At 34.1% G+C, this 72,089-nt stretch overlaps 4 protein-coding genes and 1 long non-coding RNA gene across 6 annotated transcripts in view; all 5 read left to right on the top strand.

Annotated features, from left to right (window-relative positions):
- LOC117921570 overlaps positions 1 to 540 on the top strand; it is a 2,242-nt gene extending 1,702 nt beyond the window's left edge. Inside the window, exon 2 of the long non-coding RNA XR_004652382.1 lies at positions 1 to 540. This exon is cut by the window's left edge and continues 287 nt beyond it. This is a non-coding gene — a long non-coding RNA (uncharacterized LOC117921570).
- A 2,929-nt stretch (positions 541 to 3,469) lies between these two features.
- Positions 3,470 to 4,207, top strand: LOC117921832. The gene has a single exon (XM_034839789.1). It carries the CDS (start codon positions 3,470 to 3,472, stop codon positions 4,205 to 4,207), a length of 738 nt encoding a protein of 245 aa, XP_034695680.1.
- Positions 4,208 to 12,178: 7,971 nt separating this feature from the next.
- LOC117921541 (30S ribosomal protein S17-like) lies at positions 12,179 to 30,085 on the top strand. Of its 2 annotated transcripts, XM_034839451.1 has the most exons (5): positions 12,179 to 12,281; positions 15,637 to 15,721; positions 23,056 to 23,270; positions 23,363 to 23,501; positions 29,860 to 30,085. In XM_034839451.1, exons 3-4 carry the CDS (start codon positions 23,109 to 23,111, stop codon positions 23,498 to 23,500), a joined length of 300 nt encoding a protein of 99 aa, XP_034695342.1. In that variant the 5' UTR covers positions 12,179 to 12,281; positions 15,637 to 15,721; positions 23,056 to 23,108; the 3' UTR covers position 23,501; positions 29,860 to 30,085. The 2 variants fall into 2 exon arrangements, with proteins under 2 accessions (XP_034695342.1, XP_034695343.1); XM_034839452.1 differs by lacking the exon at positions 15,637 to 15,721 and having other exon boundaries at positions 12,180 to 12,281.
- Positions 30,086 to 33,402: 3,317 nt separating this feature from the next.
- LOC117922275 (GPI ethanolamine phosphate transferase 3-like) lies at positions 33,403 to 59,837 on the top strand. The gene is given in 26 exon segments (XM_034840346.1): positions 33,403 to 33,654; positions 34,092 to 34,375; positions 34,465 to 34,499; positions 35,016 to 35,084; positions 35,087 to 35,136; positions 37,642 to 37,669; positions 37,672 to 37,730; positions 37,865 to 37,955; positions 37,958 to 37,983; positions 38,112 to 38,195; positions 38,447 to 38,480; positions 38,483 to 38,523; positions 38,858 to 38,983; positions 39,070 to 39,079; positions 39,082 to 39,158; positions 45,820 to 45,855; positions 45,959 to 46,014; positions 50,600 to 50,747; positions 56,192 to 56,633; positions 56,759 to 56,850; positions 57,029 to 57,542; positions 58,279 to 58,414; positions 58,703 to 58,744; positions 58,984 to 59,149; positions 59,259 to 59,342; positions 59,441 to 59,837. Coding segments are annotated over 25 exon segments (2,811 nt in total). The 5' UTR covers positions 33,403 to 33,654; positions 34,092 to 34,109; the 3' UTR covers positions 59,540 to 59,837.
- An 11,869-nt stretch (positions 59,838 to 71,706) lies between these two features.
- Positions 71,707 to 72,089, top strand: part of LOC117921833 — a 1,946-nt gene continuing 1,563 nt past the window's right edge. Inside the window, exon 1 of the mRNA XM_034839790.1 lies at positions 71,707 to 71,896. Within this exon, the coding sequence (XP_034695681.1) occupies positions 71,707 to 71,896 (190 nt within the window). The remainder of the gene's footprint in view (positions 71,897 to 72,089) is intronic.

Here is a 72,089-nt window from a genome sequence, read left to right on the forward strand (position 1 = left end):
CAGGTTTGCTATTTCTTCTTTGTTGGTCTCATTAACACAAAGATCAGTATGTTTTGAGAATCAAATTGATCTGTAGATAGTCAGCAATTTCCAATCCCCGTGTTCCCTGCAACTTTAATTGATGACTTAATTTGTTAGAGCAGGAAATTGATGAGCTATCCTCATTATTGCTCATATCATACCTTGTTTACATCTCTCATTTTCTGATTAGAGGGTTTGGACATCTTCCCTGGTCTATTTTCTTCTCAATCTTTGTTTTCTGCTGTTGCAAATATTGATTCTCCAGTGCCTTTTCAGGGGGCAATTTCATTTAGAATTCTGAAGTTCATCAGAAGTTAGAGCTTTTCCTTGTGTAGACACTATGAAAGGGTTAATACCATTGAATGGTTGTAGGCTAGAGGCCTTCCATTACCTATAATCCTGAGGGTTGTGTTCTCAGCTTAGACAACAGTGACACAGCAGACCACTTCTTTGTACTATGCCTTTGTGGTTTATGAAATATGTTGCTCAAGGAGGCAGGCTTGCCTTGGGCCTTCCCCTCATGGATGTTGCTCAGATGAGCCAAACCAGATGTGGATGGTTTGGTTAGAGATTTTGGAGTGCAGGCAGATCCTGGAGGTTGTTTACTACCTTACTTCATTATGGGCTTTAATTCTACTTGGTTCTTGGATACCTCTAGGCATGATACAAATCATATCAAAGAGAGGCATGTAGTACTAAAGCTGGTAATAGGCATGGTTCAAAGTCGTGGTATTGGTCATTGACTCAGAGGCTCCCGAGCTGCATCGATCTCGGTGTCTCGGCTTGGTATCGAATGATACTCAAAATAAAATAGTTCAAAAGTTCAAAAAATTCTAATAATATTATGACATTTTTAGAAAAATAAATATAATTAAATAAGCTTAAAAAACTAATCAAACAAATTTTTCTCACATTTAACATTATTTAAATAGTTATAAAATATTGGTAGAATGTAATTTATGATAATATTAAGAATTAAACATGATTTTATTTCAAATACAATGATATTTTTACTAAAAGACATATAATTCAATCATCAATTTCATTTTTACTTTTGATTATGTGATTACAACATTTTATGTTTAAATATAAAATTAAAAATATATTTGTCAAACCAAGTACAATATATTGTTAATTAAATATTTTAATATATTAATATAACAATAAATTGAATGGTTTCAATATATTGTTAATAATAAATAAATATACCATATATGCTACCATTACCATATAAAATAATACAATACTTAAACTAATATAATTTATACCACACCATTAACATATAAAATAATAAACTATTGTCATATAAAATAATTGATTATAAAATATGATAATATCTTACCTTGGATTAATGCAATTCATATTGATTCATACTACATTAATATATAAAATGATAAATATAGAGTTAACATGACTATCTTCTTCTTCTAGACGTCGACCCAAAGACGGAGAGAATGGAGGATCTGCAGTGGGCGAGGATTCTGATCAGATCGGACGGCGAGAACATCCCGGGTTCGCTGGTGTTAGGGGTTGAAGGGATGTCTTACTCCCTATCTTTATGGTGGGAGATGGTTCCGTCATTAAGGTTGGAAAAGGGATGGAAGCGTGATCTGAGGGATCGTTCCAGTGGTGAGGGTAGGGGTGATGAAGTCCCACGCGTCGGGCCGAGAGTGGAGGAGATGGCTGGCGCTGGGTTCGAGGCGCAGCATCAGTCAGTGGATGGGACGGGTCGCCTGACGCAGGAAGTGGGCTCTGCAGCTGTGGGCTCTCAGTTGCATGTGGGCTTGCGGGGGTCTGTTTCGTATTCTGGGCCTACGGGCTCAAGCAAGGAGAGGGACTGGGCCTGTGGGCTCTCTTTAACATCAGGCTGTGAAGATCCAAAGGGGGATCAGAATGGACCGTTTTCAGCTAAAAGCTTGGGGCGGGGTGCTGACGCTGGGCTGGGCCAACTCCAAAAAGGGAAAAACCCCATATTCCAGTCTTCTTTAGTGGATGATGGGCCTCTTTTAACAATCGTTTCTTCTGGGTCCAACGATAATATTAAGGACGACAATATGGACTGCGAGTTCATTAGATGCAGAGAGGAGGAAACGGAGAGAAAAAATCAGACGGACCTAATGTATCAGAGAGCAGAAAGGATGTTAGAAGAAGAAGCAGAGAGGTATGTCCTAGACGTAAATAAGGGGGGTCTCAGGGCTCAAGGGTCTTCTTCCTCTAACTCTTTTTGTTTTGGTCGGTCTCCGGAAAGGGAGGGTTACGACCATTCTGGGGTCCATAGGGAGGGGGTTTTGCTTGGAAGTGGGTCACAAAGACCAAATGAAGTAGAACTGTTAGAGAGAAGGGATGGCTGTTGGGATTTGGTTGAGGTCAACAGTATTGACCCTCTGGAAAGAAGTTTGGGGTGGAAAGTAGATCAGACGGAGTTCCAAGAAGGTAGAAAGGAAGAGCACCTGAATTGGGAGGAGAGCAGTCTGATCAAATTCAGTCATTTCTTAGGTTTTTCTACGGAAGGCCTGGAGAAGGAAATTCTGAGTTTCCTGGGCAAAATCAGAAAAAGGAAGGAAAAGATAGTAGGTAAAGGTCTGTTGGAGTCTTCAAGGTTTGAAAGGGAGCTTAAGAGATTGGAGTGCTCTATTAACTATGAGGGGGATTCTAAGAAAAAAAGGCCCTATTCAGGGTAGAGGGAACCAGTATGCAAGTATCCAATGACTGTAAAAATATTGAGTTGGAATGTGAGGGGCGTGAATGATAGTTCCAAGAGGAGAATTATCAAATCAGTTATCAGAAAACATAAGGTGGATTTATTTTGTATTCAAGAAACGAAGGTGCAGGTGATGTCTGAAATGGTGGTGAGGAGCTTAGGACCAGGGAGATTTCTTGATTGGAAGGCTTTGAATGCTATGGGGACGGCAGGAGGTGTATTGATATGTTGGGACAAGCGATCGTTGGAGATGGTGGGGGTGGAAGAGGGACAATTCTCCATCTCCTGCGGATTCAGGAATGAGGGAGATGGAGCTTTCTGGGTCTTCACGGGGGTTTATGGGCCTTTTTCCAGAGAAGATAGGGAATGTTTTTGGGAGGAGCTTGGGGCAATCAGAGGGATATGGGGGGAGCCGTGGTGCTTAGGAGGAGATTTCAATACAACGCTGTTCCAAGCTGAAAGAAATAGAATTGGGAGGATTACTTCAACTATGAGGAGGTTTGCCCAGATTATAGATGATCTAGGGCTTGTTGATATCCCTTTGCAAGGGGTTCTTTCACTTGGAGCGGGGGGCTTAATAATCAATCGCGGGCCAGGCTGGATAGATTTCTAGCGACTCCTAGTTGGCTAGACCAATTCAGTAGGGTTCACCAAAGAAGACTGCCTCGTCCAACATCGGATCATTTCCCGATTCTGCTAGAGGGTGGAGGGATAAGGAGAGGCCCGTCCCCCTTCAAATTCGAAAATATGTGGCTCAAAGCTGAAGGGTTCAACGAACTGATAGAGGGGTGGTGGCAAGGGATAGAGGTTAGAGGCAGGCCGAGCTACAGATTAGCGACTAAGATGAAGGGGCTGAAACATAGGTTAAAAATATGGAATAAGGAGATTTTTGGAAGATTAGAGAGAAACAAAGCTGAAGCTCTTCAGCAAGTGGAGAGGTGGGATTCAGTAGAAGAAGAGAGAAACCTAACAAAGGAGGAGTTGGGCCACAAAAAGGAAGCTAAGGAGAGTTATGCAAAGTGGGTGACGATGGAAGAAGTGCATTGGAGACAGCTATCAAGGGAAATATGGTTAAAGGAAGGGGATAGGAACACGGGGTTCTTTCACCGCATGGCCAATGCCCGTAGGAGAGTCAATGCCATGGCTAAAATTAAGATAAATGGGGTGAGATTCACAGAGGAACAAGATATGAGGGAAGGTATAGCAAACGCGTATCAGCAGCTACTATCGGAAAATTCGGGGTGGAAGGCGGACATAGGAGGCCTCTCACTGAAACAGATCAGTCCTTCAGAAGCAATTGGCATTGAGAACTCTTTTTCTGAGACTGAAATCCATGAAGCCTTAATGGGGATGAATGGGGATAAAGCCCGGGTCCGGACGGGTTCACAGTGGCTTTTTGGCAAAGCTGCTGGGAGGTTGTCAAGGAGGACATCTTGGGTTTTTTCAAGGAGTTCCATGAACAGAACTCATTCACTAAGAGTCTGAATCATACATTTCTGGTGCTGCTGCCGAAGAAAGGGGGGGTGGAGGATTTAAGAGACTACAAGCCAATCAGTTTGATTGGGGGCTTATACAAATTATTGGCTAAGGTGCTGGCCAATAGGCTCAAAAAAGTCATAGGAAATGTGATTTCCCCTGTTCAAAACGCCTTCATTAAAGGGAGACAAATCCTTGACGGTTCCTTAATCGCAAATGAGGCTATAGATTCTTGGCAAAAAAGGGGAGAGAAAGGTATAATATGTAAATTGGACATCGAGAAGGCGTATGATAGCATCAATTGGCATTTTTTACTAAAGGTCATGTAAAAGATGGGGTTTGGACCAAAATGGATAGGATGGATGTGGAGTTGCATCTCCACTGTCAAGTACTCAGTGCTGGTGAACGGGGTTCCAGCGGGGTTTTTCTCAAGTTCAAAAGGATTAAGGCAAGGGGACCCGCTTTCCCCCTACTTATTTCTCATGGGAATGGAAGTACTAAGTGTGCTCATCACAAGGGCTGCTGAAGGGGGCTTCATCCAAGGCTGCAGGATATGGAGAGGAAGAGAGCAGGCCGTCAATATTACTCACCTCCTGTTTGCGGATGATACAATTGTTTTTTGCGAGGCAAAGAAAGAGGCGTTATTGCATTTGAGCTGGATCCTCTTTTGGTTTGAAGCAGCCTCTGGTTTGAAGATTAATCTGGATAAAAGTATGGTAATTCCGGTAGGGGAGGTGGAAGGGGTTGATGAAATGGCGGCTGAAATTGGGTGTAGGGAGGGGCAGCTGCCTACTGTTTACTTGGGGCTGCCCCTTGGGGCGCCAAATAGGGCCTCTTACGTATGGGATGGGGTGGAGGAGAGAATGAGGCGAAAGCTTGCTCTTTGGAAACGTCAATACTTATCCAAAGGAGGGAGAATTACTCTTATAAAGAGTACGCTGTCCAGCATACCTTTGTACCAAATGTCGGTATTCCGTATGCCTAAGTCAGTGACAAGAAGGATGGAAAAGCTTCAAAGAGACTTTTTGTGGGGTGGAGCCAATGGGGGGAACAAGGTTCATTTAGTCCAATGGGAGAGGGTGTGTGCGGATAAAAGAAAAGGTGGATTGGGTCTAAGGAAAATTGCTGTCTTGAACAAAGCTCTCCTTGGTAAATGGATTTGGAGATTTGCGCGTGCTAAGGAGGAGCTTTGGAAAAAAGTGCTTGAGGCCAAGTATGGGCAAGAAGAGTTTGGGTGGAGAACAAGGAAAGCAAACGGGGTGTATGGAGTTGGAGTTTGGAAGGAGATATTGAAGGAATCCACTTGGTGTTGGGAAAATATGGATTTCAAGGTGGGAAAAGGCAATAGAATAAGGTTTTGGACTGACCGTTGGTGCGGTAACAGTGTGCTGTCCCAAGGCTTCCCAAATCTCTTCTCCATGGCTGTCCATAGAAATGTCACAGTGGAGGAATGCTGGGACCAGTTTGGGGGCCAAGGAGGGTGGAACTTAAGGCTGTTAAGGGACTTTAATGACTGGGAGTTGGGCTTGGTGGACAATCTCTTAATTGTGTTGAGGGATTATAGAGTAAACTCGGAAGATGATTCGGTATATTGGAAAAAAAGCGAGGGCGGACTGTTTAAAGTTAAGAAAGCTTATAACGTGTTGACAAATACCCAAGGAGTGGATTTTCCTCATAGCAATGTTTGGGTGGACAAGGTTCCAACCAAAATTGCTTTCTTTGCTTGGGAAGCTACTTGGGGGAAGGTCCTCACTTTGGATAGGCTCCAGAGAAGAGGGTGGCATTTACCTAATCGGTGTTTCTTGTGTGGATGTGAAGAGGAAACAATCAATCATATACTAATACATTGTACAGTGGCAAAAGGGTTGTGGAACATCATTCTTGCGTTGTGTGGTGTACAGTGGGTCTTCCCAAAATCTGTAAAGGAGGTCCTTAGTAGCTGGAAAGGTTCTGTTGTGGGGAGAAAAAGGAAAAGAGTGTGGAGATCAATCCCGTTATTCATTTTTTGGTCTATATGGAAGGAAAGGAATAGGCTAGCCTTTAAGGGGGGAGTTTTGGATTATCAGAAATTAAAAACTTCGTTTGTATACAATATATGGGGGTGGGCTAAAGTGTACATGGTTATGGAGTCGAATTCCCTATTAGGTTTCTTTGAGTGGTTAGCCTCCAAATAGGGTTTGGGTCGTGTTTTTTTGTTAAGGGGGTGGTAGTCTCGTATACTTCCTGTATGCCTTGAGGCTTATTTGCCTTTCTGTTATATATATTCTGCTTGCTTATAAAAAAAAAACATGACTTATCTTCTTCAAATCTCCAATTCACCATAATGCACACCTATGGGAAGAGAGAAAAGGGTTGACAAAAGCAAAGAAAGAGATAAGGGCAGTTGTGTTAGCTTGTACACCCACACCCATGACACCAAAGACCCAAAATAGAGCGACGAGAGACCAAAGGCAACGATCGTCAATGGAGGAAATCCATATGATGTCTCTCAACCTCCTCTTCTTATACACTTCCAAATTTAGTCATGGGTAATCTTTCTTCCTCTTCATCATGGGTCATGGGTTTTGATTCTTGGAAAGCCATTCCTTTTGAAGAAAATCTTTGATTTTTCATAGATTTTTAGGTTTGGATCTTGTTTTGTTGTTGATTTGCTTGTGATTTGAAGTGAAAAAAATGATTTCTTTCGATAACTTGGACAGTTCAATCAAGCCCTCGAGATCTCGATCAAGTCAACAGAGTTTAAATGGGTCTTAATCGAGTCTGAGTCTAAGATGGTATCAGGTATCGAACTTGACACGAAAAGGGGGCCAAAGTGGATACAACTCGGTCGATACTTTGAACCATGATGTATAGAGAGTTCGAACCCTCTGCATCTTCACCCCTATGTTTGCATCTTTATATGGTTGTTTCATCTTTAGTTTAGAGCCTTCAAAAATGGGTATTGTGCAAGGAAAGGGAATAGGTGTTTGGTGGGGTGTATGAATTATGGGTATTTGATAGGATGGAATTTGGGTATTTGTCTTTAAGTGAATAATGAGTTTTTGGTGAGCATTTACATTTAAATGGATAATGGAAATTTAAAATGAATAATGAATATTTGGTTTTACATCAAATAAATGGGAAATGGATATTGATATAAAAATTAAAATAATGAATAGATGTATAAGAAAAAATATTCATTTTTAAATATGCTCATTCAAATAAAAATTTCATGTTAGTCTACATATGCTTTGAAAGTCCCCCCAGAAATCAACATTGACTAAAAATTCCATGCAGTGTAAAGTTTTGTAGTGCTGCAAAGGTTGTTTAATCTGAGAAAAAATAGGAAGAATTGGGGCATTTGTCTCAGATTTAACCATAGAATAGAAGGTTTGTTTTGTTCACAAGAGGCTGCTGTTTTATCTTTTGTGTGTTGATAGCCTTCATATGATCTCAACTGGACTGCAAATGATGTGTTTTCCTTTTTTAATTGCAATGATATATATATATATATATATATTCTTTCTTTAAACCATCTTCTACACATACCTGAGATTACTAAACTCTTCTTAGTATATCAAAATTTGCTCGAGATAATAATGTCTTTGAACTTCGTGCTAATTCATGCTTTGTCAAGGATCAGGTTTCTAAAACAATTCTACTGGAAGGGAAGCTTAAAGATGGACCATGTGTTTGACCAACCTCAAGCAGATCCCTCAAAAGAATGGTTGTCTTATTTTTCTGTTTCAGCTGCTCCATTCATTCCACACTTGGCCATCTCTCACATCCAGGAGCACAAGCCTTTAGTTTTTGCTTCTTCTATAATCATCCTTCATGTATGTCAGTATATGAACTTTGACACAATAGATTAGGCTATCATTAGAAAGTTGTAAAATCCGTTTATTCAAATTGTAAATTTTTCCAGTTTCAATTTCAATAAAGATTATTCCCATCTTAGAAACAGAATATACTCAACTTTGCAACTATTCCATTCAGATTTGTAGGGTCCTTCACCCACCCAATCTTCTAGTGGTTAGAGATATTATATGCTCATCTGGATTCACTTGAATCTACCTATTGAGAAATAAATCAGATGCTTTACAGACCTTTATTTAATTTCAAAAATCAGGTTGAACTATTGTTAGGATGTAAGATTAAAAACATAGGTTATATTTTAAATCTATTACTCTTATTGTTAACATAATATTAATATTTCTTTGATAGGAAATATATTAATAAATTAATAATAAATACATATTTATGCATCTTTTTATAATATATAAATTAATAATAAATTCATATTCATATATCTTTGAAATAGTTAAAAAATATAGGTTCTACTTTAAATTTATTAATCTTATTGTTTACATAATATTAATATTTCAACAATAAATATATATTCACATATCTTTGAAAATAAAAAATAAATAATAAACATATATTCATTAGGGCAAAGCTTTTGGTTTTTTCATGTTGTCAAAGAGTTGAACAATGAAAATAGATGGCGAATGCATGATTGAAATTGATCGGGTCATGTAAGAACGAGGTTGAAGTCTACCATTCTGTTGGGATGCCTCGGTTGCATACATTATTGCACATCCACTTGACACCTATCATAATGATAAACGACTCATCTCACAATGACCTTCTCTTGAATTCTCAAAACCTTTGTCGCTCCACCCCTAAAGGGATAGAGAACCCATCATTGTCTCGGTTGTGCTATCGAAGGCTCTAGCGAAGTCAGAATAGGAGAAACATGAGGGAGATACAGGGCCATAGAATTTTTCCTTAGGAGTTCCTTTCCTTTCCTGCTATTGATTCTTTCAAATTTATTAAGATCAATTTTAATTAATGTAGCTAAAGAGGCAACCATAACTAATTTGTAAGTTGCAACAACATCCCATGATAGAGCAAGATCTGAAACTTGTCCACCTAAGATGGGATTTGGAATTCCTAAATATTAACAACTGAAAATCATTTAATAGACTTTTTGGTTCCCATAGATGACAACATATCTAAAAGATCCTCATCAATAATTCTCAAAGAGAAAAATATTATTCTCTCCTATTTTACACCTCATCTTTGCCCATATTTTAAATTTTTTTTTATTTCATCTTCTTTTTAAGGTGAACCGTAGGATCACGTAGTGTTCTACAAATCTCATAACTCTCAATAAGACCATTCAAGACAAATTGGAAATTATTTTGATAGAATAATAATATTCACTTTCATGTAACACACTTTATTATTTCCAAGATTTTCTTTAATTCTTCCTTTTAGAGTTCACCATCGGATCATGAAGTTCCATGCTTCCAACCGTCATTCTCACACAAGGATATATATGCTTTCTTAGTCAATCAATTCAAATCCGCATATGTTTTTTTATAAAAGAGTTTTTTTTTAATCAAAAAATCAAACACCCGTAACAAAAATTAAAATTTTGGTTATCAGAAAATTTGAGGGAAAATACAAAGGAAAAATAGAAAAAAAATCAAAAATGAAAGAAGATAAAAAAAAGAAAAATTAAATTCAATAAATTATTTTTATTTACTACTTAAAACTTATTTTATTTATTTATTTTAACTCATCGATAAAATGATTAAATAATTTTAAAATATATAAGTTTTTAATTAATTTTGATTATATTTGATTTTCTTTAATATTTATTGTAAGACAATTACACATGAGAAAATTATTTTTTTAATATTTTTTTCTTTTTTTAAGCAAACATAATCTTAAAAACTAAACATTTAATATATATATCGAGAGAGAGAGAGAGAGAGAGAGAGAGAGATCCGTGGTATTTTCTAGGAATCAAACATAACATAATCTTAGAGAGAGAGAGAGAGAGAGAGAGCAGGGAAGACCCTCTTTCCCAAATGAGTTACATAAAATAAATAAATAGATGAAATATTGAAAAGAAATATCAAAATTATTTGAATGTTTGAAATCTATCGTCATTTTCAACCTTCATAATCCTTTCATGAATACATATACACATACACATGGATTAAAATATCGTGATATTTCAGCGATATATCGCCCAAAAATATCAAGTATCGATGGACCTTGACACGATACATGGGAGAGAATTATCGATCGCCAAAAGGTTTGCAATGTGTTGTGCCAACCACTGCGGCAATCTATAAACGACACCAAATACATATATACTCAAATTCAACATATAAACATAATTTTTTTAAAAATGTTTTAAATAATAAATTAATTATAATTATTTTATAATTAAATGAAAATTTTTCATCTATTTGAATACCAAAAATATTAAAATTATCGTGATAAATTTTTTCATGGTGTTTTTAATATCATTAATATATTAATTAATATTATCATTTATTTTATATCATTTAATACAATTGAGTTAAATGAATTATAATTTTAATATTAAATATATTTTTAAATTAGACATATTATAATCAAATATCACAATATTATTATCAAATGATATTTGATATAATTTAATAATAAATGTATGCTTATGAAATTCATATTTTTTTATTAGCATATATAATGTTATTATTAAATATAATAAATTATATTATATATATCAATTATAATTCTATTATACTTCTAATTTTATTTTATTTTTATCATTTTTTATCAATTTTAGGTTCACCGATATTTTGTGTTATAATATCCATCGATATATCCATAAAATAGAAATATCGATATATCCGTAATTACCAATATTTTTATCTTTGCATATACATAAGTAACTAAATTTTTATTTCAAAATTACAATACTGTTATTCTTATTTGATGATATATACAAATAATAAGAACCAGATCTTTGTCTTGGAGGTGTTGCTTACAAAAACCAATAAAAGTAGAAAATGGTAAATCATGGGAATGCTTATTGATACAAATAAAAGAAAAACTAAGGGATGAATGAAGTGTGAATTTGCATAGAATCATCCATTTTTGCTGTAAGCTTGTCTTTCAAACAAGGACTAAATGGGTTTGAGGGTTTTTCTTAATGAGAGGAAATGAAATTGGAAAGGCATGATTGAGAAGACAATATGGTGTTTATTATAAATGGAAATTAATGTTTTATAAGGACTTTTTGAAGAAAAAAGATATTTGTACAAGTATAGAAAATGATTGAAAAATAAAATAATATAGATAAAAATTATTTTTAAGAAATATTTGAAAACAAAGAAAACATATTGAGAATGTTCGAAGTTCTTTGATAGAGAATAATTTTTGAAAACTATTGTTAAAAATGTTCTTAGCCCATTGTTTCTCAAAAATAAGTTTTTAAGTGCAATTTTACCTTTAATAAATACGAAAAAAAAAATTATTCTTAAGAACTGTTATTTGAAAGTGTTTCAAAAAATACTTCCTAAATAGAGCCCATCTCATTTTAATAAATAAAATTAAAAATTAAATACTAATTATTATATAATTATTTTAAAGTTAAGATGGGGATCAAGTCTTTTGGAATATAAATACAATATTATAAAAAAATATTTTCTATATGAATGAATAGAACATAAAAATTTTGAAATAAAAATATTAGTTTTGTAAATGAGATGGTATAAATAAAGGTATTGGTTTTTGTAAATATTAAATAAAATGTCATAAATTTGATATCTTATCAATTTAAATCATTTTTTTAGATATTTAATTAATTTATTATATAAAAGTGATATGCTAAGAATAAGTTATTGTTTAGGTATATTTTTTATTTTTTATTTTTGAAAATGAAAAATAATAGTAATTATTGTATAAAATATAAAAACCTTTTGAAATTGAAAGTTTGTTTAACAGTGATTTTTAAAAGTGTTTTGATTTTTAAAAATATTTTTAATTGTTTTTGAAATAAAAATAAGATGTTTGATAAATTTTAAAAACTACTTTTAAAAATTTTGGAAAAACACTTAAAAGTGATATTTTAGTGATGGATTTGACAAGTGTTTTTTTTTTAAGAAAAAACACTTCAAAAATTTTGAAATATTCAAAAAATGCACCCAGGAATTCATACCTATACCTCTCTTCTTCATTCTCCGCCTCTATCGCTCTCCATCCGAGACTACACAGTTGGAAAGACGCTCCACTTTCATTCGACATCGTTGATTGATCGAAGGTAACCCTATGTTCTTTTCTTGTTTTTCTTGTCCTTTTTTTTTTTAAATGTCTGATTGTCTTGAAATGTTAGTTAGGGTTTTGGGTTTTAGGATTTCAATGGAGCAGTCGAGTCTCATTTCCGAGTACTTCTATCTCTAAAACTCTCATTCTCTATTCTGGTTCACTTATGCAAGTGCTCTGTTTAGGGTTTTTGAGTTCACGTGTTGCAGGTCCGTTTCTTTTTTAAGGAAGAAAAACTTTGTTTGGTGATATCTTGTTATTTAGAGCCCGTTTGATATGATTGTTGTCTCATTGTTATTAGGATTTTGTGGTTTGTTTGATTGTTGTGAATTTTGTGGTTTGTTGGGTTATTAGGATTTTATGGTTTGTTTGATTGTTGAAATTAAAGGAAAATATGAGAAAATTTCGGGTTTAATCTTATTGATTTCATATTATAGTTTGTTGGGTAGAGCATTTGCGCTCAAACTGTTTGTTAGGATGCCCATGAGAGTTCTTAGACCTTGTGGAGACCTACCTATAGGAAATAATCTTGCCCGTGTTCCTGGAGACCTGGATTTTATTTTCTGTTTGTTGTAAATGGTCAGGAATCAGAACTTATGTTCCAGGTGGAAAGAGCGGGGAATATGTGATGAGAATTTTCAAGTGTTTGATTGCTTCTTGTTTCCATCTGATTATTTTTTATGTCCAATTATGTTGTTATGGTGTTAGGCTAAACTGCACAGAATTCCTACTTCATAGAGGCCAAGTCTAATTAAAGTCATGAGTTGATGCTCTTCTTTCTCTTTACTTGTGTCTAACTAGAAAGCCAATTCATTGTTTCATCAACATACAAAGTGTACAACTGTGCTCAATCAGGTGCAGTATATATTTCCATGATTAGACACTAGTGCTTTACTCCAATATCTACTAACCCAGCCCAACAACCTCAATTTGAGATTTTCTGTTTATGTGGACAGGGCTGAGAAAAGATACAAGTACCAATATTTCAATAAGAAGCCTTGGAGTTGAGTGGCAAAGTATGCTTAGTTTACGTGGACTAGGATAGTTCAGATGAGGTTTTCTTTTGTTGATTTGATGTATGATGTTGGTGGACACTGTTACAGAGAGTTGTTACCGTGGCATCCCGAAGAATTGGGGCATATGATAGTTACTGTAGGGTCCACACAACCCAGCTTACCATTTGATTGTGTTCTCATGGCTTATTCCTTATCAGCACATAAGAATGGGCCTAGTGGCTTACCTTCATTGGATTTTCTGTATAAATCCATCCCATAGTGTTGATTACTCTTCATTTATCTCTGTTTTCTTTTCTCAGCTGAGATCTTTAAAGTTGATCAGTTGTATACCATTCAATCATTTATCAGCGCCGCTGAATGTAAATTTGTTTTTTTCTGTATAAAAAAATTATCGACTTACATTGCATCTGTAAAATTTAAGTTTACAAAAGATTTAAAGTTTTTTCTTATGTAGATATGTAATTTTCAGTTGCTAGGAGTGTTCAATCTTAAAAAATGAGCTTTGCTTGTCAAGATGACTCTCCTATGATTTAGGAACTTCCTGAAATTTTAAGATGGGCAATAAAGTTCTCAGATTGCTTGTTGACTTGTTTGTGAGTATTGTCATAATTTTGAAAATGATGATTTGTTCTTTATTTTTGACTGGCTTTAAACTGGTTAAACATGGGCCTGGTGTCAAATGGAAAAAAATTTCCATCTTAAAACTGTTCAAAGTTTTAGGATGGGGAATAATTTTCATTGATATTGCCTATTACTTGTTTATTATAAATTGTCCTTTTAAACTAGGTAAAATGGGATCCTGGTGTTGAAGGGAGCATCATAGAAGCATATTTACTTGTGGGCTCCCTTGTTTCCATATGGAACCTGAAAATAAAAATGCTTGAATATTTCATGAGATTAGGTTGTGCATCCTTGTGATTGTAGGGAAGTTGTATTATTGAAGAATTTCCTTAAAATGAGATGTTTATTGATTTAGATGTTTTTTGTAAATATTTTTTAAAATTTTATTATAGTGATAAAAAAATTATTAATTTTAATTAGAAAAGTCTTTTTTTTTTTTTGAGAAATTAATAGGTAATCATATATTGTTTTACTTTGAAAATTATCTTTTATTCAATGTTCTTTTTTATTGATTTAGATGTTTTTTGTAAATATTTTTAAAAATTTTATTATAGTGATAAAAAAATTATTAATTTTAAACTAATATATAATCAAATAATTTGTTATATCATGATTGATATTTATTTATTAATCCAATTCTTTTTGTAAACATTTTTCAAAATTTTATTTAAATCATAAAAAATATTATTTTTAGTTTTTTTTTTAATATATATATATATATATATATATATATATATATATATATATTCTTTTTAGATAGATGTTTATATATTTTGTTGTAATGAAAAGTTTTTTGTTTATCATACTATTTTCTTTTTGTAATTAAAATTGTATGTCCTTTTTGGTAATTTATTAATATTAAAAGTCTTTTTATACTTATACAACATATTATCAAAAATACTATTAGAATCATTTTTCTAATTCTCATAAAAGTGTTTTTCACAGAAACACTGTAGAAGGAAATACTTCCAATAAAAACACTTCCACTAGAATCACTGCCAAACGGGTTCTAATTCTGACAAATAATTAATTTTAAAATTTTAATTTAAAAAATTGAGTATTAAAAATTATTTACTATCTCAAATTTTAAAAATAATTCTTAAAGATAGAAGTTCATTTATACTTTTAGAACCAAAAATGAGAAATATATTCAAATAATCACTAAATTTATTTAGGGTTATTTGATTAAAAGAGTCATTGGAAACCTTATTTTGGAAATCTAACATTCCATCATTTTTTTACTACATTTGGATAAAAATGTTCTCATTCTTTTTTTATAAAAATAATATTTTTTTTTAAAACCTACATGTTAATACTCGAAATAGTTAAGGGCATTTATGTCAAAAATAGTTACTCTTCAAGAAAAAACACGGAAGATGTTAAATTCACAAATATGATATTATTTCATCCCTTTTAACAGATTAATTCATTTATTTATCAAATTTATGAAACCTTAAACCTCACCAAACTTATCATGGATTGAAAATGAGATTATTCATCAAATTTGTGATACCCAAAACCTGACTTAAACGTAATTGAAATAATTGTGGATTGAAAATCTTTAAAGCGTATTGTCGAGTTGAATTTGAGTGACAACATTTGATCCAGAGGTTTTTGATCTGTTGAAATCAGCCCAATAGTTCAAAAATTGGATGGGCCCAAGCTGACCCCATTATCAATCGACTGGTGCTAAACTTAACGTGTACTCCGTTTTAGGGCTTGCTGGCCGGTATCAATGTCCACAAAGAGCATTCAATCATTTTTCCCCAAACGGCGCATTTTGGTCGATTTCTGAGTTAAGGTACTGCTCCAATCTCTATTCCCATTTAAATCAATTGACAATCGTTTGGATACCGAGAAAATTCTTCTAGGTTAGATACAGTCCGTTGGATGCTGAGAAATACTCAGACAAATGGAAAGAAAAAAAGAATAGTAAATTTATATATATATATATATATTTTTTTTTGTCTTTTGGATTTTTGGCAGCAAAGAAAGTGAGGGAGATAACATAGAAATCAAAGCGTGTTTTTCTTTTATTTTTCTTCATTTTCTTAGTAACCAAGCAGGGGGTTGGATTTCACTCTGAACGCTTTATAACTTGGAAAAGCTATTGCTGAGAGTTCTGAAATTTAGGGTTTCTCTTTTACAGACGTGGAACTATTGCAAGTTCAGATTACAGCTAATACTGAGTTTTTTTTGTTAGTTTGACGGTCTTTGCTGTTTGGGAATACAGAAAAATGTCATTTTACTTAAAAACTCACATTGAATGTTTGCTTAGTTGACTTGGGTTTATTTTATTTTTAATTATTATTATGTATAACTTTTTCTTGGAAGCAAAAGATAAGAGATGACATAAAAATGAAAATATTGTTTTCTTTGTTGCTCTTTTTTCTTGGAACCAAACATAGGGCTAGGGTTTCTCTTTGAATGCTTTTAAGTTTTACAATGCTATTGTTGGAAGTTTTGAATCCTAGGTTTCATTTTGGACTACAACTCAAGCTAGAATTTTGGAAACACCTTGTGCACTTGTACATATAAAAAAAAAAAATTGGGTTACATTGACACTTACTAAGGTGGCGTTTGTTTTTTTGGATTTTTGCTGAAAGCAATTTGCTTTCAGAATTTAGGTTGTTTGTTTTTCTAATTTTTGATGACTTATTATTGAATTTTTAAAATTTTTGGCCAAATAGAAAAAACCAAAATATTTGGCTTTTTCTAAATAGAAAAAGCAAGCTTTTTAAACCTCCCCCAAATCACGATTGCAACCCCGACCCCCAACCCTAGCCCATCCCATATAGCTCTCTAGTCTCAATTGCAACTGCAATCCCCAACCGTCACCTCATCCCTGTGTAGCTCATTGGTTCCACAACCATTACCAAGCTTTCTCAAGGTAATTTCTTCCCCATTTTCTCTCTCTATTTAGGTTTCAGCTTTCGTTCTTGCTCTTTCTCAGCAATGGGGTTTAACCATGGGTAGAATGGTTGTTTTCTATTTGGAAATGGTTTATTACTATCTTCTCTGGTACGATTCTTTATGATTCTCATGCCAATGGTTTATTTTGGGGTTTTGTGGGGAATTTTGATTTTGTGGGAGTAGGTTTATAGGTTCAACGAATTTTGTAGAGATGCTCATGGGTTTGTGGATGCATTTGTGTGATTCGGTTCTGGCTTTGAGGAACCATTGATGTTTAGAAATTTTGCTCCTCTACAGTTCCCATTACTCTGATATGCACTCTCTGTCTTGCATCTCCATGTGCTGTTATGATTGAATTTTGATTCTGAGGAACTGAGTTTTGATGGGTTTAATTGTTTAGGACCTTTTTATACACTTATTGCATCTTCATGTGCCGTTATGGTTTGCTTTTGATAAAATCACAATCCATTTGCTGCCTGCTTGGGCTGTTTTTTGTTGCCCTTGTACTGTGTCATTCACTTGTCCAATGAGCAATGTGAAGCTCTGTCCTCACCAGATTCTGATATTACTGAGCTACCGGGTCTGATATTACCGCATTTGAAGTCCTTACTCCTTAGAGCCTCAAAAAGAGGAAGTTGAGGCTTGTTTGTTTTAATCTGTAGGATGTTTTTTTCCTGGTTTCCCTTAGAAACAACTTTAGTGGCTGCTTGGTGAATCAAGTTTTGCACGAACATGAAGCCCTAATAAACATATGAATCAGGTTTTCCACAAACACAATGCACCTGAGCCCAACACTAGTGAAGTTACACTTTTTCTTCTCATAGTCATTGCTGTAATCGATTAAGTTGAAAGAAAGCACGACGCTTGGCAACCATAACGCATGATGCTGCACTATGGAGATGCTCTGGTGGGGTCCAGTACATATAATCATGTTCAATTTGTTGTTTACCTGTAAGAAGCTCTATAAGGTTTTCTTGGGCACGACCAAATTTGGGGAAATCATAAAGGCAGAAAAGAACTAATTGTTTTCCATATCTTTAAGACAACAAAGGAAGAGAGTGGGACCTTGGTTTTCCATTAGAAGAATTCTTATCAGTTTTTTATATAGGTGTGGGGTTGGAGGTTGGTGTTATGTATCGAATCAAGACCAGTCAAGGAATTTCCAAGGCTAGAGGATAGCCAATACCCAATTCTGCTTCAATCATTTTCTAGTTTGGTCAAGTCTTTAGCCCATCAATGGTGAAACTTTTGATAAAAGGAAACAGAATCTTTACGAAAAGAAAATCAGGAAAAGGAACCCTCACAAGCATTCAGAATTCGCGTTAGTTGTAATTTAACACCTAGCGGAAACTGAGATTTAGAATCAGTTAACCAAGATATTAACAATATTGCTTTACCATGAAAATAGTAACTTGGTCTTAAAACCATTTCAAATTCATTTCAGAAAACTGGTCATGGTACAGGTTGAGTTGGATTGCTTCTATGCATTGTTCATTTTTTTTCTTGAGGCCACTGATGGCTTGTGTTTGACTAAACCACAAGAGGGTTCTATTAGAACAATATAGTATAGCAATTGTATTCAAGACTTCATTATGATTTGTGCACTTAGTCCTCCTTTGCTGCAAACAATTTTTTATTCTCTCCTGTCTCCACTACTTACTGATATGGACATCAGTACATGTATGCTAAAGCACAAAGTGTTGTAATTTGCTTTGTGCTCTCTCTCAGCCTAGTGCTTTTGGGTTGATTAAGTGAATCTTTTGCCTTGCTGGAAGCGGGCTTTTCCTTTTCTTTCTGTGAGCAATAGGTGTAATTACAATCTTTCTTAGGAAGGCATTGATAATCAACTGTAATTTATAAGACCCAAAGGCACCAAGGAATGTTGCAAAAGCAGTCAAAATACTAGTAAGTACCTAGGTCCTTTGCAATGGAAAAAGAAAAAAGAAAAAGATTCCTCCAACGTGTGAAGAATCCAAAAAGGGTTCCATCAACTCTTGCTCTCTCTGGGAAAGTTCTTCAAGTTGTGTTGCTAGTGGGGTCTTTCGCCAACTTCAGAATGGTGACAGCTTGGAGCTTGCTTCCTGTGGCTGTGCCCCATACAGCTTCAAATTCAATACCAAACACAGAGTTGAGGCTTTCCCATCACCATTCAGCACTGCTTGTGACATATTTCTAAAGAAGCACTGAGCCACCTGGGTTTAATTTGTAACCATATGTTTTTCTCCAATCACTTATTCCACTTTCCCACCCTACCAACTACTACATCCCTTTAGTGGAGCAGATTCTCCCAGTGACACTATGAAAATGTGTTTGATTTTGTAGAAAGTTTCTGAGCTACCGGGTCTGTTTCTTGTTTTACCTCTCACAACCAGTTAGCTACCATTTAGTGTTGTTTTCTCATAAGGTTTCTTTCCAACCCCTTATGCTTCCCACCTTTCCTACCTTCCTCTCTGTGCATGTCCATATTTGGGTGCTTTAGAAAAAATCATCTTAAGGGACTTTGGACAGTTTTTATAAACTGTCTTTAGGTGTTGTTGGCATAAAGGAGTACCTAGATCAGTAGCCTAACATCCACTCATAGTATAAATTTTATCGTGCCCAAGGTAAATAGTCAATTTAGAGGGACTTTCATCTTATATCATAGCCAGAATCTTAAGAAAACAAGTTAATGTCATACCATGTGTTTTAAAATCATAATAGGCCAACACATTTGAAGATACCTTCTCACTAGAAAGCAAAAGTCCAAAATGAGTAGATTGTGCCAGTCTTGCACAAACTCAATAAAATGAATATTCCAATATGCATAATTCAAGATCCTATATCCAAAATTGAACTGGAAGGAGGTCCAGAAAGTTGAATATCCACATCTATATAGTGAAACTGAACCTTTTTTCCACTATCACCAGTTTAAGACTACATGCCACAGTAAGCATTAGCTGTCACAAACACCAACAAAAGTACTAAAATAGTTTAATAATGTCAGAGGTTATGGTACACACAAATTTCAGTTGTTTGCAAGATTTATTTATTTATTTATTTTATCAGAATTTCTTGCAAGATTTTGTTACAGAGAAGTAAAATAAGTTAACATTAGCACATATAGTGAATCAATTAAGAGAATAACCCAAAATTTTATAAGATTCTGCTTAATTTTGAAAACAACTTCTGGACTTGATCGCAACTAAGAAAAATATCTGTTGCGTTCAAATATTCTTTACTGGAAAATGGGCACACCAGATAAAGCCGCAATGACCAAACGTAACTGAGACAGTGTTCACTCACCACCCAAAATTCAGGCAAATTCAAATTTTCCAGTATTCTACTTCTGACATTATCAGAATACTCATTCAAATTTCAGCGCTAAACATCGAACATAATGAAATATTTTGACTTGATAGTGAACCCCAGATTGATGAGAAGTACGACAAAACCCTAGAAACATGGAATTTTTTAAGAAGCAGAACCACATCAAAGAAACAAAACATGAAAAAATGCTTGCAAATGAACTGAAATAGAAGAGAAAGGAGCTGAATTCTGGTGAGCTTCGTGGAGAGCCAGGGAGGATCCACATTTCCCATCTTGCTTTCTATCCCAATCCACTAACATGATAAGATAAACAGAAAACACAATAATTAGGTTTCCAACAATAATTAAAGAAATCTAAATTTTCAATCCTAAATAACCCAAACCCATAAGAGGGGAAAAAACCTCCACTGAGCGGAACCTAATCCATTCTCTGGAAACAAAAACAATGATTTCATTCAATCATTAATATTCCTCCATTCGGCTTAAGGTTAACCTTGACAAGAGTAATATTTATGGCATCAATCTTGAACAAAATCATCTTTCTAGGTTGGCCGAGTTGCTTGATTGCAAGGCTTCTGGTTAGCCTATACCCTACTTGGGTCTTCCTTTGGGAGGGAATCCCAAGGCTTGTGGCTTTTGGGATCCAGTGATTGAGAGGATCTCGAGAAGATTAGATGGGTAGCAAAAGGCTTATTTATCTTTTGGAGGTAGGATAACTCTTATCCAATCTTGCCTCACCCACATGCCTTGCTACTTCCTTTCTTTATTTAAGATACCCCCTTCAGTGGCTGCAAAAATTGAGAGATTGCAAAGGGATTTTTTATGGTCAGGGGTTGGGGAAGGTAAAAGAGATCATCTTGTTAGCTGGGATGTAGTGTATAAGCCGAAGGCAAAAGGGGGTTTGGGATTTGGGAAGATTGCTCTAAGGAATGTCGCTCTCTTAGGGAAATGGTTGTGGAGGTACCCTAGGGAGGGTTCAGCTCTATGGCATCAGGTTATTTTAAACATTTATGGATCACACTCTAATGGTTGGGATGCCAACACTATAGTCAGATGGTCACATCGTTGTCTTTGGAAGGTTATTGCACAAATCTTTCAGGAGTTTTCCAAGTTTACTCGGTTTGTGGTAGGAGATGGGGAAAGAATTCGGTTATGGGAAGACTTGTGGTGGGGGGACCAACCTTTGGGATCCCAATATCCAAGACTATTTAGAGTAGTCACGGATAAAAATATTCTTATTTCTTCAATTCTTGGTTCTACTCGTCCCTTCTCTTGGAACTTTAATTTTCGTCGCAACCTATTCGATTCTGAGATAGAAGATTTAGGAGGCCTCATGCAGTCACTTGATTGTCTGCATTTGTCATCCTCGGTTTCAGAGGCGAGATCCTGGTCGTTATCTTCTTCAGGGCTTTTTACAGTCAAATATTTCTTTCTTGCCTTATCCCAATGTTCTGGTTTTCCTCCAGTTTTCCCTACTAAGTTCGTTTGGAATTCTCAAGTCCCTTTCAAAGTCAAGTCCTTTGTCTAGTTGGTGGCACACAAGAAGGTAAATACTAATGACTTGCTACAATTGAGAAAACCCTACAAAGCTCTTAGTCATGATATTTGTAAGTTGTACATGAGGTATGGAGAATCAACATATCATCTTTTCCTACATTGTTCTTTGATGATGAAGTTGTGGCACAGATTATTTCAGTTAGCCAAGACAGATTGGGTTCCCCCGAGGAGCATTTCTGACATGTTGTCCATCAATTACAATGGTTTTGGTTTATCTAAGAGAGGGATAGTTTTGTGGCAATTTGCGTGTATTGCTAAAATTTGGGTTGTGTGGCGGGAAAGAAATGCGAAGATTTTTTAGGATAAAGTAAGGAATTCAGAGAATCTTTGGGATTCTATTTATTTCCTTGTTTCTCTTTGGGCTTTTTGTTCCAAGGTTTTTAAGGGGACTCCCCTTAATATGTTACAACTTGATTGTCTAGCGGCGTGTAATTCCTTTGGGTTGGTCTGGTTTAGAGAGTTTGTTCGTTATTACATTGTATTTTCTTGTTTTCGTATTCTTATAGTTTAGTTTTTTTTTTTGTGGGAGAATTCCTTATCCTTCTTTTTTCTATCAATATATTCCTTTGTCATTTCCAATAAAATAAAATAAAAATATTCCTCCATTCAAAGGGAACTAGAAATTAAAATGAATACAGTGAAGATTCATGAAGAACAAATTCATATGGAACAAATACCAGAAAAAGATGCGACAAAAGTCTACCGTTGCAAAAACAAAAACAAAACTACATCCACATACAACAGTATGAACACACCTCACTATGATCTTCCTCCTCGTCTTTTTGAAATGAGAACCTAGAAAGAGGCGGATAGTGTGCACCGTAGTGCTTAGGCTTTTTGAGGAAGAGGTTTCTGTGTTTCGAGGACTAGTTTCCAAACCCTCCCTTTTTTCCTTCCTTTCTTTTAATCCTTTATTATGTTTGATTTTAATCCTGAAAATGGGGAAAAGAAGGAAATCTTGAGCATGATCAGTGATTGGTGATCAGGGCCATCTGTGCATTAATATAAGAAATTAGAAGAATACCGATAGAGAGAGAGAGAGAGCCATGAAAAATGACTGGTGATCAGGCTTATCCATCTTTCAGTTAAATCAATTATATTCACATTAAAGAAAAGGGTAATGGGAAAAGGGAAAAGGGGTTCCTCTCCTATCCCTCTTTCCTTCACAACAAAAATATTTGTAGTCAAATAACATCATTGGCATCAATCTCTGACGAGATATTTAATTTGGGTGAGTAGGATTGTGTTTGGTTACTGATTAAATGAAAGGTTTTTCCTGTATTCTCTCAGTTTCCTTAACTTTCTCAGAAGCTAAACAGAGCACTATTCATTTTTATTTTGTTAAAATTTGATGATCAGGTCAGTAACAATATTATATCGTCAGAATAGAAGGTTAGGGCTTCAGTAGCGAGATGAAGCCTGTGGTGGGGATGGTGGTGTCGAACAAGATGCAGAAATCAGTAGTGGTGGCAGTGGACCGTCTCTTCCACAACAAGCTCTTCAACCGCTATGTCAAACGAACCAGCAAGTTCATGGCTCATGACGAACACAACCTCTGCAACATTGGTGACCGAGTCAGTTGTTAAAGCAATGGGTTCCTTCCTTTCTCCACTTCCGTTTTTTCATAATGGATAAAATAACTTGTGAAACAACACTGTCATTCCAGGTTAGGTTGGATCCTTCTAGGCCCTTGAGCAAGCACAAGCATTGGGTTGTTGCAGAAATTCTGAAGAAAGCACGAATCTATGTGCCACCTGAACCTATTACCAAGACTCAAGATCTAGCACCACCTTCATCATCTTAAGGTTTGACTTCTGCTAATGTGATTCCTTTTTCTGGAATATGATGTTATATGTGTAAAGTGTGTTCTACCATGACTTGATCATTCCTTTCACCCTGCTAATGATTTGGGTTTTCTAACTTTACATGACAAAAATAGGTGACAAGCATGCATGATTTAAGACAAATCTAAACCTTTCAGTTGTTTGCATAATTGTAACATTAATTGGGGATACATACCGAGAAACTTATTAACAGCAAGCTGATACGGTGTTGATTTCTGTTATGCCAATTCACATTTCTTGTTGTTTTCTTTTATTTATTTTTGGTAGATGAAATACATAATAATTCAAATATTACCATACTTGCTAGTATTAGACCACATAGGAATAGGAAGGGGGAAGGAAAAGGGAAAGCCTTTGACAGGGAGGGAGGGTGGACCAATGGAACAACAAGTTTGTTTTTTTGGACCTATATCCTATATGAGCTTTAAAACCTAGATTAGAAAGAAGATGAAAAATGGAAGACATACCTGATTTATGATCTTTGAAATCATGCTTAAGTTTTGGGGAGTGGATTAGATACATCAAATAAGGTGTACCTTATGGGGCATGGATAGAATGCTCAAGTTTAGTTAGGTTTGTCCATCATGAATATTGTGCTTGTTAAGTATAGTGAGAATTTTATTTCCACGGGCCGTGGTAGTGTAAAGTCTTTGGATAAGGCATGCTTCAAGAGAAAGCTCAGAATAAAACTCAAAGTTCTTAGTGACATGTAGAATCTAGTTTAGAGGTTGATGAGACTAAAGAGTTGGTATGAAGATCATTACTTGGAATATCTGAGGATTGGACTCTAGAAAGAAAAGAAGGGTTGTTCAAGATTTCCTTGGTCATGAATCTCTAGACCTTGTAATGCTTCAAGAAACAAAAAGAGAGATGTGTGATAGGAGATTCATGGGAAGTGTGTGATCATCTAGGGACAAGGAGTGGGCTTATCTTACGACATGTGGGATATTGAGAGGGAGTTTGATTATTTGAGACTCAAATAAGTATATTTGCACAAAGGTGGAAGTAGGATCCTTTTTAGTTATGGTCAAATTGTTTTTAGACATAGTTGGGATTTTCTAGCTCACCTTAGTGTATGGACCCAAATTTTCCTCCCTTAGAAAGGATTTCTGGATGGAGCTTCTAAATCTTTTTGGTTTAACCTTTATGAAATGGTGTGTGGGAGGGGATTTTAATGTTATAAGAGGAATTTCAATGAAGTTAGGGGTTTCTAGATTAACCCTTAGTATGAGGGAATGCTTTGTTTACTTGGCCAAACATGCAAGGATCCCCTGTATGCAAAAGATTGGGTAGATTTGTGTTTTCAAATGAGTGGTAGCAAAGCTTCCCACAAAGTCTCCAAGAAGTTCTCCCTTGGTTCCCTTGGTTGGCCTTTGATCATTGCCCGATTGTTCTGGATGCCAGCCCTTTCAAGTGGGTTCTAACCCATTTTAGGTTTGAACATATGTGGTTGCTCTACCCAAACTTGAAGGAAAAATTTAGCTTTTGGTGGAGGGTTTCAAAGTGAAGGGTAGGAAGGACATAAATTCATGAAGAGGCTTCAATTTGTTAAATCAAAACTGAAAGAATGGAATAAGGTGTCTTTTGGAGATATAAAAGGGAGGAAGAAGAATATTCTTGAAGATATTGTTGGAATTGGAGGAGCTATTGCTACAGGATGAGATGCATTGGAGTCAAAAGAGGTAGGTTGAGATGGTAACTCTCAAGTATTTTCATAACGTGGCCAATGGAAGGAGGAATAGGAAGTTCATCAAGACCTTGGTGAATGAAGAAGGGACAACTCTAGATAATTTTGAAAGCATTTTAGAGGAGATTGTGCATTTTTTTTATTTATTTTTTTGAAAAGTTATACTCTAGGCCCTTTGGAAATTCGTGGAGGTTAGAAGGCTTGGATTAGCCCCTAATCTTGGCAGAGAGTGGTAATTGGCTAGACCATCTCCTCTTTATGTAAGAGGAGATTTACAAAGTTGTTTTCAATTAGATAGGGAAAAAGCTCTTGGGTTTAATGGCTTCACTTTTGCAGTGTTTTAGGAATGTTGGGATGTTCAAGGATGACTTAGTACAAGTGTTCTTGGAGTTTTGTAATAATGGGGTAATAAACAAAGCACCAACGCTACCTTAATTGACCTTGTGCTAAAAAAGAGTCGGGCTAACAAAATCTTGGATTTTAGACTCATTAGCTTAGTCACTAGTTTGTATAAGATCATAGCTAAAGTGTTAGAAGGTGGTTTCAAGGCGTCCTTCATGAAACCATCCACACAACCCAAGGAGTCTTTGTTGAGGGGAGGCAAATTATGAAATGGTAGATGAGAAAAATAGCTTAGGAGAGGAAGGAGTAGTTTTCAAATTTGATTTTGAAAAGACTTAAGATCATGCAGAATGAGGTTTTTTGGGATCATGTACTAAAAAAGAAGGGATTTAGTACAAGATGGAGGTCTTAGATGAGGGGTTGCTCGTCTACAACAAACTTTATGGTCTTAGTGAATGGAAGTGCTAAAGGTTGTTTTAAAGTAACTAGGGGATTAGGACAAAGAAATCCTCTTTCCCTTTTCCTTTTCACTATAACAATGGATGTTTTAAGCAGGTTGATGTCAAGAGCAAAGGAGACTACTTTGTTGGAAGGCTTCGTAGTGGGTAGAAGTAGCGATAGAATTCTCATTTGCAATTTGCAGGCGACACCATCTTTTTTTCGAGAGCCTATATGGAAGAGTTACATAATCTTAATATAATCTTGTTGGTTTTTAGGCAGATTTCTAGTCTTAAGATTAATTTAAACAAAAGCACTCCATCAGGTATCAACATGAATGAGGATCAAAATCTCTATATTGGCATTAGCCTTTATCGTACTTAGGCCTTCTATTAGGTGGGAATCCAAAGACCATCACTTTTTGGGATTTAGTGATTGGTAGAATCTCACGAAGACTAGATGAGTGGGAAAAGGCTTTTTTGTCATTAAGTGAAAGAATAACTCTAATTTAGTCCTAGTTGTCTTACATTCCTAGCTATTTTCTCTCTTTTCAAGATTCCATTTTCAAATGAGTCTAAGATTGAGAAATTACAAAGGAACTTTCTTTGGTCAGAGGGGCGGGTGAGTGTAAGATAGATCACCTCATTAACTAGGAGCTAGCATGCAAGCTAAAGATGGAAGGGGGTTTGGGCTTTAGGCTTTAGGACAATTTTCTTTGAGGAATTGAACTCTTTTAGGGAAGCGGCTTTAGAAGTTTCCAAACAAAAGTTCTACTTTTGTCACCAGGTTATTTCAACGGATGGGACATTGATATTCTGGTCAGGTAGTCACATCGATCTCCTTGGAAAGCTATTGTATTGGTTTTTCAAGATTTTTCCATATTTACTCATTTTATGATGGTTGATGGGGCAAGAATGTCTTTGGGAAGATTTGTGGTGGGGAGACCAACCATTATGCTCTCAGTTTAGTCGACTTTTCAAAGTTGTTGCAATTAGAAATTTTCCTATCTCAACTATCCTTGGTTCCTTTCCCCCTTTTCCTTGGAATCTAATTCTTTGCCACAACCTTAATGACTTGGAGATTGAGGATCTTGAAAGTCTAATGTCTTGTCTCACTTGTATACAGTTGTCATCGTTTGTTCTAGACATAATAGCTTGGTCATTGTCTTTCACTAGTTTATTTTCGATAAAGTCTTTTTAATTAGCTTTTGTCCAATCCTTCACACAATTCCTTTCTTTGCAATTAATTTTATATGGAAATCTAAAGTCCCTTCTAAGGTCAAAGCCCTTGCGTGGTTAATGACACATAAGAAGGTGAACATGAATGACATGCCACAATTAGGAAGACCTTACAAAACCCTTAAGCCCTGAATGGTGCATTTTGTGCTCTAGGAGTGGAGAAACAGACGGCCATCTTCTTTTATATTCCTTGGTGACTCTCAGCCTATGGCAAAGGCTATTCAGATTAGCTAGTTTGGATTGCATTCCTCCTTGGAACATTTATGATATGATGACCATCTCATGTAGGGTTTTGAGGAGCTCCGTTAGAGGCAAAGCCTTGTGGAAAATAACTTGTCTTTTGTTGATATGGCTTGTGTGGAGGGAAAGAAATACTAGGATTTTCAAAGACAAGTGGAGGAATCCAAAGACAATTTGAGGTCTAATTCATTTCTATTTATCTTTTTTGGCCTCCTATATCATGGCATTCCTCTCAGTGTTATTCAGCTCGACTGACATTCAGTGTGTAGGCCATGAGGGTTTGAATAATGAGAAGAGGAGATTCGTAATGATCCTATCTGATTGAGATTTTGTATTGCCTCATGGTGATTAAGATGTTTAAAACCTCATTTGATTGAAAGGTTTTATACTGTGTTTTCTCTTTTGTTTCCCTTTTGTAAATCTTGGAAGGATACCTTATCCTTCTCATGTATTCACTTTGTTCATTCTAATACATTCTTGTTTCTGATTGAAAAAAAAAAAAACAAAAACAAAGGAATACTTCAGATATGGAGCTAAGAAGAGACTTTGCAGAGCACAATCCCTTGTTAAAGCTTTTAAATTGTGGTCTTGGACTGTCCTAGAGACCCAAGACAGGCTCTCAATATATTTTAAGATGGCATAAAATGTTTTGATCAAAACAGCCTGAATGAACTGAACTCTATAATTTTGTTCAGTAGTTCTCATAAATAATATTGCATGTAACATAGTCATACTCAACTTTTGACATAACTGGTTGCTTGGCTCAGTGGAATTTAGCTGCCTCCTTTTTAGGGGAATTATGGGTATCAATTCATTGAGTCCCTCTAGATTCTTATTGGGTAGGGTGAGATGATAGCCTGAATTAAGCTCTTATACACAAGTTTTGAATAGGAAGTAATGAGGGAATCTGAACTTTGGGATCTAAATCTGGTAGATGAGATCTGGTGCAACAAGCCACCTCTCAAACAATCAAGTGGAAAGCACAAATATCCATTACCCAGTCCTCAAGATACTTTTGTAGACTTAAGTTCTACTGCAAGACACAATAGTCCAATAAAGCTAATGGATGATAGACATACTAGCTTGTTTCTAAAAAAAGCCAGCTATTCATATGAACACTGCATACTCTGCTTCCTTTTTCTTCTTACAGCACCCCACTACTCCCACCCCACTTGTTAGTTATGAAAATTAATTCCTGGGTGGCAAGATTGCACGTTTAGTAAAGGGTCTTGTGCTGATTGTCGAGAAATATAGGGCCTTTTGAAAGTTTCCTTTTGATAAAAGGTTTAAGATCTTGGATGAGTAGCAACTGGTATAAGATGTCTTGGTTTGGTGTTCTATAATAAAAGTGCCATAGTTGAGTAATTTGGCTAAATTTCTGGCAATACTTAAAATAACTTGATAACAATCAGCTGACAATAGTCAGTTAGTAAATTGACTAAGGAAGGCTTCTTAATCAAATCTTATCCACCATTATGCCAAAGTTCCTTCAAACTTTATCTAGAACAGTGGTTTTTTTTTTAATTTAAATGTAAATTTTTTTTTTCAAATCCATCTATCTGAAAATCTGTGAATGATGAGCTAGAAGTTTAACAATCCTCTGCTCTTTGCTGTGGTGATTTTTTTAAATGTTTTTATTCATGAAATTCTATTTGGTAATGTCTTTTAATTGGTAAGTTCAGTTTGTTCTTAATAAGAAAACAATCTGATTAAAAAATTTAACTACTGGAAAAGATGCTTGGTGCATGTTTCAATTGAAACCAAGCCTTTTTGTTCATGGAAAATCTCTTATCAAACTATGGGCTCTGCTGATGTGGATAGCATTATTAGTGGTAAAAAAGGAAAGGAAGCTTGTTGCATTCATCATTTATTTGGTTGCATCAACTCATCATTGTTGATTGAACGGCCATTATTTAATCTGTAGCACGAAGTGGTTGAACAATATAAAAAAAAAAAAAAGAAGAAGAAGAAATTATTCAAATATTTTAATTGGATGATGAAGTTTTGCCTTGACTTTCTGTTGGGTACTGTAGATCCATGGCAAAATGTTTTTTATAATTGTTCCGGAAATGAAACAGAAAGTAGGGTCTTACATTGCATATTGCATTTGGAATTCATTATTGTAGATCTGAAACTGTTGCAATATTTTTTTCTTGTATTTTCTCTTGTGCAATGCTTGTAATTTGTAATCATATAATGACATGCATACTTGGGAATTTTTTTAGAGATATGGTTTATTGTGGTACAGCACAAAGGTGGTAAGTTGGTTACAGCTGAAATTTACTTCAAGGTGGTTTAAACCTAAGCAGGTGGTCACTTGCTTCTATCATCTGAGACTAAATTGTAAATATGCTGCTTTTCTTCTTTTGGCCAGTTGAAGCATAACTTGGAGCACATTCAAAAGGCTGTGAAGATGGGCCTAGGCAGCAGCTTCAGAGAACTGATGACAGCATTGCCAAACCACAAGAGCCCTTTTTGTGTTTTGTTTGAATTGTTGTTTGCCTCCAAGCAAGTGAATATTTTTTAGATTTTACCTATTTGAAATAAGGGATTTATTTATATCAACCTTATTGATCAGATTTTAGGAAAATTCTTTCAAATACTTTGTCATTATGAGTAGGATTTACATATTTTTTGATGGCCTGTGGATTTGTGTCCAATCTTCAAAGGTCTAAGTAGGAGTGAAGGTGCAACTAGAGAACATATTAGACCCTGGAAGCCCTAGAAGCTCTCTGTTCCCATTTGATGTCTTGAAGATCTTCTTGGAAAAGGAGGAAGAAGTCATTTTTAGAAAATGAATAAATAAATAAATAAAAATAAAAATAAAAAGTTGTCAAATTTATCCTTTTGTTCTTTATATCTATGGGGTTTGGTTTCCATCTTTTTCTTATCTTTGTTTTGAACTTCCTTCTGGTTCAGTGTTTCTTCCTGTGTTCTTTTCAATGAGAAATGAATGCAGAGAAAATGAAGTAAAATGAAAATTCTGGAAACAGAATATGCTCAACTTTGCAACTATTCCATTCAGATTTGTAGGGTCCTTCACCCACCCAATCTTCTGGTGGTTGTAGATATTACATGCTCTTCTAGATTCACTTAAATCTAGATATTATCTTATTGAGAAATAAATCAGACGCTTTACAACCTTTATTTAATTTCAAAAATCAGGTTATGTTTTAAATCTATTACTCTTATTGTTTACATAATATTAATACTTCTTTGATAGGAAATATATTAATAAATTAATAATAAATACATATTTATGCGTCTTTTTATAATATATAAATTAATAATAAATTCATATTCATATATCTTTGAAATAGCTAAAAATATATATATAGGTTCTATTTTAAATTTATTAACCTTATTGTTTACATAATATTAATATTTCAATAATAAATACTTATTCACATATCTTTGATAATAAATAAATTAATAATGAAGTCCTTAACCAAGTGAGTATATTACAGAGAGTCAATAAGGAATTTCATTAATAATCAGTCGTTTTGATCATTTGGAACAACTCGATGAATTTAGTAGATCTTTTTAGGAGACCCCAATGACCATAGATCGAATTTATCCAATTTTTACAGTGCAATGATTGGTTGTTCACGAGCCAATTGTACCTACCACTTCTTTTTTGGGGTTAATATCAATAATGTAGTTCATCCAACGATAAACTTAATCCAAATTATAGAGCTATGGTACAATCAAACCTGAATGAACAAAATGTTGAATTGAATCGTATCGGTTTTTATTAAGGGTTATTACTCATTTTTGTACTTGTAATTGTATTTTTAAATTATTTTTTCAATTAAGAATTAAGAGAACAAAAGAGACTAATAAAATAAATAATAATAGTAGGAATTCTTTTATCCCATTTGAAAGGATCTCATCCCATAATTATCTATGACTATTTATGTCTTTAGCATGCCCACTTAATGTAATGTGGAGGGAAGTGATATCGATTGAAATCATTTTTTAGATGTTTAATTAAATTTATTATACAAGTGATATGTTAACAAATGTAAATAAAACAATTAAGGTATTGTTGGGATATATTTCTTATTTTTTATTTTTAAAAAGGAAAAATAATAGTAATTCTTATATAAAATATAAAAACTTTTGTAAAATTAATTCTAAAAGATAATGATTTTTAAAAGTTATTTTAAAAAAATTGAGTATTAAATTGTTTTTACTATCTCAAATTTTAAAAATAATTCTTAAAGATAGAAAGTTCATTTATGCTTTTAGAATCGAGAAATATATTCAAATAATCAATAAATTTATTTAGGGTTATTTGATTAAAAGGGTTTTTAAAACTCAATTTTAGAAATCTAATCCTCCCAAAGATGAAAATATCAGTAATTACGGATAGATCAGTAGTTTTATTTTACGAATATATCAGAAATATCGAAGAAATATTAGTGAATATTTTTTCACAAATATCGGTGGAGCGAAAATTATTTAAAATTCATAGGAATGTTTGGAAAAATTCAAAAAAATGATAAAATAAGTAAAAATACATATTTTAAATTTTTTTGTAAGTGCAATTGATATATATATATATATATGATCAAGAAGAAAACATGATAGATAAAGATATATAAGTAGGTTCAATATTTGAATTTTAAGAATGATAAATGTAAATTTTGGAAGTGTATAAAGTTAGAATTGAGTTAAGAAATATTTGATTTTATTAAATAAAAATAATTTATATATAATATAATATATATGACATTATAATAATTCTTAATATAAAAATAAATATCGCTATGGTTACGTCATATTGTTATATGGAAGGGAGTTCATTTTGTTGAAGACAATATTTATTTAAATTTTTTAAAATACTTTTATTAAATACGTTTTATTATATTTTAAATGAAAAATTAAATTAATTTATATAAAATATTTATATAAGATTTAATTTCTAAAATTTTATTAAAATATATGTGATAACAACTTTTTTTATTAACATTAATTTATTTAAATATTAAATTATTAATAATTTATCTTATCAAATTAATTTAATTTATAAATATAATTGATAAAAACCAAAATTTTAATCCATGGCAATGATTTAATCAAAATAAAGATGGATAATTAATAATTATTTATATAGAGAGAGGAAAATTGTTCTCATGATTTTTTTTTTTTCTTTAATCTCTACTAAATCTAAAAATCAAAAGTGCCACCCACTTCTCTCACTCGGGCATTAAGAAGCCCTTGTCTGAAGTTGCCCTCCAGACGAGAGAATCCCTTAAAAGGCCCTATTTTCCTCTGCTACTATCAATCCTCCAAGGTACTAATCTAATCATGTTATTATTCTTTTTTTTTTTTTGCAACCCCGTTTGATTCCCAAGAAAATCCATCCCCCATTCGATTTCCGGGAAAATTCATCTCAAGGAAAACCAAAAAAATTGCTTTTCTTTTGCTCCCTGTGTTTTCTGGATCTGTTCTAGGAGTCTCTTTGCTGTTGTGCCATTGGATTTAAATTTCACGAACCCTAAATCCACGATTTTTGAGCCAGGCTGAAAAGCACAACCTTTGCCTGCAAATCATGATCAGATTACCAAATAGCATATTATGTTTGTTTTTTTTTAAAAAAAAATTGGACAGATTTTGTATCCTGTGCGCGGGCTGGACTGGTAGGAAATATCGGGAAATATCCCGAAAAATCGGTAAAAATACCGATAAATACCGAAATATGGGCGATATTTTAAAAAATTACCGATATTTCCGTCGACCGATAATCGGTGACGAATATTGTGTTGGAGCCGGCCGATAAGCGATATTTCTCCAAAATATCGCCGAAATTTTTTGACATTTCAATCCTTGGTCCCAAGGGTTAGGAGCACCCCATAACAGTGAAATACGGTAATCACATTGATTTTGTATTTGAAACTTTATGATAAACTTACATATGTTTTAAAAATGAAAATTTCTTATTTATTTATTTATTATTATTTTTTTATGATGTAAACATTTACCATGTAAGGACATTCCTCAAGAAACCAAAACGCAATTTGGAGCAATGAAGAATTGTTGTGGAAATGGATCTAAAACTTAGGGTTTCTCTTTCTATACTTGCCACATTCCTAAAAACAATCTAAGCTCATTCAATCTCAGATTCTGCTAGAGAAAGTTGTATGTGGTTGCTTCCTCCTCCAAGGTATGCCCTCATAATTGGAAACAGTTTCTTTTGCTATTTGTTATTGTTGAATTATAACTACACTGCATTTGGATGCTGGGAAAACTGATGAAATAAAAGGAAATCTGATATTGATTCTCATTTGCCAAGTTTTGTTTCATTCAAGCTATGGTCTTCTACTTTTCTTTGATAGAAGATCATAGTGTTTTTTGCCGTTTGTTTGGTTGATGAGAAAAACAGATAAAAAACAAGGTGATCAAGTATTGCAGTTCCTGCTTTTTATTTGGTTATTGTTGAAAATTGTGAATCAACCCAAACAGGGACTGCATAGGTAATCAATTTGGTTCAGCTTCCATGAGTATCATGATGACGTTTGTTTTTAAGGATTCTTATATAGCGTCATGATCCGATGGAACACCATTCTTCTTCGATAGTAATCACTATTTTAATTCTTACAGAGTTAAAGGCCTCTGAACATGGTGGCATTGCGCAATAGTTTGATATGGCCATTCTTGATGATAATGGTACTTCATGGTATGGCCATTTTCCTGTTCACAAGAGGATTTCTCCTCACTCGCACGGAGCTTCCGCATTTCAGCACTTGCTCTGACATCTCCGACTCTCCATGTGTTTCTCCTTCTTCCTATTCTTCAAATCTCAACCAAACCCATCTACATCAACTCCAATGTTGGACTAGGCCTGTTGTTGATCGTCTTGTTATCATTGTCCTTGATGCACTGAGGTAAAAAAAGTTTGCTTTTGTTTGAATCCTTCTCTTTTTTCTCAGATAAGGTAACAATTAATTGTTTGAGGTGTATTCCTACTTTTCAGGTTTGATTTTGTTGCTCCCAGTGCCTGCTTTGAAGGTTAGCTTTTTACTTTTTGAACAGTGATGAATGCTTATGTTAATGAACATTAACTTTCAGTAATTGCTTAGTTGTGAAATACCAGAAAGTACAATCTGCACTCGAGTAATGGTACTTTCTTGATGCTTTTCTGTTCAGATTGGTGTTGCTTGTTAAATGGTAATCAGCTTGATATGTGTAGTTGATGAATTGGCCAGAGATTTTAGCTTTTTGTATGGTGGTTGTAGTCTGTATGCTTCACTTACACATGGGTACTGGTTGAGTACCTTCTGTAATTTTTAATTATTTTTTGCATTACCTCTTGCTTGTACAAGTATGAGTACTTAGTGGCTTCTTTTCTTTTTAGGTATGGGAAGCTTAAACAACTCACCAAATCTTTCTAATCTGTTTTTCATTTTGATTTACGTGAAATCTTGTTTTTTGAGTTTGTTGTACTGATCTCAAGCAAAGTATTACCAGCTATCTCTTCAATAGTTCTTCTGTGGCAGTATAATTAGCTAAATTTATTTCCTACAGAGAAGAAACCATGGATGGACAAGCTACAAGTGTTACAGAAACTGGCATCTACACAAGGATCATCGGCTAGGATTTCAAAGCCATTTCAGATCCACCTACAACCAGTTTGCAACGTTTGAAGGTAATATTTTCTTTCACTATGATAATGGTAGTTGGACCTTGGTATGATGTCTCATCTCCCACTTTAAGCAAATTATAATGGTCAATTAGTCTTTGAAAAATTATTTTGACAATTTTGTTCTTTGTTTTGTAGTTCTGATTTTAATGTAGAAAATTTAAAATTTAATATTGTGAGGTTTGCTATTTCTTCTTTCTTGGGCTCATTAACACAAAGATCAGTATGTTTCAAGAATCAAATTGATCTGTGGATAGAAGAATAATCAGTAATTTTCAATCCCTGTGTTCCCTGCAACTTTGATTTATGACTTAATTTGTTAGAGCAGGAAATTGATGAGCTGTCCTTATCATTGCTCATGTCATACCTTGTTTACATCTCTCATTTTCTGATTAGAGGGTTTGGACATCTTCCCCTGGTCTATTTCTTCTCAATCTTTGTTTTCTGCTGTTGCAAATATTGATTCTCCAGTGCTTTTTCAGGGGCCAATTTCATTTAGAATTCTGAAGTTCATCAGAAGTTAGAGCTTTTCCTTGTTTAGCCACAATGAAAGGGTTAATACCATTGAATGGTTGTTGGCTAGAGGCCTTACATTACCCATAATCCTGAGGGTTGTGTTCTCAGCTTAGACAACAGTGACACAGCAGGCCACTGCTTTCTACTATGCCCTGTGTGGTTCATGAAATATGTTGCTCAAGGAGGCAGGCTTGCCTTGGGCCTTCCCCTCATGGATGTTGTTCAGATGAGCCAAACCAGATGTGGATGGTTTGGTTAGAGATTTTGGAGTGCAAGCGAATCCTGGAGGTTGTTTACTACCTTACTTCATTATGGGCCTTAATTCTACATGGTTCTTGGATATTCCTCTAGGCATGATTTATATCATATTGAAGAGAGGCATGTAGTGCTAAAGCTGGTAATAAGACTAGGTTGGGGAGTATGAGAACCTCCACTTCTTTTATATCAATTCTTAATTTTATCCCATATGATACAAATACAATTTCTTATAAGAAAGGGGAGAAAAGGAATACAATCTTCATAACGTCTTAAATTAAATGGGAATAGTTATTTGTTGGGAACTCAGGCCAGTTGAGGAAGATCTATGGAGATCAGTAACCGCCAGTTGGAAGGGAAGCATGGATATGGAAAATCTTAGATCTTTCAAATAAAATGGGTTGCAACTTTTCCCATATGCAAGTTCACCAATGAGGTAGTGGATAGTTGGATAAGAAAGGATCTTCATTGTCAGAGAACGATAGTTGGAGAACTCCTTCCCCATGAATGTTTTTTTTAGATCACTAGTTGGTAATATTTAGAATATTTACTGTGTTTTAGGTTTGTAATTATATAGGTTATGCTGAAGCTCCATTTGCAATTCCTTGTCTGAGGTTTGTCATTTTGGCTTGAAGAACATCTCATGCTTCTTGTACCCTTATTCCTTTTATTATTCAATGAAAGGGTTGTTTCTTATGGGAAGAAATATGTTATTTGATAATGAAGTATTATGTGCTTTTTGGCTTTCGGTTCATTAGGTGGAATCATAGTGGTTTTGGATGAAAGAATCATGGAAAATTTCAAGGCTGTATGTCCATATTATACCTCAGTAAAATTTAGGTCCCAACTTGGGAAACACATTGTAGTCTGTGATCCAACTCAAGAATCTTAGTAGAGTTTAGTAGTGACCATTGGGTTGTTTAGAACATGGGTAATGAAAACTTTTGTGCTCCCTGGTGCAAAGTTAGGCGGGGCCATTATGGCTTCTCATTGTTGAACATCTAGCATGCAGATTTATTGTTTGTGGAACTAAGCTGTATGTTGCTCAAAGTACTCCTCAATCTTGTGACAGTTTTCGTGGAACAATAATGCTCTACCAGTGTGCCCATCTGGGATTTGCAAGTTGTGCTTTTTCATTTCTCCAACATAAGTTTTAAGGACCTGGTCAATCAAGAACATTTCTTTACTGTTTTCTTTATAACAATAAATATTGTGTGATTCATTGTCATTCTCAAGTAAGCTTGAATAGCTTTTATACCTTGCACATTCTTCCTCTTAAACTATTGGGCTGGGCTCTTGAATACATTGAATGTTAGAAGCCAAGCAAACTTTAAATGTGCAAATTGATTTAGTGACGCAAGGTTGCTAATCATTTGTGCATGGGAAGTTTTTGTATCTCAATAGTAGAATCTAGTGAGAAAGCAAAAGGTAGAATAGGTTGTGATTATCATTTCTCCTACTTCTATGTGTAACCACAAATGTGTTATATATATATATATATTTTGATAATGGGGATTCCGCCCTGAACAGCAAGAATTTATCTAACTGCCCCTATACCTTATACTACTTAAATACCAGGGAGACTTGAACTTGGATCCTTTGGTTCACCCAGAGGTTACACCCTAGGAGGTCCATGGAAATCAGAATTTGAACTAATGTATCCTGAACTTAAAACCATTGCCATGTGAAGCATTAGTTTCTGACTTTAAAATTAACATTCTTTGCTTGAAACTGTTTCAGGGTTTGACAACTGGTGGACTTCCAACTTTTATGATGTTGGGAATAGCTTTGGTGCTCCTGCTATTGTTGAAGATAACTTAATTTATCAGGTTTTGTTTCATATCTTTTCTTGCTGAATAGTCATTTAGCTATCTTTCTAAAATTGTTGTCATGTGCTACAATATTTTGCAAGCTGTGTCAAGTTTTATTTTTATGTAAATCTAATTTATGGATTCACTTACAGTTGGTTCAAAATGGAAAGCGAGTTGTGATGATGGGGGATGATACATGGTTGCAGTTGTTTCCTCATCATTTTGAAAAATCTTACCCTTTCCCTCTTTTAATGTTAAAGATCTTCATACGGTATGCCTTACATGTTATGATTTTTTACCACATTCAATTTTTAAAGTATAGTTTTTCTCAAAAATTTGATCCAATATTTCAGTTTTAGCTTCTTCTGTTGCTGGAAGTTCATGATATTTCACTTCCAGGTGGACAATGGATGCATTGACCATTTGCTTCCATCCTTGTATCAAGAAGATTGGGATGTTCTTATTGCACATTTCCTTGGTGTGGTATGTTTGCCTTTATTTGTCAAGCAGAAATCCGTTCTTTGATACCAGTTTCTTCATCTCTTTTTTGCTTAAAGTTTCTTGATCAGATGATGAATTTTTTTTCCTGACAATAATGTCGAGCTACAGGATTTTTTTCCCCCTCTTCCTGGAAAACTAGTTACATTATGATTAGGAAAATAAAGAAACTAGCTCTAAGTTACAAGCTGTATCAGCAAAATATAGAATAAGTTTCTTGTTTCTACTTGGGTCAGGATCATGCTGGGCATATATTTGGCGTTGACTCCACTCAATGATTGAAAAGTTGGAGCAATATAATGGTGTTTTAGAGGTAAGTTTATTTGACTTATTTTTGTTTTTTATTGTATTTTTCATCTTGTCCTAGTGAGGACAAAAAAAAGGTTCACCTATCATTTTTTCTTCCATCTTGCATTTTTCTTTCTTAATTCCAAATTCTTGTTGAGTTTTCTGATTAGCATTGTTTATTGCTTGTTCAGGATAAATTTCTCACATTCTTTTAGATTATGATTTTTTCCTTGACTCAAAAAATTGTTTCCTGGGTTCTTACAATGCTTCACATGTTGTTTCAGACCTTTGAAATTTTAATACTCCAAAAAATTTTGTGCCCCTTCACCATTCATGTTTGACTTACCACTTTGCTTCAGAATATAATAGAAGTGCTGGAGAGCCAATCTGGACCAGGTGGCTTACATGAGAATACTTTTCTTCTTGTTATGGGTGATCATGGACAAACCATAAATGGTGATCATGGTGGAGGAACTGCTGAAGAGGTATAATATTATCATTTTCTTTTAAAATCTTGATTTGGTTGTCAAATTCATTTTGTTGTTAAGCTAACAAGAATCATATTCTACAGGTTGAAACGTCGATTTTGCCATGAGTTTGAAGACGACTCCATCTTCTTTGCCTCTTGAACTTAATACATCATGTTGTGAACTACATTTGGTATTGCCTCTTTCTTCTAATGAGTACACTCCCAAACCTCCATGTTCTATTTTCACACTTGTATGTGATTGCTTGAAATTTGTGCCAATTTCCCTAACTTTTTAGAAAAAAAAAATACAAAAGTGAGTTGGATATGAGCAAAATGTAGTAATTCTAACACAAAATTTCTAGATTTTTGTTTCTTAGAAAAATCTTATAATTTAAAATTAGAAAAATATCCTATACAGCTCTTTCTTATGCAAGAGGAGCAATAGGGCTAGTTATTACCTCTCTTCTAGTGCCTCTGCACTTTAGCCCTTTGGTGTAGAGTGATAATTACCATGGGTATGAGTGATCATTCCCATGTTTGCTACTAGATTCTAGGTTTTTGGAAGTGGAGTGAGGAACAATATATTTTGGGCTTGTGTTTGTAAGACTGATTTGAACAATATGGTAGTAAAGAAACTCTAGAATATTTGTAGATGGGTATGATGATATAGGAGTAGGTCTGGGATAAAATTAATTATTTCACTTTTCGTTGACTTTCAGCGATAAGAACTTATATTTTGTGCGTAATGAAGTATCATTAGGTGGGTATGTTGAACTATGTCTTAAATCCAGGTAAAAGATCTTGACATCTCTTTTCATTGGTTTTGAGATATCTTTTATGATCCTTCTTGAGATGTAGACATCTGAACCTCCCAGGGAATTCATGTGGTATTTTTCTAGTTATATTACACGTCTAAAGTGTGAATAGGTTGTGTTGTCACATTTCTTATTAAAAAGACTGCATAGATCCTTCTTACTAGCTTTGTGGCATAGACTGATCATTAGGGTGGGGTATAAGTTGAGTTCCTTGTGGAATACATTTCATATTTGCTACTAGATTCAATGGTTTTGGAGAGGTGCAAGGGTCAATATGTTGTAAACTTTTGTGTAGCTTTGATTGGTTAATATGGTAGTAAAGAAACTCTAGAATCTTTATTGATTGACACAACCATGGAAGTTGTTTGGGATAGAATTAATTTTTTATCTCTCTTTGGGCTTTAGTGACAGAATTCATAAATGTCCATGTTAGGTGCATTATGAAATATTAGTTACTTGTCACCATGGTCTTAAACCTAGGTCATGATCTTGTCTCTCTTGTTCATGCATTTCTAGATCTCTTCTGTGAGTCTTCTTCACGTATAGGCATCCCAATTCATCCAAGGAACTTCTCATGGCACTTGTCTGGTTGTATTACGCTTCAATCTGTAAAATGTTGTACCAAAAAATTGTATGATATTTAGAAAGTTCTATTATATGGTATTGAATTGATTGCTTTTCATATACATACATATAAGTATGTGGTGTTTACTGTGTACAAGCTAATATTAGATGTGGCTTGTGCACACTAACCACCACATATGTATCATCCATGCGCTTCATTAGTAATATGTTGAATTTGGACAATGATTTTTGATTATTTTTAACAGTCAAGTTTTATTTTGGATTTTTATGTTTCCCTATTATTATAAATCATTTTGTAGAGAACCAAGAGGCAGTGTCTGGTGGGCTATACGGTGACTTTGTGGGTTATTTAGCTTAAAAAAAAAAGAGTATGTTTGAGGTTTGGAAGAGATTAATGCTTGATTTGTGGGAGATATTTGCTTTCTAACATCCATCTCAATGCCTGTTGCCAAATAGTTCTTGGTAGTTTCTTAGCATCATATGTGCAATTGAAGTTTAGTTTGCTTCCCAGTTCAGAAATTTGTAAGAATACATGAATTTGACAACTAGTTTTCTCCACTAGTTGTTTGAAACTTAATTTTGATGGACGTTCCTAGGGAGTTTGACCTAGATGAGCATTGGCGGATTTGTTTTGGGGTCATAGTGATATGATTCAGGCTTTCTTGAAGGGAGCTGATTTTGGCCTAGTTGTTAAAATGAAAACATTTGCTTCACTTAATGATCTCAAGATTGCAAGAGAGTTGAGTGTCAGAAATTTGTTGGTAGAAGGGGATTTAGCGGCAGTTTTCTCTTAAATGGCAAATAATGGTACAGGGTCTTAGGATATGACCAATGGATATGAAGATTGTGTTATTGATAGGGTATTGAGTCTCTCTTTCTCTTGGTAGTCTAGATCGGGTAATTAGGAAGTTGATAGTCTGTCTAAGAGAAGCACATCTTCTTTAGTTGACCTTATTGGGGATGTGATGCCCCCTTGAGTTTTGATGTTTGTTCCCTCACCCAAAGAACAAAAAAAAAAAAAAAAAAAAAAAGAAGAAGAAGAAAAGGATCCCTTGGTGGAGTCGATACCTTTAGGAAATCTATGAAGCAAAAGATTTATAAGAGCTGGAATAATTTGATCAACAATTTGATGAAATTAACTTATTTTTTTAATGGACTAGAGGGGTTTAGAAATGCTATCAAGGTGGCGCTCTCTTGCTTGGCCAAGGATAAGCTAGCTCCATGGGGGAAGCAAAGTTTTTAGTGAAAAGGGATTCCTCTATGAGTAAGGTTAAGAGGCTTCCTGACCTATCAAAAAAAAAAAAAAAAAAAGGGTTAAGAGGGTTCCTGAAGGACTGGCATCAATTTCAAGAGATTACCTTTTAATGAACTACACTGGGTTTAGAAATGCTAGCAAGGCAATACTCTTCCTTGACCTTAGGTAAGCTGGCTCCAAGAGGCAAGCAAAGTTTTTAGTGAAGGGTGCTCCTGTATGAATGAGGTTAAGAGGCTTCTTATAGGATTAACATCAATTTTAAGAGGGCCTTGTGGGCAGATAATGAAGAGGACTACATTTTTTCCTCAAAGGGGAACCTTGAGTTAGCACTTTCTCTCCTTAGTTAGGGTTTTGTGTTTGCTTCTTGCTTTGGTTTATCCTGATTCTTGGTGTATCCATGTATTTATCTCAGTCAAGGATTCATTGCCTTCTTTTTACCCATCTTTTTCTTTCTTGTCCTTCAATTCATTAATATTGTAGATCATCCATATGTTTATATAATTAGAATTGTGCTAGAGTCCCTCGTATGGTTTGTTGATAATGCGCTTCTGTTTTGTGGGTGAGTTGTGACCAACTTCTATATCTGAGGTGAATTTTCTTTGTTTCAAGGCACTACTGGGTTTTATAAATAATATAGGGAAAAGTGAGGCGGTAGTGGATAATGTGGAAAATGTAGATGTGTAGGTGTCATTGCTTGGTTGTTAGGTGGGTGTGTTGCCGACTACATATTTGGAGTTATCATTGGAGGCTTCTACAAGGCTAGTGTTGTTTCGGACCCTATTGAGGAGCAGTTCAATAGGTGGGTCACCTCATGGAAAGGCAATACTTGCCAAATGAGGGAACACTTATGCTTGTCAAAAGCATTCTGTCCAGATTACAGGTATACTTTATATCTTCTGTATACTAGTGGTTTAAGCTTGAAAAGTTTAATCTTATCTTAGAGAGTCATTGGAGTCATCCTTTTAACATTAGCACTATTTTGGGACTTTGCTGAGTGGTTCAATAAGACACTTGCCCAATGGAAAGACAGTACCTAGGAAGTGGAGGGATGTGTATGTTTTTTTATCAAAAACACTTTCTTCAGACTATGTATATACTTTATTTCCTCTGTGATGGTCCATTCTAGTGACAATATTCCCACTTTTATTATCAATTTCAGTACTGTTAGGGGCAATTGCCATGTTATTAACCCATCCAAACTTTAATAGAACTTTTTTAATCTTGCTGAGAATTTATCCGGGAGACATCCAATAATGCAAACCCCTCCCACCTAGCTCTGCAAGGGAACTCCTTCGGGTTTTTCAATTCAAAAGGTAGTGTAACCATAGTGGATGCATCGCATGGACGTCAAATGGTTGATATTATCCCTCTAGGATCAGAACTTACTTGTTTCAGAGAGTGAATTATCTTGTTCATAGATCTTGAAACCAGATTAATATCCATTTTTCAATAGATTTATCCATCTATTGATAGAGAAATATTGATCTCTATTAGGATAGAATATGTGGGCTTTTTGCTTGAGAAGAAGGGGACTTACATGGCCTTTTCCTAAAAAGAATTCGATTGTGATACCCGCAAAGCTCTCCTCTCTCTCCCTTCCTCATATTTCTTTTCCTGGACAACTGTCTTCAGATTGTCATGAAAAGTTAGAGTAGTGGCATCTGATTGGTGTTAGAAAGTGAGTCCAATTCTTTGGTTGGAAACAAATATTTATTAGAAAGTCTTCTTGCTAAAAGGCAAGAAGTGGAGCAACATTACAATCAAACCACAACTGTTTGACCAATTTTGTTCTGACAAAATTGAAGAGAGGATTAGGTATTAGAAGCTTATTGCTTCCCAACAACACTTTATGAGAGTTGTTGTGGAGCACGTTTCAAAGAATCGGCCGAGTTCAGTATGACTTGGTCGAGTCGTATCATCCTTGAGCCTGTCCGCGTTGAGTCCGATACTTGATACTTGATACCATCTAAAACTCAGGCTCAAATCAAGAATCATTTTAACCTTGGTTGACTCGATCTAGGATTCCGAGTTGACTAGGTTGAACCTTCCAAGTTACCAAAAGAAATCGTTTTTTCACTTCGAAATCATAGCAAATGAACAACAGTCGAGATCTCAACTGAAAAAACCTCTGAAAAATTGGAGATTGCCTTCAAAACAAAAAACTTTTCAACAACCAAGACCTATGACCCATTTTGAAGAAGAAGAAAGGCCTCGGTCTAATCATGAGTGTTGGAGGTGTATAAGAAGAGGAGGTTGAGGGCATCACTAATTTTAGAATGGATGTGGAGCGCCTTCGGTGGTGCCATTAGGAATTCAACAATAGTTGTTGCCCTTCTCTCTACTTGTTTTTGCCCTCTATCACCGTGGTGTGGGTGAGTCTTGCGAGTGAATTGGGGATATTGAAAAAGAAATTGTGCATGTGAATTGGGTATTTAAAGAAAGGATATCCGTAATATATTACCTGATTTTTTAAACTATTATTTCATATGGTAATGATTTATTGTTTTATATATTGATGGTGTGATATAAATTATATGTACATTATTTTATATGGTAATGGTAGCATATTTGGTGTATTAATTTATTATTAACAATCTATTCAAACCATTTTATTTGTTATTATATTAACATTATTAAAAGCATTTAATCAAAATTAAAAATGGAATTGATGATTGAATTATATGTATTTAGTAAAAATATTATTATATGTGAAATCATTTTTAACATTATTATAAATTGCTTTCTGCAAAGGCTCTATAATTATTTAAATAATGTTAAATGTGAAATAAATTTTATTTTATAATTTTTAAGCTTATTTAATTATATTTATTTTTATAAAAATTTTCATAATATTTTTATAATTTTTAAAACTTTTTAACTATCTTATTTTGCGTATCACCCAATACCGAGCCAAGATGCCAAGACCGATGTGCCTCAAGACCATCCGAATTAATGACTGATACCACGACTTTGAACCATGTTATGGAGGCCTATGGTTGAGTGGGATGCTTTGTTAAGGAAAGTCATTGTGTGATTCTAGAGAGGAGATGGGTTGTGTTTGAGGGTGGAAGCAAGGCTTATGGTTTGAGTCTGTAGGGATCTATTAGGAGAGGATGGGATGTCTCATATGGGTGCAAGACTAAGTTATTTTTCGATGATTAGTGTGGAGGACTTTCTTTAAAAATTAATTCTTAGATTTGTTTATTATTTTAGCTTATAAAATTCTCATTATGCTGGGGTTGCTGATATATGGGTGAGGGATTCTCAGAATGCTTGGGATGTCTCAAACAGGTGTAACACTAAGTTATCATTTGATGATTGTTATTAAGGACTCTTCTGAAAGATTGTTCCTCATATTTGATGCTTGATCTTGGGGGATTTAGAGGATTTACTCTGTGGTAGTTCATGGAGGTGTTGAGAATAGATGGTGTGGAAGGTTGCAAAGGATGCTTTCTTCTTTATGAGTTTTTGGCGAATTGACAAGCTTGGCCATGGTTAGCTTGTTTCGGCTAAAAAGATGTGGGGTCTTAATGCTCCATCCTAGGATTGCTTTTTTGTTTGGAAAATAGTGCTGTATATAAAAGGAGGCATGAGCCTATGATATTCTTTGTGAGATGGTTCTCTGGTTGTGACCTTTGCCATTCTCCTTTGTTGTGGGTTTGGCCTCACTGTGTACTTAAGCTGCATGGTAGTTTTGTTGGCAAGGATCAAAAGATATGGTGAATGGTTCCTTTGTGCCTGCTTTGGTGGCAGGAAAGGAGACTTAGAACTTGAGAAAGTTTGGACTGTTCTGAAGTGGCTACAAAGGGCTCCATGCTTAAATTCTTAGTTTCTTGGTCCTGGGGTGGGGTGCTTGTGGGATTGATGATTTTTTTTTTCTTGGATTTTATAGTTTGAGATGGATTTATGTGTATTGTACATTCTTCTTTTCTTTTCCTTGGCTCTATTGGTATTGGGGCTCCTTATATTCTTCCAGTGTACCTGGGTAGCACCCACCTCTTTTGCTAGACACCTTTCATTGAACATCTATTTATTTGTCCATATAAAAGAAAATAAAGATTAGGACTATTTCATCCCTATTACTTTATTCCTTGTTGAATGTGAAGAATTAAAAATGATTTTATGTGTTAATTGGTGCTTAAATCCTGGCTCAAGTTTGTTTTCTTTTAAAATATTTTTTTTATGTGCCACTTTCAGGACAAAGAGAACATGTGCATCAACTCCATCCAACAGGTATTGTGCATTCATTTTTGGATTGTGATTTGGTAAATCTTTTTTCTGTTTGTTTGAACTGTGTTTCTCCAAGGATGCATATTTGAATGATTGCTATTTGCAGCTTGATTTTGCAGTGACTGTATCTGCAATGCTTGGTATTCCCTTTCCTTTCGGAAGGTGCAGTGTACGCATTCTGCTTCATATCATTATTGTCATCTTATGTAAAATATACATGTATAATGAATTTTATAATATGTTGTGGGCAATTTACTATTATTTATTGATTAGTGGTAGGATTGATATAAAAATGATGTCATTGGAGGAAGGTTTCTGACATTCTTGTTTTGAAGCCTCACCATTTAGATTTGGGATTTTTGAATAAGTAGATAATATTTTTCTTATTTCCATTTAGCACAATTTAAAATACACGCTGATAATTCAAGGAAATAAACCTTTCAGTAGACAAAATGACAACAGGTGTTTGACAATTTAAAATACATGCTGATAATTCAAGGAAATATAAGCACAGAACTTAGCTAAGATGTGACAAAAACACAAAATTACAATAGGTTTTTGAGCTCAAAAATTTTCAATCATATGCTTTTTTAGATCTGAATTTTTGTTGGCATTGAATATGTCTACCCTAGATTATAACGGGATATCATAATAGAAAATAATCACACTGGAAAGTAGTTCTATGCCATGTAGAGAAAGATGTTCAGGCTTTGGGAACAAGGTAGTGGAGGTATGTGGTTCACCATTAGATAAAGAATCCCTGGTGTGTCTATTTTGCTGCTTTTTGAGATAGATGAAATTTCATGGCTTATTGAGCAATTGGGAGGTCATGCTTGCCGGAGAGGGATGTAGGTTTCACCAGGAAATTTAGAGGTTGATCAGAACAATTTGTTTGGGGTTAGAAGGAATACAAATGTGAGGTTTGTGAGAATTTTGGACACTTGCCTAATAGAATACCATTTCTCCTAATATGGAAGGGGCCCATGAATTATTGTTTGTGTTGCTGATGTTGTGGAAGTGCTAATAGAAGACAAAGAAAGATAATATGGCCAAACAAAAGGGTACAACTCAAGGTGACAAAAGACTCCCACAAAGGATGCTAATGACAGTTCCATCATTTAGTCAAATTATCCATGCGTGATTGGCTGTATAAGAATCCAACAGAGGGAGCAGCTCAAAGATCTAGCCATGTCAATGGTTTTGTGCTGGAGGAGCTAATCTTTGTGGATCTTGCTTCCCCTGAGATACCTAAGCTATCTTTAGAGTCGAGTCTCTCTGAAACAATGATTGCAATAAGAGCTTTCAGAGCTCAGCCTTCCCGTAAAGCAAGGATCTCAGCCTTTTAGAGAAGGCTCTTATCATGTTGGCCCTATGATTTCTAAAGACACTGCAGTGTCGTAGATTTACCTGAAAAGCATCCATCATAATTAAGCTTGAGGTAGATTGCTGGCTACGCAAGCTGCTATTCCATTCAAATACAACCAGGCTCACAGAAACCCTGTGGAACACCTTGAGAGATTGCAGAACAATGTGATGAGAGGAGGAAAAAAAGGTCTACCCCACAGTAACCATAGATCTGCATATATGCTAAAAAATCCAAGCATTTCTCTTTAAGTAGGTTGGAGAAAAATAGCGTAAGAGCCACCTACCTTGCTCTTGGCATTGCCTCCAAACCTTGGGAAAGCATTAATCACCAAATCATCTGCAGTCCAAAGAGTACCCTATCAATCCCAACCAGCTGAAATAATCTATGTCAGAGAATCAAAACCACTAGACAGTGGAGAAATAAATGGTCAACCAACCAATTCTCTACATACCTCTGCATGTAATTTACCATTCCAAGTGCAGGGCTTTAGAAGGCTCCTCAATTGGATTGTCTTATTAGTATTGACACTTTTGTTTCCACCAACCATGCAGAATCCTTATCTTTAGGGCTTCCAAATAAACTTGGCTCAATGAGGAGAATGTCGGTGTGAGTATGAATTGATGGTTAGGAAAAAGGATTGAGAGGAGAGCGGTCTGCGCTTTCTCATTTGTTAAGGAGGATCACACATAAACATGGAGCAAGGATGAGTTAAGAGTAGTAATATTGTCAATTTCTTGATTGGATAAGTTACATTGAAAGTAAAATTTTCAAGATGGAGGGGAAGAGTTTACACAACAATAAATGGGAGTAGTTCGAAATCTCTAGAACTGAGACTAAGTAGAGGTTAGAATAGAGAGTCTAAAGTGGTTGGTCACTCTGCCATAAATCTTCCTATAAAGGAATCTTAGAGTAATCTCCAATTAATCTTCCTATAAAGGAATCTTAGAGCCATCTCCAATTGAGAATTGATTATATTGAGAAGAAACCTTGGGCAATTTCTTTTCAGAGGTAAGGATGCAATTATCTTTCAAAAATGTTTGCTTCCCAACCATTGGATTATAAACCATAAATGCTTCTAGTACGTTTTCTCGTGGAGTGTTGCTCTCCATATGAAGCCTCTACAACCATTGGCCTAGGAAGGATCCATTCATTATAAAATTTTTCACAAGCTTAAACCTCCTTCATCTTGGATTAACAAACTTACCTTCGTCCGATTAGGTGATCTATTTTTCTTTCTTTAAACTCGACAATGAGAAACTTTTTTGTCTTCTTTTAATTCTGGAAGTAATATTACCTTTGCATTCTTTTAATTCTTGAAGCAATCTTAAATTTAAATTTGAAAACTGAGACAATAAGAAGTGATATGAGACGAATGATGCTGGACAAGTGAGACAAGTGTGATTCTAACCCCTAAAATAAATACATTTTCTTCTGACAATCAAGTGGGAGAAATCCTTTCCATAACTGTGCTTAAAAACTGGGGTATTTGGTCTTGATTAACATTAATGTTTGAGAGAATGCTCTGATTAAGCTGATTTAAAATCTAGAAATCTGCAACAAAATCAAAGGAATGAGTTGAATATTGTACACATCCTCTGGTCTAGCTTTAGAGAAAAATATATATCATCCACAAATTGGATAGTGTTACTTTGAGGGATTCTATACACCAAAGAGAACCCTTTAAAACATCTCTTTTCTCAGCTTTAATCATAATTATGCTGGATTCTATACACCAAAGAGGACCCTTTAAAACATCTCTTTTCTCAACTTTAATCATAATTATGCTGGATTCTATACACCAAAGAGGACCCTTTAAAACATCTCTTTTCTCAGCTTTAATCATAATTATGCTAAGTACATCCACTAGTAGTGCGAAAAGAGAGTGGGTCACCTTGTTTGAGGTGGCTCAAAGCCTTTACCTATCCTTTTGTAGGAAGATATTTACCAACACTTAAAACTAGGAGAATATAACATCACTAGTAGTGCGAAAAGAGAGTGGGTCACCTTGTTTGAGGTGGCTCAAAGCCTTTACCTATCCTTTTGTAGGAAGATATTTACCAACACTTAAAACTAGGAGAATATAACATCCTTGAATCTAAAGCCTCCATTTAGGATAGAAAGCTTTCCTAATCATCGCATGGTCCAAGTCTAAGAAACCGAAGTCAACATGGTGTAATCTTTCTTGAAATCAAGTTGAATATCTTTGTGAATTTCTTATCCACCAAAATGTAAACACCTCAACAAAGGTTCCTTCTATGAGGAGGGAATTAGTCTCTTGAATAGTGGTGGAGCTTTTTTTTCTTTTCTTTTCTTTTCTTAATTTGATTTTTTTGTACATTTTAATTGAAGGTATTTAAAACAAACATAAAATAAAAATTCATGCAAACAAGTTTTACAAGCATTGTTTCAAAAGATTATTGAGGCTTACACCTTGAGGCTCGCGTTAAGTTAGCCTTCAAGCCTCAAGGCAAGGTAACTAAGGCTTAAGCCTCACCTTATTGAGGCTTACAACCTTAAGACTATAGCCTCGAGGCTATTGAGGCTCAAACCTAAAATATTTAGAAGGTTTTTAGCTTACTTATATAGATTGAGAATATTATTTAATAACATTGATGATGAGATTATTTAAATATGAAAAATCTTATAGACAACAATTATAGATTTATTAAATAGAAGTATTATAGATTAATTTTAAGTTTTTGTAATTCTATTAGTTTAATTTTTTGGACATTGTGATTGGAAAGGTGTCCCTAGTGGGCCAAATTTCTAGCTCTACCTTTGCTTTTCAAGCAGCTTGAAGATGTGTAGATATAAGTCTTGTAGAGGCTGTTGTATATGTCCTATGTACTTTGGTGTGCTTTTTTTGGCGCTTTTAATGCATTTTTTGTTTACCTATCAAAAAAAAAAAAAAAAAGTCTTCTAGAGTCTGACTGGTAGATTAATATGTCTGAAATTTTAAATATGATTGATGGAACCTTTTAAGTATGAGAGCATTGGTCACACCCCACTATTATAGAACTCAAAGTTTAAAAACCTTAGGAAATCCATCTGCAAGACAATTTCTTGACTTTGTTCTGCTTGTTTAATTTCATTTATGAGTTCTCTAAGTTACTATTTCTATCTCTATTTATTACCTAATAAGTTACAATTCCAATCTTCATGTTTTTAAAAGCTATTTCCGTCTTTGTTTATTACCTAATAAATTACTATTCCAATCTTCATGTATTTAAAAACAAGTGCTGGTATTTTTGTATCAGAACTTTCACATTTTGCAATGATCCATGTTTTGTGCTATTATGCTGGTGGTGTCATTACTATGCCTTGATGTAGCTTTGACAAATATCTTTCTGAAATAATAGCTTGAGGTTGGTTTCATTTCAGCATTGGCCGTGTTAATTCTGAGCTATATGCTTTAGGGTCTGGTACATGGAATTTGGAAAGCATTAATGTGGGGAATCGTCAAACTCAATTGGATATGCAATCGTGGATGCGCGATTATGTCAATGTACTTTGCATCAATTCTTGGCAGGTGCTAATTTAACTTGTCGAATTATTTTTGAAGATTTAAATTGTCTTGACACTGAAATTGTAATCAAGATTGCATAGCTTAAAAAATTATTGATAAGGATAATAAACAAGTCAAGGTTGCCTTAACCTTCATCTCTAGCTTGATGATATGTAAGTATTAAAAATAATAATAAAACATAACATCATGAAACCTCTAAACCAAAAAATAAATTTAAAGGTTAAGTGAAAATAACAAAAAAATGTAAAAATTGAATACAAACACACATAATTCAAGCATAGATGTGAGGATTTCTGAATTAACACCTATATGAATGCAAAAGAAATTAGTTTCTATGTAAATTTCCACTCAATTGTGGATAATTTTTCCTTGTTCTTATTTATTAATTATGTTTGGTGTTTGAATGTTCTATTTTAATTTGTTATAGTTGTACCTTATGACTCGCTATATCTTTGAGGCTTTTTGAGAATACTAATTATTATTATTATTTTTTTTCTGTTACTCTTAATTTCTCAAAGATACTGTTTTTATGTAGTTATTTTATTGTGTTTTTAATCTTTATTGACAATAAATCTTAAATTGCCTGGAAAGGAATGTCTTACACTTTATATATTCTACAATTAGGATGATCAAATGGTTTGAACCATTGGCTTGTATGTAATCTCTTTAGACATGGTTTTTCCTTCTTTTCTTTTTTCAAATTTTTATAATTTATTATTATAATTTTATATATATATATATTTTAAATTTTTTGAAAAAAGCCTGCTTTGTGGAAACAGGAATCAATTTATTTGTCTGTAATGTTGGTAAAATGTAAATAGATGCACCTTTTAAAATCGTTTGGAATTTGCTTCCATGGTTTAGTCAATATTGGTTCATAAATGCCTTAATTTTTTCCTTTGCCTGGCTCAAGTGGCAAGGGGTTGAAATGGGGATATGAGAGGTGCTGGGCTCAATTTCCAAGAGAAAAAAATGTTGCCTATAAAAAAAGGTGTTACAACTTGATTGGTTAGTGGTGTGTAATTCCAATGGGTTGGACTAACCTAGAGAGTTTGCTTGTTTTTACTTTGTATTGTCTTGTATTTGATTCCTTGTAGTTTTGTTTTTCTTTGGTGGGAGGATTCCTCTTCCTACTCTTGTACTTCCTTTTTATCAATATATCTCTTTGTCGTTTCCTATCAAAAATTTCCTCCGTCACCTGGGTTGATGTTCCATAGTTCTTCCTTGTGTGTATACAGGTTTGCTTCTATCATTTTGGTTCATATGATCAAATTTGGCTCAATTAAGTTTGATTTTCAGGCCAGGCTTGGCTGCTGGAACTTTAGAATTGGTTTTGTTTTGTTTTGTTTAAACAGTGTTATTCATGCTGATATGTGATTTAACATTTGAATTAATATTTGTTTTATTATTTAATACATTTCCTCTTTACAGAATCAGGTCCTTATTCCAATGTCTCTATTTAAGATTTAGCCAAATAAAGCATAGCAAAATAGTTAGCCAAATAAAGTATAGCAAAATTGTTATTATTATTATTTTTATTTTGTAAATGCTTTATATCCTACCTCTCATTTTATTTATTTATTTATTATGTTATTCTGGAAATATTAGGTTGGGACTGCTAAGGAGTAGGGTAAGCACCTATTTGGTTGAATATAAGAAATGTTCTGTACTTTTTCTTGTGGAATACTATTTTCAGAAGTTAATCTGTCTCATGTGTTCATGAATGAAAAAATCATAGGCTTCACAAAATGTTTTGTTTGGGTCTTATTTTCTAATGAAGTAGAAGGTTCCTATATGGGATTAATCTTCTTGATAAAGGGTGAAGCCTTGTTTAGGGTTCAGTACTTTGAAGGGATGTAGTTTTCAGAGTTAAAACTGAAAGGCACCTATCTGAAGTCTATTTTTATGGTCTAGGAATTCCTTAGGGACCTTGTCTTTCCTAGATTGCACTGATAGTTGGTGCTGGCCTAAGGCCTTGTTTGCTGTCTTTGATGTTCCCATATCTTCTTTTCTTTGGCATTGTTTGGTGTCCCTTGTCTACATCATGCATCCCATGGTTCACCTCTTTTGGTATTTATCATATGCTATATATCTTCTCTTTGCTTACTTATATATAGAAAAAGGTAGTCTCAATTCTAAAGTGGCATCTTTTGTTGTCAAATTGAAATAAAAAGGCTTTGGAATAATGAGATTCCATGTGTTTTCCAGATTGTAATATATCTCCCACTTAGTGAATTTGTTGGTGCCTTCATGTGCTAGAAAAGACAAACAATCAAATGTTCCCAAAGCCACTCACAGTTTGCAACTATTGGACCTTACCCTACTATAGACATCCATGTGAGTGTCCAGATTTACATGCAAATTGGATGGTCATTTTTCTCTAGTAAGAAATTTTACATCTCAAACAAGACATCAAATGTTCATGAAGGCAATCAAGCATGAAACTATTGAAACTCACTCTGATATAGATGTCCACATGATGCTAAGATATACATGGATTTTGGACCATCATTTTTCTCATCTTTAGATCGAAGCTTTATGTGATGGAGAAAATGCAATAATAGACAAGTAAATTTTTTTTTTTTTTTTTGATAACCGTGGATGTCTGGGCCAGCTTACGCGCACCTCGACTAATCCCACGGGGCCCTGAAGTTAACGATCGGGTAAACCTCCAATGGCCCTGAGGGGATTTGAATTGGTGACCATTGGGGAGCAAACCCAAAGCCGGACCAATAGACAAGTAAAAATTTTAAAAGCTATTTTCTAAAGTTTCCTAAAATAAAACTACTTTTTAATTTAATTTTATTTTTTCTATCATTTTATTTTCACTTCAAGCTTGCTTACTTGAAATTTTATTAGGGGTCAATTTCATTCATTTCCCGTTTTGGCTAAATACACTTGACCCCCATTGGTTTGAAATTTTATCAAATACCTCCCTATTTTTTATGAAATTTCAAACCAATGGGGGCTAAGTGTATTTAGCCAAAACCTTGGGGGAGGTAAATGAAATTAACCTATATTATGATTATTACTATTGTTATTGTTGTTGTTGTTTTACAAATATAAAAAAATTATCATATGTAATGCTTTCAAAATAATAATAATATTAATGTTAATATATATAATATAATTTTATAATTTTATAGATCATTGATTTACTCCTATAATTAAAAAACAATGTCATTGTATTTGTTATTATATAGACTTGAAATTTTTTAATCATAATATAATTATTAAAAATATTATAATAAAAAGGAAAATTAGTCTTGATAATTGTTAGAAAGCAAAATTAAGTCATGTCGTAATGCATTGTACTTTCAGTATGCTTGTATTGTAAGTTTAATGTATAAGTGTTGTACCTACATCTTGTGACAATCCTCCTAATAGCATTAGAAGCTAGGTGGCTTATTCTACCATAGGGGTGTCTATATTAATACATCATACCCATGAATTAGCATCATATCTTGGGTGCATTCTTATTGACTATGATATTTATCATGAAACCCATATATATATATATATAAAGTGTCTTCTAAGGTTAATTTGTAGTATAGATGGAATGTTAAAGAGTATACGAAAACCATCCACAAGTGTCCATTTAAAAAAATTTACAAAAAAAAAATGATATTAGGTCATGTCACAATGAATTATTTAGCATATTTATGTTGTAAGATCAATGCATTTTTGTTGTACCTATTCCTTGGCTTCTATATTAATGGATAATATTGGTGCATTAGCATTGTACACTTGGTGAATTACTATTATGAATGATTTTTATAATAAAAACCTGTAAGCTTTATGAATGTAAAAACAAAAAGGAAATTGTCTTCTAGGATTGGTTTATGGTAAATGACATCATAATAATAAAACTATGAATAATGATATTAATAATATGAATAATATTTTCACATGATCGTAATAATAGATATAATATTATTAAGAATGATATTAGTTCTACTAATAATATGAATAATATAACACTAATATCATAAGCAATAATATTAATAGCGATATTAATGTTTAATCATAGCAATAATAATAATAATACAATTAGTGTTAATATAGCATATGTTGGACAACCGATTTTCCTAAAAGCTTAAGCTTGTAGGATTTGAGTTTACAATGTATATCATCCTCTTTAACACCTTCCCTCACATGAGACCCCATACCCACACATGTAGAGACGCACTGGCCCATAGACAAACAACCATAATTAGTCTCTCTTGGGCTTAATTTAAGCTTAATAAATTGGGGAAATAAATATTATGCGGTGAGACTCAAACACATGACCTTCCGTCAAATGAGACTCTAATAGCAAATTAAAGTACCAATTTTCCTAAATTCTTAAACTTGTAGGATTTGGGCCACAATGGATCTTTAACAACATAAATAAAGCATAAAATGCATAAAAGATGTGAAGTTAAATGGAATAGGAGGAAAGACAAACAAAGGGTATAATTGGAATTACAAGATGGTCAAATTTTCAAAGTATGACTTATGGACTTAAAGAGAATTTTAAACCTTGAGGAGACTTGTTACCTTTAGGTGATCCTTTTGGATAATTCTCCCAATTTTATTCTAAGCACCTTCATCACTACTTTTGTGGATTTGACCCTCTCTTTGTTTAATGACCAAGGGAGATTTGCACAATGGTGTAAAACTTATTCTTCATGTATAATTCATTTGGGATTTTTAGGGTTCGTTGAATGGTTTCACCTTTATATATGAAATTGAAAGTTGCTTTTTCTTCCTATTGTGCATCACTAATGGGCATATGACCAAGACCTCTCCCCACCAGATATTTGTTGTATTATTTGGGTGATATCATAATGAGCATTATTAGAACATGCTTATCATAATGATCATTAGACTATGCTTCAATCAAGACTTGAACAAAGTGGCCTAAGGAAAAAAAGGGGGGGGGGGAGGGAGGAGGAACCTTGATGAACTCTTTGGAGGTTCTAACTCCACTATACTTGCTACATTGTATATTCTTTTTTTTTTTTTTTGATAACCGTGGATGTCCGAGCCGGCTTACGCGCACCTTGACTAATCCCACGGGGCCCTGAAGTTAACGACCGGGTAAACCTCCAGTGATCCTGAGGGGACTCGAACTGGTGACCATTGGAGAGCAAACCCATGGCCAGACCAACTGAGCTACCCCTCAGGGTTTCTACATTGTATATTCATTGTCTCATATTAAATAAAATGGTCATAATGCCCTCGTGTTTTATATTCTTACAAAAAACGAATAGATAGATCCATAGAATGCGTAAGCAAGAAAAAGTACAAAAAATGCATTGACATTTACCTTCTGCCAACATTTATAACAGATGGTAAATACTATCAGGCTTTTAACTATAACTATTTATAGGCGGCATATTCTTCATCTAGCAACTGTTTTTCCATCGCCACTTTTTGGTGGCTCATTGATTTTACTTGTGCAGGTGAAAAGATACATTGATGTCTATTCAGCTTCATCAATTATTGGATTTTCTTCAGAAGACATAATGCGTATAACAGACATATATGCTCAGGCAGAGGAGAGTTGGTTGCATACTATTAAGAATTTGTTATTAGATAAAAATGAAAGCTGTAATACAATGTTACCCATCAAGAGGCAAATTGATGCATATTCTAATTTTCTAGCAAGTGTTGCTGAGCTAGCTCGCTCCAAATGGACTGAGTTCGATTTAAAGATGATGGGTGTTGGCCTTGGCATAATGTTAATAACACTTGTTATCCAATTTCTTGGTATCAAGAGGATGAACAAAACACGTGGAGTTAACTTTCCTTCCCCAGGAGATTCTTGGACTTCCTTTGGTTTGATCTTTTCCATTTTTATAGTGATGATACGTGCATGCAGTTTCCTTTCAAATAGTTATATCTGTAAGTTTTGAACCTTTTTTTTTTTTTTCCTTTTAATAGAATTTCTTGACCTTTTGGTTTCTCTTCTTATCTCTGACATTTAATGATTCTTTTTATGTTTTTTTCCCTGTTTTTCTTGAGATCAGTGGAAGAAGGAAAAGTGGCAAGTTTTCTTTTGGCCACAACTGGCATTCTCAAATTCCGCAATTCAATCTTGAAAAAGAAGATGCTATTGGAAGTTGGTATTTTATCTTACATTTCTTTATCACCATAAATTGTTTTTAATACATCACTGGTGATTTCTTACAACTTATGAATATGCTTTTTCGTTTTTCCTTTTTATGTTCTTATCATATGACAAAATTTATGCTATGTATGTTCAAGTGATGCTGATGACTTCTCCCATGAATTTGCAGGCTGTTGTATTTCTTTTGTTAGTCTTCATTTTCAGATTAACTATTGAACTTGGGCTATCAAAGCAGGCTTTCAATTCTGGGTTTACAAACATACCTCTTTGGATGTATATAGCTGAGATTGTGCCAATGCTAGCTCTAGTTTTATTGGCATACTTTCTCTACAAGAGCATTGATGACACTGCTTGTGTGGGGTTATTGAAGTTTGTCATCGCAGTAACCATTTTAAGTTACTTGCTCATAGCAGTGCATTGGACCATGGAAAGTAACCTAGTTGGCACACCTTTGATGCTTCAAGGCACTGGAAAAGGTTTAATTCCTCGGATAATTTATGCTATTGGAATTGGACAACTATTAATCCTAGCACTTGGTAGGCTGTTTGGCAAAGAGAAAGCTTTGGATTCCAAAAAAGGCTTGATTCTTAAAGTAGTGGCCATGTTGTCTGCATGGAGTTCAACAGTCATCATCGTGTCGGGAAAACAAGGTCCACTGGTTGCTCTAGCATCAATAGTTGGAGGTGCTTTTCTTTGTTACAGCTTTGATTTTTTACTCGACACTAATTTACTTGAGCTATATTTTCATTCTCTTTGGTGGGAGGATTTCTCATCCTTCTTCTTGTACTTCTTTTTATATTAATATATCTTTGTGGCGTTTCCAATAAAAAAAAAATATTTTCATTCTCTTTGATTTTTTACATTCACATTCATGTATGCCATTTTAATAGCCTCATAAACATTCGTATTTGGCTTCGTCTTTTTAATATTCAACTCAACAGAGCTTGTACCAACTATTTCAGTTAGGATTATCAAATTGCTGTTTTCACTGCCTGAAACCTTTTTTTGGCTGCCTTCAACTAGAATTAATTACTCCTTATCGAGAACTTATTGGTATTTGTTGCATATGACTAGATTGTCAACTTCTGAACTTGTCTTCAATAATTTCCACCTCTGGTTTCTCACAAATATATTCCAAGTTCTATTCAATCTTTTCTTGGATTTATACTCATCCATCTCAACATCCTTATTTTGGATCATGTCTTCAAAGTTGCCAACATCTTGTGCTATTAAGCTTTTCCCAACAATATCTACTAAAGAGTGTAAATCTTTTTCTTGAATTTGTGAGCACTTTTTCTTCTTCCTTTTTTTTTTTTTTTTTTTTTTGTGTTGTGTGTGTGTGTGTTTTTTGGGGATAAAGATTTATAGTCTTTTAAAATATTTGTAATTACTTATATGTGTAAAAGTTTATCTCAACAGGTTGGTGCATAATGAGGTTGGAGAACTTGGAACATGAATCTAGGGATGGTTCAGTTGGAGTTCTAAATTTGTCTCCTCTTCCTGTAACACAATGGAGTCTTTTAGCTGTGAGTCTGTTTTTCTGCACTGGGCACTGGTAAGATGCTTGTACTTTTAGTTTTTCATGTCATCTCGTTGAGCTATTGGTTATCAATAACAAAGTTAAACTGTTGCTACATTATATTATGGTTTTAGGAACTTGTTTAATTGTGTGGCAACAATCTGGTAGTGTTCTAATAACATAAGCAGTTCCCTGCAATTTAATTTTGTTCTCCTAATGTAAGTTGTTATTCACCTATGAAAAGAACGATTAAAAAAAGTACAAGCAGATCTTGTTTATTTATTTGATTTCTGTTTCATGGCCAATAACAACTTTCTTCTCCAGGTGTGCCTTTGATGGCCTTCGATATGGAGCTGCATTTATTGGGTGAGTACATCTGTGTGAAGATGAACACTAGTGTTTTACTATGATTTAATTAGGTCATCAGCAGAGAAGGAAGTTTAGCTAAATCTTGGAATTTTATTGGACAAGTGGGACTAAATAACCCAATTCTCTCACTTATGGTTGAGATTTCATCGATAACCATGGAGGATGAAGTAATTTCTTGTTATTACTGTTAATAGGGTATTGTTATTGTTATTATTATTGATGCTCTTCATTTTCAGGTTCGATGATTTCATCCTTATCCGACAAGCAATCCTTCTTACTATTGATACATTTGGCTTTTCTCTTCTTCTACCCATTTTTGGGCTTCCCTTTCTTGTTGCACACCAATATCCATCTGTTCAGAGTAACCAAAGAAAAGCATTCATATTTGCGCGGTTGTCTCAAGTAGGTTTATTTCCTGGATGTGTATCCATAATATTCCTTAAATGATTCTTCTCCAATTCAATTAAGTTGGGAGATGCTAAACGGCAATGTGTCTTCTTCTGTGTTTCAGGCATATATGATTTATGGACTTATTACAGCAACTACAGTTACATTCACAATCATATGTGTCACAATTCAAAGACGGCATTTGATGGTAATAGAAACCCTTTGCCATATATTTTCATACCATCATACCATTCTCTGAATATTAGGCAGGCAAATGAGAATTCTTATTACTTAATTTCCTTGCAGGTGTGGGGTTTATTTGCTCCAAAATTTGTTTTTGATGTGGTGGGCCTGATCCTTTCAGATTTCGTAATTGTTTTAGTATCCCTTTACTATTTTGGTTGAGTGGAGGATGACAAGATGATAGAACTCCTCAAACATGAACATCAGAGCCCATCCCAGAAGGTGTTTTGTTTTCTTTTTTTTTCTCAGGAAAAAATTTTGTTGGATGCTCATTTGCAAAATTACAGGGCAGAAAATCATCAGTGATGTTTCATGAATTTTTTGGTCAATATCATTGAGCTCATGCTATAAGTTACTTGGTTCCAAAAGTAACCAATATTTGAAGTGTTTTTAGTTTATTGTTTTTGGGAAAATCACCTATGAAGTATTTCCCCAATAAATATTTCAAATAATTTTTCAATTTTTTAAAAGTGTAGTGTTTTGTAGTGCTGCAAAGGTTGTTTAATCTGAGATAAAGTAGCAAGAATTAGGGCATTCGTCTCAGATTTAACCGTAGTATAGAAGGTTTGGTTGTTTACAAGAGGCTGCTGTTTTATCTTTTGTGTTGATAGCCTTCATATGATCTCAACTGGACCGCAAATGATGTGTTTTCCTCTTTTAATTGCAAACTCTTCTGAGTACATCAAAATTTGCTCAAGATAATAATGTCTTCTTTGAATTTCATGCTAATTCATGCTTTGTCAAGGATCAGGTTTCTAAAACAATTCTAGTGGAAGGGAAAGCTTAAAGATGGGACCATATGTGTTTGGCCAATCTCAAATAGATCCCTCAAAAGAATGGTTGTCTTATTTTTCTGTTTCAGTTGCTCCATTCAATACACACTTGGCCATCTCTCACATCCAGGAGCACAAACCTTTAGTTTTTGCTTCTTCTATAATCATACATTCATGTGTGTCAGTGTATGAACTTTGGCACGATAGATTAGGCTATCATTATAAAATTGTAAAATTCGTTTTGTCAAATTGTAATTTTTTCCAGTTTCAATTTCAATAAAGATTGTTCCCATCTTAAAAACGTAACATACGTGCAATTATTCCCTTCAGATTTGCAGGGTCCTTCACCCACCCGATCTTCTAGTGGATATAGATATTATATACTCTTCTAGAATCACTTGAATCCATTTAGATTTCTAAGGTCCTTTACAGACTTTTATTTAATTTCAAAAATCAGGTTGAACTTCTGTTAGGATGTAAGATTAAAAATAGGGACAATTATGTTTTCAACCCATATAGGCTTGATAATTAAGGTAAGGTCATCCGACCACCCATAATTGATTATAAGGATATGAGATAGTAATTGATTAAAAAAAACTCATTTGACTCGTTTTTGTCTTTATTCTACCACTTTTCACATGCTACTATTCTTTCTTATTTAACCATTTTTGGATTTTCATTTTTTTTTAAACTCTTTTATAAATAAATGAAAATTCAATATTATTTTTTATTTTAAATTATAAATAAATAAAAATTATATTAATGATTCAAAAACTATTTTAGAAATACTTTCTAAAAAATATTAATTTAAATAAATAAAATTATCTTTTATATTATTTTTATCTTTTACATTTTAGAAGTAAATAATTTAATGATTAAAATACTATTTAAAATAAATATATTCACTATTTTAATTTTTTTTTATACTAAAAAATATTTTAAAGTTTTTCTTTTTACTATTATAAAATAAAAAGTTAATTTTTTTTTTAATCTTCTTTCTTCCTTATTTTAATAACTTTTTGAACAAAACTTTTAGTAATAAGTTATATGAAATGTTACAAATTTGTTTATTAAGGATTTTTTTTAATGATTTGAATTAACTGAAAATTTATGAAAATAAGAAAAAGAAAAAGAAAAAGAAAAAGAAAGAAAAAGGATGGATGGAGAGTTTTTATTTTAAGTACTCAATTAAAATGTTTTCATATGATTAACTTTAGAAGTGAATTATATTAATACATAGTAGAGATTGAATTTTTCTTATATAAAAGGGTTGAAATTTATATTTACTTATTTTAGATGAAAACAAGTGGTTAAAAATTATATAGTTATATTTGAGTTTGGTTTTAAAATATTTTTCTAGTTTTTATTTTTATTTTAAAAATAATTTTATTTTCTATATTGTCTCTTTTTGAAATATGTTTAATTAAAAAATAAAAATATTTTTTAAATGAAAATTAAAGACCTTGTTTAGTACTATTTTTTTTATATGAAAATAAAAAAAATAATAAATTTTATTTATTCATTTATTACGCCACTGTACAATTGTATTACACTAACTGTACAAGGGAAATGTACTAAGTGTATAAGGCTACTCTTTGTGAAATATTATACTCGATTATGAGTCATTTCTTTATTTTTCTTATCACTCATGAATTGTACACATATGTCATGCACTTTATTTAATTACAACATGGAAATTTCAATATTTTCCCCAATAATAATATTTGGAGAAAAAAAATTTGACCTTAAATCATCTACCATATTCTCAACTAAATCATTGGAAATATGGTTAAACACTTCTACGTGGACACATAACTTAGGAGGGATATAAAATTTGTGCTATTGTACAAAGGTATTATACTAACTGTATAAGGGAAATGTACTAATTGTACAAATGTATACAAGATTACCCTTTGTGAATGATTTTAATTGATTCTAAACTACTTTTTTTATTTTCCTTGCCACCCAAGGATTGATGTACTTTATTTAACTTTCACATGAAAATTCCAATATTTTCCCCAATAATGATATTTGGGGAAAAAAAATTAACCCTAAGTCATCCACCATTTTCTCAATCAAACCATTGAAATAATGATTAATGCACCTACATGGACATATAACTTAGGAGATATATGAAATTTGTGTCATTGTACAAAGATATTACACTAATTGTACAAGGGAAATGTGCTAAGTGTACAAGGATGTGCAAGACTTCTAATAAGTTTTATACGATTTTTAAACAACTTGAGTTTGATATTAAGACAATTATTGATAGTTTTTTTTTTTTTTACCAAACTATATCATTAAGACATTCCCTACAAAAATTAACACATAGGAAATAAAATTAAAATCAATCATGTTTGAATTGTTCATTATAAGTAATCTAAATGAAATATATATTTTGACTATTTTGCCTTTATAAATATAATTTCATTGTTATCAATAAAGATTAAAAAAAAATCATATTTAAATGGAATTAAAATAAACAAAAATTATTTTTACAACATTTTTTATTTTTTAAATCATTAATTTAATTATGAAATTAGTTTTAAAATTAAAATATTTGTTGTAATTATAGTTTTCAGATTTCATGATTTTTATCTTATTACTTTGAAAAAATTGCTTTAATAAGAAATATTTATTTTAATGGTTTTAAATATTTAAATATTTATTAAAAAATATTTAGGATTAGTGTTGAAAGCAATTAGGTAATTTTGGAATGGAGAAATTTTGAATATTTTTGAAAGCTTTAATTTGGCCATTACCCTATTTACACTTTCAAAATTATTGGAAGGTTGGTAATTAGTCTTAGAAATATTGTCTTCTTGATTAATTATATATATAATATATATATATATATGCATGTGAGTGTTTACATTATTTTCGAAAAAATAATAAACATCATGTGTCTAATTTGCAAGTTATATAAAAAAAATTAATAATATTTTATGAGGTATTTAAAAAGTATTTATTATATGTTCTATAAATTTGAAAAAAATATAATATTTGATGATATCTAATTTACAAGTTAAAGTAAACAAATAATATAATATTTTATGAGGTGTTTAAAATTATTTAATATATATGAGAAATAATATAAGTTTGAAATAAAGAATGATATTTATTATATATTATGTAAGTGTGGACCTCGCATTTCGGCTCATGCGTTTCCCACTCGAAGGCGAGCTCGATTCTTATTTGAAAAAAATGATTTTTATTTATTAAGAAATGACTTAGAGTCGCCACTTATTTTTGTTTTATTTTTAAAGGGTAAACAAAATAAGAAAGAAAAAAAACCCTAAGTGTGACTCTTTATTTTGGAAAAGGCGATCTGCGAAAAACCGGATCGGGTTCGGGGGTCAGGTTACTTATCGGGAAGGTACGGTACAGACCGTAGCACCCCTTTAAGTCCCTAAAGTCGGGTCTCTACTAATAAAATGAAGCAATCATGACAATTGATGAGAAAAATCAATGAATGCTCAAAGTGATCATGCACACGTAAGAGTCGAGACATGCATAGACAATGATTAGAGGGAAAATAAGTACATACCTGGGCAACAAACCGTCATGCGCTATCAATAGAGAGAGTTAGTACACCATATAGAGCACAAAACATACCACATGCATCACTAAGCAGGGATTAAAATTGTTCAAAGGAAAGCTAGATTTTTTAAATTCATTTGAGAATCGAAATCTTAGAGATTATTTGAAAATTAGATTCTTAGGAATTATATGTAAGAAATGAGAACTTTTAGAAATTAAATTTGAAAGAAAATTGAGATTTTGAAGAATTATTTGAAGGTTTGGGATTTTTAAGAAAAATTAAGTTACGAAAATTGGGATTATGGGAGTTAAATTTCGAAAGGGATCAGAGTCGTAAGTTATTTGAGGCGTAGAAATTATGAAAGTTGATGCGTAAAAATGGAAAATCTTAGAAATCATTCGAAGGCAGAATTTATAGAAATAATGAATAAGATGTTAATAATAATGATAATAATAAGTAGCGGGGTAAATACGGGAATTGGAGCATGGGAAACGGGAAATTAAGTTCGGAGATAGGACAATTGGAATTTCAAATAGCTAAATTTAGGAATCGGAATTTTGAAGAATTAGACTCTAATGATTGAAATTTTAAGAGAAATAAATGGATAAGTATGGAGTAATGTTACTGATTAATCAAAACGATATTTGGCGGATGAATAGTGAATAGTGGGATTTTGAAAATTAAATTTTGAAAGTCGGGCCTTTGAATAATTGAACTCTAATTATTGGGATTTTCAGAAGAAAGAAACAAGTAAACGTGAAGTTTATAACAATGATAACAAAATGATATTTGAATGAATGATAGTGAATGGTGGAATTTTTGAGTCTCAAGGTTAAATTTGGAAATCCAGTTTTGAAGAATTGAATTTTAATGATTGAAATAAATAAATAAATAAACACGGAATAATGATACTAATTAACAAAAATAATGTTTAGACGAATAAAAAAAGAGAATAGTGGAATTTTTCTAATTGAGAATTTGAATTAGGGCGTTGGATTTTTAAAGGATATGACTTTGAATAAATAGGTAGGTATGAGATTATAATACTAATTAACGAGAATAACATTTAGGCGAATAAAAATGGATAGTAGAATTTTTGGGATTGAAGTTTTAATTAAGGCATGGGGTTTTCGGAAGATTGGACTTTGAATAGACATGAATAATGATTCTAATTGATGAGGGTAAAATTTAGATGAACTGTAGGATTTTTAGGATTGAAAAATTGAGTTAAGACAAGAGATTTTTGAAGAACTAGGTTTTAAATAAATAGACAAATATGAGATAATAGTCCCAATGAATGAAAATAAGATTCAAACAAATTGCTGAGAAACTAAATTAAGACAGGGGATTTTTGAAGGATTAGATTTTAAATAACTAAAAATACGGGATGATGATTCGATTTATGAAAATAAGATTTAAACAAGTATTTGAAGAATTAATTTAAAGCATGAGATTTTTGAAGGATTGGTATAGATAAATAAATGAATATATAGGATAATAATTCTAGTGGATGAATATGAGATTTAAAAGAGTATTTGAGAAATTAGATTAAAACATGTGATTTTTTTGATGGATTGGACTTTGAATAAATAATAATACGGGATAATGATTTGATTTATGAAAATATGATTTAAACAAATATTTGAAGAATTAAATTAAAACTTATAATTTTTGAAGGATTGGCATAGATAAATAGGAGAATATAGGATAATAATTCTAGTTGATAAATATGAGATTTAAAAGAGTATTTGAGGAATTAATTTAAAACATGTGATTTTTTTTTTATAGATTGGACTTTGAATAAATAATAATACGGGATAATGATTTGATTTATGAAAATATGATTTAAACAAATATTTTGAAGAATTAGAATTAGGTTTTAACGAATGAGATTTTAAAATGTGATAAATAGATACATACGGAATAATAATAATAATTAATAATCATAACGTTTAAGCTGGTGAAGTTGAGTAGTATAAATTTTGAGATAAAAATATAATTAATAATTTGTCTTTAAGTATGAGTTAACTAAATTGGTAGAAATAAAGTAATAAATAAAAGAGAATGATTTGGTTAATTAATTATGGATATTAGAGATTTTGTTTTCTTTTTAAAAAAGGATTATTTAGGAATGAAGTGGCCAAATGCGCTATCCTGGAATGGGTATGGGCCATGAGAGTGAATAGTACAGGGGGCATGAGGCCCTTCATTAATGCAACTGGGCTCAGGCTTCCAACCAGGCCCATATCCATTATCTTGGACAGGCCTCTAACTCTAACTCCATCACAAGCTTGGGCTTGGTGCTCCAAACCAAGCCCAAATCCAATACTAACATGGGCGGGCTCAAAAAATACCATCTTCCTCACCGGCTACCCTTTGTAGCTGCATCAAACGCTGATTCCTGGAGGTGGCCTGCAGCATCACTGAAGCATCGCATATGATCGACAGGATTGCCAATAACTTCAGAGAGAGCCAAACGCAGCAAAGCAAAGAGAGAAGTGGAGCACTTGGCGATGGCTACGGAGTCTCTTTCCGCGACATGCAGAGCTCTAAGAAGCTCAGTTGGTTTCGATTCAGCGCGGCGGGCAGCAGGATGCTCCGGCGAACCTTGGGGACACGCTGACGTGGATCGGAGTCTGATTCTGAGATTGGGGTTTCGGAGATGATCGGTAGGTCCTCCATGGATGCGAAGGAATGAGCAGTGAGCTTGAGGAGATGGGTATGAAAGGTGAAAGGATATAGAAGTGCCCCTGTGCATGAGGCTAGGAGGATACGTCTGCTAAGTGCAATGGGTAGGGCATGAGAAAGGCCTGGAAGCACATGGAGAATGGGTTAATTATTTCCCATGCATGGTGCCCACGTCCGCATGAGAAATGAGTAGTGGGTTTGGTTAGGCAGGCATGAATGAGGTTGAAGGTAGAGAGAGAGAGAGAGAATGAGTATGGCGGGTGTAAGTAAGCTCAGATTCCAGAAAAAAATAAATAAATTACAAGGATCCACAATATGCATGTTCAGACATCAAAAATGAAAATCCTCATGCCTAGAAACTATCATAACATGGCATCAAAAACAAACAAAAAAACAAATAAATAAATGAATGAATCCGGTTTTCAGAATCCATACCTGTGTTATCCCCTTTTTTCTGCTCGTTTTCACGGTATGTCCCCCTTTGTCAATCTCTATCTTCATCAGCATAAAAGAATTCTCTACCCTATTGGTCCTCCCTTCCTCTGTAACTAGTAACCTTCCCCCAAAGAATCCTCTCAAACTCCTCAGCAAAAATAGCCTCCTTGTTCATCAGAAAACCACACCAGTAAAGTCCAAAAAAGTCTCTTTAGATCCCCTCAAGTCACTCACCATTCTTTTTTCTTACCTTTAGAAAAGATACAATGCTCAAAAAATATATCTCCAGCAGCTCTGCCCCCCCCCCCCCCCCCCGGAACCCTTCTCTTCCTCCCTTTTCTATCTCCTCCCCTGTTCCTATCTTCTTTGGCAAGCCACTACTTGCCCTACTGTTCCTCGCATCAGTAGCATGGCCCTCTAATCACCAGCATGGCCCCTACCATCTCGACTTGCTGCACATCCCATCTCTCATAGCTGCTTTCATGCCGAAAGGGAGGTCCCCCCCCTCCTCACTAAATCCCACTCCGGGATCATCCTTGAAATGCCACCTTGCTTCAACTTATAAAAATAATAAAAGAAGGCAATAATAATAAAAATTGAACCAATACACTTGGTTTAAAACAGGGGGGTCTACAGTAAGTTTTCAATATATTTAAAAAATATTATATATTATGTAAGTTTGAAAAAAAAAATATATATTTGATGAGGTATTTAAAAGTTATTCACTTCAAAAATACATTTGGTAATAATAATTTTTAACCATCTTTTATATTTGACGAAGAAAATGATTCAAGTTGGTTCCACTATTAAATAGGTGAGAGAAGGACAAAAGAGTCAAAGAGAGAATGAGAGAGAGAATAAGAAAGGGGAGGTGATTGGTTAGTTTTTTAATTTAATAATCAAGGGTATTTGAGAGATTTTTTAAAGATAATATTCTTACTCTCAATTTCCATTCTTTCATTGGGTGTTGGGCTTAAATATGGAATTTATGTGGACCATACATTAATTTTTGGCCCAGCTGGGCCCAAAACACAATTTTCCCTTAAAAATATAGGTTATATTTTAAATCTATTAATTTTATTGTTCACATAATATTAATACTTCTTTGATTGGAAAGATATTAATAAATTAATAATAAATACATATTTATGCGTGTTTTATAATAAATAAATTCATATTTATATATCTTTGAAATAGTTAATAAATATAGGTTCTATTTTAAATTTATTAATCTTCTTGTTTACATGATATTAATACTTCAATGATAAATACATATTCATGTATCTTTGATAATAAATAAATTAATAATGAAGTCTTTGGCCAAACGAGTATTTTACAGAGAACCGATAAGAAATTCCATTAATGACCAGCCATTTTGGTCCTTTGGAACAGCTCGATGAATTTAGTAGATCTTTTTAGGAGGCCCCAATGACCATAGATTGAACATATCTAATTTTTACAATGCGATGGATGGTTGGTCATGTGCAAGTTGTACCTATCATTTTTTATTTTATTTTTTTGGGTCAATATTGGCAATGTAGATCATCCAACTTGACTTTTTGATGCAAAGTAGAGTGGACTGCTTCTATGCCATGAATCCATGGCCATCCAAGTTGCAAGGTGCTTGTAGATCATCAGGATTGTTAGGAATTTGAGGCTAATCCAAACTATGGTAATCACCCTAGAAGGGGGGGGGGGGGGGTAAATCGGGTGATGGTATCTTTTTCACAAATTTAAACTATGCAAAAATAAAAGACAATTATATGCAAATATATAATAAACAAAATAAACACAATTGCATATAATTTAAAAGAGTTAGGGAAGAGAGAGTGCAAACACGAGAGTTTATAGTGGTTCGACACTTCCTTACCTACGTTCACTCTCCTCAACCTCCTAACCGAGTGAGGGTTCCACTATCTTGAAGCTTCAACCAAGCTTCCAATCTCTTTACAATTGGATTATGGTTCCAATTCACCCTCTTGGACTTTTGGCTCCAAGCACCCTTTACACTTCTCAAGAGTTATCCCACTCTTGAACAACCTCTCAAGTGATACCCCTCACTTAAGAAAATTCCTCTCAAAGATATACAAAGATTGATCTCACAAAAATCTTAGTAATAGAACTTTAGGCTCAAAGATACAAGAAAAACTAGGATTGAATGGTGTACTAAAGATATGCAAGTTATGAAACAATGGTGCACTAAAAAACACTCTTCCAAGGCTCAAATATAATCAAGAATGATTTGGGAAGGTTAAGCTTATGAAACAATGAAGATTGAAGCATTTTATAGAAGAAAAAAGTCAAACTAACCGTTGGGGGTTCGACCGGTCGAGCTAGGGGTTCGACCGGTCGAGCTAGGGGTCGATCGGTTGACTTGTCGTTAGAAAAAGTGACCGTTGGGCCTCAACCGGTTGAGGTTCAACCTTGATCGGGAAGAGAAGGTCACTGGGAGAGAGATAAACTTTTTGGCCTCCCTCAACCGGTCCTCGACCGGACAAGCACAACCGGTCCTCAATCGGTTGAACCAGTTGAGCCATTTTTTCAGCTCAACACTCAACCTTTTTCAACTTAAAACCTTTTAACACAAGTTTGAAAATCATTTAACACAAGGTTTTAGTTGAAAACATGAAATCATCAAATTCTTAAGATATTTAAAACAATATTACTCTTGGATGATTTTGGTGCATAAATAAAGAATGAAATGCATGAAAGTCCTAGTGCACCAACAACCTTACAAAGAGATCTTAAGAAGCTTTGGTCTTGAAAAACTCTTCTCTTTGAGGTGCTCTTCTTCTTCATGATTTCTCCTTGGCTTGATTTGTCTTTGGATTGCCACTTTGGAAGTCGTCTTGCCTAATCACACTTGAAATATGATCATTAGTTCTAAACCTTGTTTTGTTATCATCAAAATCAAGATTAACCAAACCTTGGTTTCACAGGGATGTATAGTACTTGAAATTTTTTCCTTAAACAGGACCAGCCCTGCAATGAATTCTAAGGTCGAGATGCCCATTACTTCCCGCCTTGAGTTGTCATATGCTCTAATGGCCTGCCCTGAGATTGCAAAAGATTTTTGTTGATATCCTAAGCAAGTGGTAATTTTGAATGGGCACACGTTCAAAGCCAATCCATTGTCAACTAGAATCATTTACACTTTTTTCTCTGTAGTCATCATCGCCAATGTTTTAAAAACCGGACCGGACCGGCCGGTCCGACAGCCAGCCGGTCCGACAGCCAGCCGGTCACCGGACTGGTCCGGTCCGTTCATTTGGACCGGATGGGGATCGAACCGGGGTCGGACCGGTCGAACCGGCGGTCCAACCGGTTCAATTGATTTTAATTTTTTTTTTTTTAAACAACATCAAAACGACGTCGTTTTGATGCTTCTAGCATCAAAATGACGCCGTTTTGGAGTCCTATTTAAGCAAAGGAGATCTCCTTCTCCATCTCCAAGCTGCGCCACTACAAGGGATCCCGCTCCAGCTCCAGCTCCAGCCCGCGACACCAAGGGATCTCGCCGACGGCCTGCAGCAGTGACACTCACAAGGTCCCGCCGGCGGCCCACGACACCAAGAGAGCTCCGTTGCAAGGGATCCCGCTCCAGCTCCAGCTCCAACAAGGGATCTCGCCGATGGCCTGCAGCAGCGACACTCACAAGGTCCCGCCGGCGGCCCACGACACCAAGAGAGCTCCCCCACCCCTCTCCCAGCTGGTAGCCCACCCCGGCCGTGGAATTTGCCACTTTGCCCACAGTGAGTAGTTGCTTTGCTCTGTTTTTTCCTTTTCACTTGAAACCTAGGACATCATAGATCATTATGGCAGTTTTGTGAAGCTGCCCTGCCCTGCCCCTAAGCCACCAGCCATGGCCTGAGCTGTACTGGTGTTCAAGTTCAATGTTCCACCAACACCATGAACAGCTAGAGAGAGGAAAATCTAGTGACGGTTGTTCTGAATTTTGAAGAAACAAATTAATTGGTAAAACTATATCACAGTTGAATGGGCTTGTTGGAATTGGTAGAAATGTGACTTACTTGGATCAGTCATGACAATGACGGCAGAGTTCTGAAAATAGCAGTTCCAGTGGTTCCTTCCCCTTGACTGGTAGTAAAGATTCATGGCTATTGAGGCATGGTTCATGAGATTATCTGGGGAGAAGCAAGGGCATCCCCTCTGCAGAACCCGACAATCTACTTGTGAACATGCATAATTGATGTTGGCTAAAAGAGTAGCCTGATCGGATGATGGCTTGGCCACACACCAAGTTTTCTGCGTTCACATTACAAAATTTCCCCAAAATCAATTCGAATGAGAAAAACAAGATTTGATAACAAAATGAAATGGGGCTTGTCTAGATCTTGGCTCTACCTCTCCATTCACCATTTTCAAAAGTCCTCCTGCAAAATTAGAGGCACCCTAGAGTTAATGAATTTCATGCAATGATCAAATTGTAAATCTATGTGATAAATTTACACAGTTGAATCAAATTGAATTGCGGTTATCTATACAAAATTACTTTAAAATTTAGATAAATTTATAATTGGATCAAAACATGCTTGTTATAATGACGGTTGTTCCTTTAGATAAATTTACCAATTGATATATGATTGTTATAAATTGTTGATGACTTGATTATAAATCATTAAATGGTTGATGACTTCCATTCTCTACGTTAATGTGAGATTTTTGTTTCTAATTTGATAGGGAAATAAAAAATGGAATCAAACTTGACTCCATCCTCTGGTCAAGATTCAACTACCAATTCTCAATCAACTAGAAGTAAGATCGATCCTGCATGGGAGCATGTTTTTGAAGAAAGATATGCAAATGGAAGGAAAACTCTTATTTGTTTGTATTGTAAAAAGATTACAAAAGGTGGGGGTATTCATAGAATGAAACAACATCTTGCTGGAGTGAAAGGAGATATTGGTCTATGTAAATCGGTTCCTCCTGATGTAAAATTTCGAATGGAAAATTCTTTGCAAGAGTTTGTGAATTCTAAGAAAGCAACCCAAGAAGCATATGAATGTAGAAATCCTTATGGTCCTAATGTGTCACAATTTGAAGGGGATGAGGCAGAAGGTGAAGAGAAGTTCAACAAATGCAAAGTCCTATGGCAGCTAATAGTGGAAAAAGGAAAAAATCAACAGTGGATAAGTATTTTGCACCAAGAAATACTCAAGGAGCTCAACCTTCCATGAGGAGTGTACTAGCTGGGAAAGAAGCTATTTGGAGAGCGGATATGCGGTTGGGAGATTCTTTTATGATGCATGCA

This window comes from Vitis riparia, chromosome 9, assembly GCF_004353265.1.
Source record: "Vitis riparia cultivar Riparia Gloire de Montpellier isolate 1030 chromosome 9, EGFV_Vit.rip_1.0, whole genome shotgun sequence".
Taxonomy (NCBI): Eukaryota; Viridiplantae; Streptophyta; class Magnoliopsida; order Vitales; family Vitaceae; genus Vitis; species Vitis riparia.

Coding starts and splice junctions, on each gene's coding strand:
- LOC117921541 (XM_034839451.1), top strand. CDS start 23,109: ATGAAGCCTGTGGTGGGGATGGTGGTGTCGAACAAGATGCAGAAATCA. Junction 23,271..23,362: donor TCTGCAACATTGGTGACCGA/GTCAGTTGTTAA, acceptor CTGTCATTCCAG/GTTAGGTTGGATCCTTCTAG.
- LOC117921832 (XM_034839789.1), top strand. CDS start 3,470: ATGTGGCTCAAAGCTGAAGGGTTCAACGAACTGATAGAGGGGTGGTGG.